This window comes from Andrographis paniculata, unplaced genomic scaffold (assembly GCF_009805555.1).
Source record: "Andrographis paniculata isolate CXL003 unplaced genomic scaffold, ASM980555v1 Contig43END, whole genome shotgun sequence".
NCBI classification, from domain to species: domain Eukaryota; kingdom Viridiplantae; phylum Streptophyta; class Magnoliopsida; order Lamiales; family Acanthaceae; genus Andrographis; species Andrographis paniculata.
In genome coordinates, this window is record NW_026137577.1 from 676739 (window position 1) to 737686 (window position 60948).

The window sequence follows — 60948 nt, forward strand, 5'->3', positions numbered from 1 at the left end:
GCCCTTAAAATATTATTTTTTATTTCACATACATATAAATTTATACTCCAGTAATTATAAATGATTTTAATATATTATTTATTAAATTATAACTTTATTTTTATAAATTTAAATTAATTAATTTTTATATATAATTAATTTTATTTGTAAACTATAATTATGATTTTATTACTATTTTATTTTTATAGTATTAAAATTAAATAAAATAGAATAAATTTATTAAAAATTATAAGTATAATAAATTAATCAATAATTAATATAATAAATATATATACCAAAATTTTATTATTTTATAGTTTACATCATTTTTAATATAAAAAAAATTCATATTTCTTAGTAAAAATATATACTATTATTTTTTTCAATCTAAAAATAATTAAAAAATATTTTATAACACATTCGCAATTTCAAATAACTAATAATAAAAATTTTAAAATTTTTAAAACTAAAAAAACACAATTAAAAAATTTTTAAAGTTAAAATATAAATGTTCTCAAGTTTCATTTTACACGTAAACAACTAATATCAAACATTTATTTTACCAAGCACTTTAATACAATCGGCTAATTGAATCAGCTAGTCAAATCAGCTAATTGAATCAACTAAACGCTAATAGCTAATTGCCAAACACACCCTATGTCTTTATCGTTCCTGGAGGTAAAATAATTTGAACGCCTATCAAAGCAACAGGCTTCTAGATCTGCTAGTCAGCCTTGGTGTTTAGTGATAACAAAAGTATAATATGACAATTGACAACAATTGCATCGTTATGCATATGTGTGGATCCACGAATATATTATTAGAGATATATGAGGATTGTTGGAATAGAAAAATACTTGCAGAAATATGTTGCACACAAATATGCAGGGGTTTGCGATGCTATTTATGTAAAGAAAGAACACAATCAAACTGAGGAAGTTTAAGGCGTAACAGCTGCAGAAGAAACAATGGGTGGCAATGGTGTCCGAATAGAAATTTTGGAGCAATATATGTGCTAATTTTTGGTGGGCATACATTTCTTGCCCCGCTCATCAGAAATTTTTTTTTTTAGTTTGAATTGACAAATTATAAGAAAAAAATAATAATTGTCCAAGTTTGAGTCTAAAAAAAAGTTTACCTTGTTTAGCATTTTTGGTTTTTTTTTGCTTTAAACAATATCGAACTAATAAAAACTTTTGTTTATTCATTCGTGTGTTGGTTTTGGATGAACTGTGCAAATTTTGTTCAATTTTTTGTCTAACGTTTATATATATTTTTGTAGCGTTTAGGATTTTTAGGACCCAAAATGATCTTGGATTGACAAGAAAATATTATTGATTGATTCGTTTGGTCGTTTTGGATGAATCGTGCAAATTTCGTCTAATTGCGAGTATAAAATGGGTTTAAGTTTCATTTGATCATTTCAGATAAAATGTGCAATTTTCGTTCAATTTAGATTCTAAAACTAAGTATACATTTTTTTTTGTGTTTAGGATTTTTAGGGGCCCTAAATGACCTCGGATGGACAAAATAATATTGTTGTTTGGTTCGTTTGGTTGTTTTGTATGAAACTTGCACATTTCCTCCAATTTTAAATCCAAAAATGGTTTTATGTTTTTTTTAGCGTTTATGGTTTTTAGGGCGTTAAAAGACTTCGAATAGATAAAATAATATCGCTGGTTGGTTTGTTTAGTCATTTTAGATTAATGGTGCGCGTTTTGTGTAATTTTGAGTTTGAGAATGAGTATACATTTTTTTAGCATTTAGGGTTTTTAGGGCCCTAAATGACTTCGATGGATAAAATAATATTATTAGTTAGTTCATTTGGTCGTTTCATATTAATTTTGCGAGTTTCGAGTAATTTTGAGTCTAAAAATGAGTGTAAACCCGAGCAATTATCACTCTTCTCTTTCAATTATCACAGTGACAAAATACATCCCACACAAGTCTCAACATCCAAGGGTTCACCAACAAGTAAGAAGTAATTATGCAACTTTTTTAGGTTCGACTAGATGAGAAAGAAGTGCACTATGGAAACTTCTTTATCCGGTTCAGGGTGAATCCCATTAGAGCTTAAAAATAGGCATATCAAGACGTGGAACAGAATAATAGTAGATTTGGCCTTCGAATTTGATGAAAACTCCATTTTCTTGATCACCAAAAAACCAAAAGTGATTAGCTCAAAATTTTTATTAATTGCAAAGATCAACATACCCATGTCAGTGTTGACTGCCATATTGATCGCAGTCGGGTAGATGTTGCAACCACTAAGTCAAAAAAGGCATTGATACTTCATTGTCGGCATAGAGGCAGTGACTCCAATCCTTCCAAATGATATGATGTTCCCAACAAAGATTGTTCTACCTATCTCACGAGTTGATTTCTGTTGGGGACTCCCGTTTGAGGATATATAATTGATGATTGTGTTTCCCTAACAGTTCGAGTTTTTAGGTGAGACGATCAGTCAGCATCCGACATGGTATCAAAGCCTAGCTAGGTCTCGAGTTCGAGTCCCACCGTCCCCATTTGTGGCATATATATATATATGCAAGTTTCGCATACTCCCACTTGAACCCGAGGGGGTGTGTTATGATAGATCTTATAAAATTTTACATACTTTAATACTAATACAATTACTATTTTACCCTTATGAACACTTTACTGACTTCGCAAATTCAACATCAAATCCTTGTTGTCATTGTCGGTTTACTATATTTTTATTAACTCTTCTAGATTTTATGTTTGTCTCTCTTCCATCCTAGCACGGGAACAAAGATTTATTCCTTAATGGGGTGTATATATGTAAGAGTATATGTTGATCTAATCATAGGCTTAGATCGAATGGTTGATGTTTTAGGTGAGTTCGGATCAATTTAGGTCTGAATTCGATGTTAATTTGATGTTAATTGAATATAAAAAACTAAAATAAAAATAATATTTTTAAAATAAAGTGAATTTCCATATCACGCTGCCGACGGTACACATTGTGAGACAACACAGTTCTGGCAAGGTCCACATCTGCAACATTGAGGCCACATAGGTGCACGTGTCTGTCACGTGTGTTTTTTCGGTGCTGAAGAACAAAAATAAGGCCTTGATTTGACATATTATCCTAGATTGTGAGTTTTCGTATCAGCAGTTGGAGGCGAAGCCATGCAACTTGCCACATTGGCTCTGGTGAGTTTCACGCAAGCACTCGCAAGACCACATGTTCGCTTACGTGAGGCGCATGTACCTTTTTCCGGCGCCGGATGATAACTTTAAGGCCTCGAAGGGACTTATTTTCCTTTATTGAGAAAATGAAAAAAATATATCCAAAAATGATAAATAAGACCTAGCAGTTTTTTCAATTTTCCCTAATAGTAATATAATATATTAATACAACTTTGTTGAAGCATATAATTTTTACTATCTTGAAGGAAAAATAAATTATATTAGTCTAAATTAATACAATTATAGTAAATGATATTTTCATTAATAATTAATAATTCAAAGATGTTTATTTTTATATGTTGTAAAATTCAAGTTGGAGATAGGATGGTAGCGTACTTCCATCTCTTCCTATCGGGGGTCGAGCTCCGCGGTGAACTCGTTGAGCCGCGTCCTATGGTTTAATCTATAGTTTTATATATACTTGATGTAATATTATGTATGTAATTCACATTTGAAAATGCTAGTGCAAATACTTGATTTGACCGCCACTATAGATATATCATCCGAATCGAATTGGATCACCAATTTTTTTCCTTTTTTTTTTTTTTTTTTTTTTTGCTTTTCTTAATTTCTAATTTCCAAAACATATATATATTATGTTTTTTTTTTTTTTTTGAATCAAAAAATTGAGAAAAAAATTTATTTTACTTCATTCTTTCAAAAATAAATAAATAAATAAATAAACTCTTGTATGTACAAAATTATACAAAAAAGCAGCATAATGTTATTATATTATAAAATTATTAAATATTTTTAAATTTTCTAAATTTAAATTATCTTTTAAATTTTTAACATTTTGGAGAAGGTCCAACACAATTCAAATTTCATAGACCCAGATCCCGCACAATTTCTTCCACCAGTTTGGGCCAAGACGGGCCACAAAAATTTTGGTCCTAGTTTCTTCAACCGTTTAAATTATACCCCTTATTGTAAGTTTGCTAAAAAAAATTTAGATTGGCATAGAAGATGTTCGATTGAAATTGTTTATAATTAGAACAATATTCGGATCTACGTTTTAAATTATTAAAATCAAATCTCAATTGTTTAATCTATGTATAGATATTGCATGTTAGATAGATTTTAAAATTTTTAAATAGTTTGATATTTATAAAATTACTATTTGACCCTTATCAACACATTATTGACTTCATAAATTCGACACTAAATCCTAGTTGTCGTTTTACCTTTCTCACTTACTTTTCTCGTTCTTTCCGCCCGTCTCTCTTACATCACGGATAATATATATATATATATATATATATATAAGAAATGCACACAAACACCCAAAAAGGTGAGAACGGAGTCTTCAAGAGGAAGAGAAGATATATCGACGCATTTTCATTTGAGTTTTCTGCAAAATATGTGAGTATCTTTTAGTAGCTTCTTTTTTTCTTAACAATAGATCTACAATATACATCCATACATCTGAATGTGATTTGAATACTAGTGCTATTGTTTTGTGTTGAAGACGAGATTTACGAATGATTTCTTATTCTTCTTGGTTTTATGATTTAGTTGTTCAACATACTTACATATTTTCACTTTCATATGTATTCACTATATTAAAAGTCACTTCGTTGCAAGAAATTAAGTACAAAATGTTAGAAATTGACATGAATTAAAACTCTAATCCAAGATCTACAATGTTAAATAATTGAGATGAGAAAATAATCTTACTTGATTTCATGATAATAATTGAGTCGGATCTTCGAGTTGATTGAAAAAGATTGTGTTCTTCAAGCTTTGGACACAATTTTCCTTAAAGAACAATAAGTTGTCTTTTGTAAGGGATGACTTGATAGTGTGAGGGTGAACTTGTGATTGTGAGGTTATAGGTTCAAACTCCTGATGCCTCCAGATCTTTAATTCCACGCTTGGATCGCCTAGTTTGACTTGTTTTGCTGGATCTAGTTTGCAGAATTTACCCAAAGCATACTCGATGAGTAGCGGTTGTTGTATAGAGAAATAAGCGTCTGGCATCTAAACTTGGATTGCAACATTAAAATATCCCATCAAATATTATTTAAATACAAATCTAAACTAATTACCAAAACAAAAAAAAAAAAAAACAAAAACAAGAACGACCTTTGTATTTTGGATGCGTTCTATATTTGCAGTTGTTTAATTCGGATTTGGATGTGTTCTTTTTTCTTTTTTTCAAGATGTAAATGAATATTGAATGTAAAAACTTATAAGTTAGGATTAATAAAAAAATGAAAACAAAAATACAAATAAACACAATCTATATAATCATGATCTTTTTTTTTTCCTTTCTCGTTTTTTCCCTCTCCATTTATAAATATAACTTTATATCTAAGCTTTATTATTTTTTGAAAAGTTACTTAGGAATTTCATTTGACTTATCTTTTGATTAAAACAAAAAAAAAAAAAAAAAAAACACTTTCTAAACATAGCCATTTACTTCTTATGTGTCTATCCCTTAACTTAAATCTTATTACAAAAGAAGAGTATTTGTATATTTAAATGTTCTAAATTCAACCAAATTACTTACCAATCTTAAATATTATTACACACATTGTCTCTCTTCATACACAAGCTCATATTTCAAAGTCACATTACTCTAAAAGAATATATCATATTATAATTAGTATATCCACTTTTTCAACCATTTGATTATTTATTTATGGACAACTATTGAATGTGTTCTATGAAAATATAATAAATGAGAATATCATAGGTGATTGTCTAGTAAAGTGTTAAGTTAGATATCACTGCTAATTGAAAGTGATTTCTATTTCTGCAAATCTGTCTTTGATTTTATTATTTGGATAAAAACCATGTTACATATGATTACATCCGTATTTTCGCGTAACTATTGGGTTTCGTAATTACTACTAATTCTTTTCTTTATATGTCATCATGTATATACCGAAAGCGCACACAACATGGCACATTCACTCGAGCGTAGAAAGATGGGTTTGTCTTGCTCTCAAAGGTAGTGTGATTCATACAATTACTCTTACTCTCTTTGCTAATATTGAAGATAAATTGTGTTATATGGGACATTTTAGCATGCATGTTGATTAGGAATAATAAGTGTAATATCATTCAGCCCTAATCATAACATTAAATATAATAGTTTGACAATGCATATTAACAATTATATATATAACACATATTGTAGCACGTGTTTATTATATTGTAGCACGTGTTTATTTTATAATTTTGTATGTGTTACTATAACTAGTTAGCACATTAACAATAGTTGTGTTATACTATGGTTGTTTTTTGCAGTGCTATGGTACTATTGCTTTATTATTATTATTATTAAGCACTAAAAGCTTAATTTTAATTTTAGAAAAAAAAATTTGTGATTGATATCATTTTGGTTTGAATGTGAATCGACACTATTAATGACTTCAGCAAATACACCTCTTAAATGTATGAAAATACCTAACATTAAAATATAATTTTTTTGAAAAAATCATTTCATAAATATAATAATAATAATAATAATTATTATTATTATTATTATTATTATTTTATATGTTATAACATAAAAGCTTAATAATTAGTAAAGGTAAATGATCTTAAGTTATTTGACTTTCCATTATAGGGTATAGTTTCATCTAAGTTGAAAATAATCACAAAGATTTGAAAAAATTATATTAAATGTATCTATTTAAAAAGTCCAATTATCTTGTCCTAAGCTATTAAAAAATTTCAACCATTGTCCCACTTTGAGACAGTAAAGTTAATTTTACCTTAAGTTAAAGAAGATGGATGAGTAGACTACAAGGTTTGTTCTTGTGATAACTTTTTTGTGATTTAATTTTTTATTTAAAATATATTTTAACATACTATTTTATGAAAAAGTGAAAGTTGAATAATAGAAAATTGGGGGAAATGTCAAGTGAACACACCCTAAAAACTAGAATGATTACAACGATATGGAGCATATATTAAAATGTTTAAGACATCACTTCAAACTTGGAAAATTTTCTCCTTGACAATAAAAAAAAGTTCTTGGAGAAGAAATAATTTTATGTAGATATTGTTCTTGGAGCAAGTACAACGTATGTTCCTAGTCCATTTGAGAACCCACCATTTAATGTGGCCCAAAAGAATAAAATTGAGAAATAGTTCATAGGGAAAATATTGCAAAAAAGATTGCAAAAAACTATAATGTATAATCCATTACCATGTTTCTCTTGTATTTATTTCGCTTGCAAAATATATTTTATATGTTTACAAAAATCGTAATTTCTATCCTTTGGTTGCGCGTGACTGCTCGTGGTGTGAACATCATGCGCAGCCAAAGGGCAAAAAAATAGCGACTTTTGCAAACATATATAATATATTTTATCAGCAGCTTAGTCGGGTATTTCATCAATTCAAAAGCGATAGGTTTTTCCTTGCCAACTTCCTCTCCTCCCTTGTTTTCAAAATAAATAATGCGAGTCCGGGTTCTGTTAAGGGCCTGTAGCGAGCATTAAAAGAAGAATCAAAAGTACGCCATTATTCTATATCAAAGAAAGCGCAATGAGATAAATATAGAATAAAAATGATAATGAGATATATGTGTGAAATATTTTTATAATTTTTCCTATTCCTATACAAGAACGGAGGAATGTTCCTCCTCTTTCTCTCTCCTCAATGTGTATTATATGTGTTTCATATACATATATATATATTTGATATTAATAAGTCTTTAATGTGATAAATTAATTTAATAATAATTTCATGAAATAATTAATATAAAAAATGTAATTTTATTTAAAATTTTTTATTATAAATTAATTGTTTTAATAAAAAATATATTTATACTATAAGAACTCATTATATTATATTTATAAATAATTTAATTAAATATTAAATTATTTAAATTTAAAATTATTTTATTAATGCAAAAAGTTATAGTATAAAGTTATAATTTATATAAAATAAAACAATAAATTTACTGATGGGAAGAGAGAAAAATTCGGAGAACGTGAAATTTGGTTCTACTATATGCGGTAAAAAATTAGATCGGTTCTACTATATGCGGTAAAAAATTAGATCGGTTCTTATTGGACTCTTAATCTGGTTCTAATTGGACTCTTAATCTAGTGTGGCAAAATGTGGAGGAAGGAAAAGATCCCGAAAAAGCAAAAAATTGGGTTCTGCAATGCACATAGTCGTAGCGTTTGGTTCTAAATTTTTACCTATGTGATTCTCATAATTTTTCATAAAAATATATTATTATTATTATTCTTTAAAAAAACATCATATTCAAATCACTACTGAAAAAGGATAATGACTTGAACACAATATATTATTATTAATTGGTTACTCGTGGTGTTCTGGTTTTAGTTTTAAATAATAAAATTTTAAATTAAAATAATTAATCTATATGATAAATTTAAATATAATGTAATAATAAAATAGATATTTAATTTAAATAAATTTAAATATAATGTAATAATTAAAAATAGATATTTAATTTAATATTTTTTTAGAAAAAAAATTAATACTAAAATTAAAACCAAAATCTCACAAAAAATAGTTGTTGATAATATTTTGACTGTACTATTTTAATAAAAATAATTGTTTTAATAATATTATTTGTTTAAAATAATAATTGTTTGACAATATTTTGAATGTGTTGTTTTAGTATGACAGATTAAATAATAAAAATACAAGTAAACAACATAATTTTTATATAATTTTCACATTATCCAGATAATAATAAATGCTTAAAATTTTAATTTTCGAACACTTCAACTATATATCAATTGATAATTCATTGCCTTAATATTATAAAATAATATTAATGATGTATTAATCCATTTCTCATATTATATGTGCTTTATAAAAATTTTGCCTTGTTTATAAGGTTGAAGACAAACTCTTCTTATCATCAATTAATATGAAATAAAAAATTAAAAAAAAAAAAAAAAAAACTATGAAGAGTACAAAAACCATATATGTTATATAAACAAGAAAAAGCTAGCCAATACCTTGACAATGTCTCTCCTCAACTCATATATATTTTTTTTGGAAAAAATTACAAAAAATATTATCTATGTATATTCAATTATCACTGTCAAAATATATCTTACATATTTGTAAAAGTAGCTATTTTTGTCATTTCGTCGTGCGTGGCCGTGTGTGAGAGAGCCGTTGTGTGAACTTTGCTCAACCAAATGACACAAATGGCGATTTTTGCAAAGGTGTAAGAACATATTTCGCCAGGATGATACAATATTATTTACAATTTTCTCTAAATACACATTTTTTATCCTAAAACCCTAATTTTATAGAATGGGTGGAGATATAAGAAGATAACCTATTTTAGCATACTTGAATAAAGTCCTCTCATCTATACATTTGAACAAGAATTGAAACCAGTCAAATTGAAGTTGAAATTGTGACTTGGAAGATTTAGTTTCAAACTATTACCAAATTGTTTCGGAAAGTCTAATCTAACTTGAAGTTAAATCTAAAGTCATAACAAAGTTTGTGCTATAGTTAGCCACATTTTTTACAAAAATTGTGCTTCTAAGTACCTACTTAATAATGAGGCATCTCAAAAAACCCTAAAATCTGTTGAGGTTAATATTTTAGTTTCCACGCAATGAAATGTACGAGTCTAGATTAATACAATGCGTCAAATCTCTTTATTTTCTGTCATTTCTTCTTGTCTTGTAAATGTTGTAAGAGTATGGTTATTTCATTGATATTTTAAAACTTGCATTCATACTTTCATATATCAAATTTAATTTGCAAGTTATTATTTTGTCCATTTAATAGATCGAACACAAACGAGCTCAACTTTCCTATAGACTGCGAAGCAATGTCGCCAGGTTTTGATAACTGGAGACGGGAGCAATACAATGGTAGTTCTTCCAATATAGGTTTTGCACACCCATATAGGTTCGTTACTTTTCTAAGATACATATTTATATACAACACTGTCCATACATAATAATTTTTTTATGCATATGTAATATTCTTTTCTTGCACTTGTAATTTGTCATGCTGTGAAAGAATTGTGCAATTTTATCATAAAAATTGTGTATTTGTTGAAATTGAAGGTGTACTCCCTACATACCCAACTATTCAAATCCACCAAGAATAGAAGAAAATGGACAAAGTGTTGGATTTCCAGTGGAGACAGAAACTAAGAAAGAACATCAAGAAAAAGTCACAAAGGTCGACAAAAATTGTAAAGAGATCCAACAAAGGTTCAAATTAGCTCTCATAGAACATTTGAAGAATCTTCTTAAGCCCTATTGGGATTGTGGACATATAAGTAGAGAGGCACATAAGATAATAATTAAGAAGTCGGTTAATAAAGTTATCGAAAGTTTCGAAAGATCGAAAATTCCTTCTGGAGGAGATATTGAAAGATACTTGATTTCTTCGCGGTCAAAGCTTTCTGATCTTATTAAGGTTTGTGCTAACTTTGTGATTTAGTTTTTGAAGTGAACTTATAGAATTGTTAAATCATATATTTAACTATTATACTTACTTTCTTGCAGGCTTATGCAAAGAAATATAATAGAAGTAAAATAGAGAAAGCTGAGAAGTTATAATCCTATTTAATTTCGTACTGATATTTATTATTATTTCTTAATTGAAATTTAGTTAATCTGGTGGATGTATATTATAAATGTTATCATTTTGATTTGGAGTGCAATAGATTGTTCTTTTGACCTCATATTGTTTACTCATGTTTCAATATTTACTTATCACCTTGGTTCGAGCAAGTGCAATACTAAATTTGACTTTCAAATTAAAGAAATTATATGTTATTTATATGTGTTAATGTATATAGTTATATAAATGATAATAATTTGATACCGTATATTTAATTTAATTTAAAATATTATATTTCAGAAATATATTTATTAAAAATATGATATCATATATATTCGTGTTGTATTAAAAAATTATATTAGTTCTATTTTTTTAATATTTTTAAAACATCAAAACACAAAAAATAACATTATATATTTTTTCTCAAATTATTAATTGTTCCTCCAAAATTATTTACATTTAACCATTTGTTTGTTTGTTTGTTTTTTTTTTTTTTTTTTTTTTTTTGTTTATGAATTGAATAAGAAAGAAAAGCCAAATTATGAAATACCTCTTCTCACAATATGAGTTACGCCCATAGTGTTCCACTATGTCTTTATAGTTTCCCAAGGTAAAATAACTTGAATATCTATCAAACCAGTACCACTATCGAGAGGACCGTTCTTTCCTTTTTTTCTTTGGCATAAACTAATTGGCCTCCGCCTTTAGGCTGTCGATAACAAAATTATAATATGGCAATTGACAACAATTGTATTGTCATGCATATGTGCATCCATGAATATATAATTAGAGATATATGTGGACTATTGGAATGAGAAAATGCTTTCACAAACATATTGTACACAAATATGCAGGGCTTTGTGATGCTATTTATGCAAAGAGAGAAAACAACCAAGTTGAGAAAGTTAGGCATAACAACGGTAGATGAAACGATGGGTGGCAATGGTACCCGAATGGATTTTTTGGATTATTATATGCGCTGATTTTTGGTAGGCATACTCATCAAAAGATGAAGGTTTTTTGTAATTTGAAGTGGCAATTTCTAGCCGGGTTGATTTTATCATGTCAAACTGTTTTGACCAACTTTGGAACCTGTCAAATAGGCTAGGTCCAATTTAAACTAAATAAGAAAATTTAGGCTCGAACAAAATTCAGTTTGATTTGCATTGGCCCGGCTTGCGCTTCGAATAATAATAATTATTATTAATAAAAATTTCTTAAGCATATAGTTTGTAATATTTCCTTAATAATAATAACTAAATTATATTTATCTAAATTAATGCAATTATACTAAATTATATTTTCATTAATACTTAATGACTTCTTTTTTTTTTTTTTACGTTTTTGTTATATTTTTAGTCACAAAATTGAGGGAAAAAAATTATTTACTTAATTCTTCGACAAGAAAATAAAAACATAAATAATTAACAATACTATTGTACATACAAAATTACACAAAAAGATCCATAAAATTTTATTATATTATAAAATTAATAAATATTTCAAAATAATTTAAATTTAAAATATTTTTTCAATTTTAACAATTCGGACAAGCCGAGAATAACTCAAATTTTAGAGATCCAGATCTGGCACCGTTTTTTTCAACCGGTTGGGGCAAAGACAGGCCAAAAATTATTTGGTCCTATCTTTTAGTCTATATTCAGTTTTTCCGTGTCGCATTTGGATTGAATTTTCAAATCATGTATATTTTTGTCGGCTTTACTTACAGTCCTATATTCGTATGCAAGAATACTCTAAAATGACCAATAATCAATGGATATAGCTCTGACAAAAAAAGATCAATGCTTTTACATGTTGACTCGTATGCTAACCAATGAAACTCAATATGTTTTCGACTACCCAAAACCACAATAAGGTTTGTTGTTATATATGTATAAGTTTGAAGAAAATATTTTAGTCCATATAATTTTTTCTTTAATTGTGCATGCTAACCTATACATATTATATATGTTCTAAGGAATAATAAATATCTTTTGATTTTATTTAAAATTTTTAAAATCAACTAAAGAAAGAACTGTGTGACACTTATATATAGTTTTGTGCGAGTGAATATGTTGTTCATTAATGATTGGCATATGAGTAATGCGTTGATATATACTACACATGTTTAAATTATACACTTTATTTTGTACGTTGCTATATATTTTTGGATTGGCATAACAAATAATGGTCGATTGAAGTGATTTTTTTAAAAATAGAATAATATCCAAATCAACATTATAAATAATTGAAATCAAATTCAATTTTTCAATCCAAGTATAGATATTTCATATTACGAGAGATCTTATAAAATTGTGAATAGATGAATAATACAATTATTATTTTTCCCTTATCAATGCTTTACTGACTTCGTAAATTCAAAACCAATCATTGTTGTCTTTTTACCATATTCATTTACTATTCTAGTTTTTTCCATCTACCTCTGTTACACCCTTGCACGGGAAAAAGAAATTTACTCATTTTTTCTGTTTATATATTTATATATAAATGTTGGCCCCAAATTTCGATTAACTCACATACAACAGCAACAAACTCAGCTCCATAATTAAACTGTAAGTTCTCGCAACACAAACTGGTTGTTGGTCTTAGATCAAAAAAGTACACACACTAGTGATAAAAAGAACATAAAATACAAAATAATTATTAATCCAGTTCGGTTGCATCAGCCTTAGCAGGGCCACCAGATTTTTTTGTGTTATGTCCAAATTGTTTGTCACTTGTTCGAATTGTATTCAGACTGCCACCTTGAAATCCCTGTTGTTTTGGTTGTCTGGCCTTTTATCTTGGATTATTCAAGCCATTTGTTTTTTTATGAGGGCAAGCTCTCATCTCATAAGTCTTCAAAACTTCAATCAACTAATTCAAAAAAATGTGTCCATATTATCAAATTCCTCCAATATTGTGATTTTTAGAGCAAATGTATTAGATACTGTTGGCATCAACTTATAAACCAGCTTCCTCTATCATATTTCAGACTCAACACATGTGTCTGGCTCACCACAACCTTAAATTGTTTTGTGTATTCAAGAGTTTTTTCATTCTTCCTTATGAGCAATCGATCAAACTCACTTTCAACCATTTGAAGTTTAGATTTCTCAACTTTCTTATCACCTTCGAGGTTTTAAATAATGCATCACATGCCTCTTTATCAGTAATGCAGGTAGATCCAATGAGAGATCCACTCCACTGATAATAGCATTAATTGCTTTTGAATTGACATTGCACCGAACCTTTTCCTCCAAAGTGTATTAGATCCTTTGCTTCTCCACAACCATGGTATGCGCCTTGTCATCTCATTTCTCTATTGGATAAACTATCATGGTCCTCTTAGAAGGAGTCCAGCCGTGGATGATCAAATCCCAAACTTCTTCGATGTTCAACATAATGAAATACATCATTTTCATCTTCCAATATTGAAAGTTGTCTTCATCTAGAAATGAAGGACTTTTCATGGATGTTCCTTCCTTTTGCTGCCATGATCAAGGATCACTCTTCAATGATATTCTTGAAGAGGTTGATCTTATAGCAATTGTTGGCCCAAAAATCAACATAGAAAAATCTCTTAACATAGACTTATTATTTATTGAACGATCAGACTATGAATGCACATACTCGTGACAGAGAATAACAAAAATACAACAAAATGACAACCTAGTTTGGTCATCAATGACCTACGTCTTGGAGTTTCCAACCCATGCGTGATTCATTATCGAAATTATTAAAGTACAAAGATATATGGATATAATCGAGCTACACTATCAAGAAATCAATCATACCATTTCGTCATTATTCCAAGCTCTCAATCTATTCTCCAACCTCTCTCACTCTCAATGTTCAATAATCACTCTCTCTGTTCTCCCACGAAGACTATCCGAATATTCCTCTAACCACAACCACTTACACTACGCTGCTTGGATTGCTTTAACAAACTTAGATTCTCTTATGTTGCACATTTCTCTTCTGTTAGACGTGCCAACACAAGGACCACTCTTAGCAGATAAAAATGATTTCTAGATCAGAAATCAAATAGGCCTTCCTAACAATCTTCTTGAAGTCTATCTAACTTCCAGATAGTTTACAAACATTAAACAAAATCCAATCGAAAAAATAACTAACAACAATCTCCCCCTCCCCTTTTTGGTTGATGTTTCCCAACCACGAATGAATACAGAGAGCATACTACTATCATCTATACCATGAACAGGCCAGAAGTGAATTCTTAACCCTTAAAGCAAACATAACCAAATAAAGTCAAACTTAACCATAGTTCAAGTTTCAATAAGCAACCAAAACACCAAATACCTAAGGACAAACACCGGTGGATCGGGAAGGGATCATCGGTTTAAAATTTACCCAGTTTAATCAGTTTAACCAACGATCCCCTCCATTATTCAAAGAATTCAAATGAAAAACTCATTAATTTATATAATTACTCTAAGAATTTATTTAAATTTAAAAAAATTATATAATATATATTATTCTATTTATCATCCAAATGGATGTTCATTTGACCGTAGTTTTAAAAGAAATAAATAAAATGGTAAAGAAAATATAAAAAAAATAGTACTTTTTACTACCAATAAAATGAGAATAAATTTATATGATAATAAAAAAAATAAATAAATAAATTTAGATTCAATAATTTCTTCAATTTTTTTCATTTTGATCCCAACTTTGTAACCTAAATATATTTTTTCTTCAATTTTCACTACAAATAATAATGTAATTAAACATTTTTAATGAAAATTGTAATTTATATATTTTATAGACCTGGGGTAGCGGGGCGGATTGGCCCGCAATCCACCATAATCCGCAAATAAGCGGTTGTTTGCGGGTCAACCCGCGGCGGGGCGGATCAAAATTTCATTAGTTCAACCCAACTCACCGGCGGATAGCGACCTAAGCGGGCTAGCCCACGGGCTTTTTAAAAATATTAAAAGAATGTTAATATTATAAATATTTTCGTAATTAATATTTAAAAATAGTTAAAAATAGTTTTATCGTAGAATTTAAATAATAAATATAAAATTTCTCACTTCTAAATATTATTAATTGGTGTATTTAAAAAAATTAATAATAAAAAATACTTCATTTTAAAAATAAATCATAATTAATTTTATGAATTTGTAAAATTAGAAAATAATAAAATGGAAGACGAACAAAACAAATGATTGAAAAATCACAACAAATAACAATGTCATGAATAACATAATTAGAAAAGAAAAATAAAGTGTAGAATGATAATATTAATTTTATTGTATTCATCTTAACTTATTTATAATGATATATTTGTAATTTATAAAAAATTAAAATATATTTTTATATTAATATTTGATTAGTTTCATTATAATTTTTTAATAAGACAGTAAAAAATGGTAAAAAAATATATTTAGTTAGACGAATGGATATTAATTATTATATTTACTTGACCCGCAGGCTAACCCGCTCCACTGCGGGCTAACCCATCCTCAAAACCCACGGCCCATGCGAATTGCCCGCATTTTAACGGGCTTAAAAAATCAGAACCAATCCTCTTTAAAAATAAAATGAGACGGATCAATCCGACGGGACTCACTTATTTTGACTAACTCTAATATTTTATACTGTAAGGACACTTTATCAAAGTGTCCACCACTGCAAGTAAACTTCCACCGCCGTCACACCAATTTTCCCTACATAAGGTAAACTTCCTCCTCATTCTTCCCCTTCCTCTGTCTTCTTTGCCGTCTTGCTCGCCTGCTCGCCCAAGGTAGCTTCCTCTTATATACTCCCCTCCGTTTCATTTCTCATCTCTATCTTTCCTTTTTCATCGGTTCATCTTGTTTTATTACTTTCTTTTTTAAAAAACAATTATACACTTTAATTTTATTTTTAAAAATTTAATTTATAATTTTTTTAATTTTAATTATACTAATAATTTATTTTAATTTTAATTTATACTTATTTTTATTATACTATAATTATTATATATTTTTTAAATATCCGTGCCGAACCGGCGGTTCACGATTTGGAATAAACGGTTTCGATGAGGTTCCGTTCAAGCCAGAACCGGTGGTCCGGCCGGTTCGTAACCGATTGAGCAAGTCTAAAATTATTTACAGATGATATTGTAGGAATTGGATTCCAATCCTTCCCCAATAATAATGGAATTATCTACCCCAATACAACAATCCTAATTCGCCTCCAATTCTATCAGCCATTCAATCAATGATATCGGTATAGTTCTATGCTAATGTGAGTATTCTTTAAAGGAAGTGCGAATACCATGAAGATCTTTAGGAAAAACTTGGTGCTTGATGGCCCTGGAAGTGTTAAGGTTTGTTCTAGCACCAATTCCTGATCAATGATTGATATCCCGCATACAATTTTGTTGTAAGTTTTATTTTTTCTAAGGCTTTCTAGGGTTCTGCTTTCGGTTTTTGCTGCAGATGGTCCCGGAAGAATCAGATGATTTGTGGCTTGCTTACAATTTGATTGCCGCGGGAGATACTGTTGTTGCTGCTACAGTCAGGTTAGATGATAATTATTTTTCTTGCATCCATTGTTAAGTTGGATGCCTTACGGTATGCTTGAAATATATTGCCCTCTTAGTTTGAGATTTATTTGTTACTAGTGTCGATTTTTTTTTTCCCATTAATGTTTTTAAATTTATTCTTAAAATTAACTCAGAACTTTTGTGATTACTCTAAATAGGTGTATCCAATCTTTTGTTTCTTATATCATGCTAGAGCCGAATCTTGTTTTTTTTTTTTTTCCAGGGATCAAACTCTGCCTATTATTGTAGAACGTTATAGCATCAGAATTAACTACCTTTAGAACAGAATCAACTAGTTTGTTGAGGGTTTTTTTTTTGTTTTTTTCTTACGAAGTTCTGGCTATGTTGTTTGCTTTATTGAATTTTTAAATACATCTCAATGTATCTGCAGGAAGGTTTTGAGAGAAGCAGCTTCAGGAGGAAGAGATGCCGAAAGAGTAAAGCTAAAATTAGAGATCAAAGTTGAGGTAACCATTAGATAGGAGCATGCATGATATTCTGCTCTTTCGTCGATGTTGTGTTGATAGATTTCATTGGCTGCAGCAGTAGTACAGAATGATCCTCATGCTGTTAGAGTTAAATGTATTTGAAAATGTTTTTTTTTACTATTTTAGTTAATGTTACATTTTCTACTTCACATTTGGTTGACCCACCCCCGGTTTCTAAATGGTCAGGAGATTGTTTCTGAGGCATTCTTTCAAGCTTTTTGCATTAAAATTTGAATTTATTGAACCAACCTCTAGGTAACTTACTGATTCTCTTCTTTACCTTGTATTTTGTAGCTGATGTTGCAACTAATTTGTCTGTTAGAAGCAAGCAAATCTATTTCTGCAGACTAATTGTCATCAATAGGTTGTCCTCTCTAATTCCAACCACTAGCAACACTCTACTGCATTGTCATCCAAAGCTTTCTTTGGAAGCTTAACAATGAGTCTCACCAATCAATGCACATACTTTTTAATCGAATTAATTAATAATATTCTATGTTTATTAAGTAAGAGATTGGGCTGATGGATTCCATGTTTGAGTTTTTATTTGTTTTTAGTTTTCTTTTGAAGCTCTGAATATCATGTCTAACAGTGAAGTGATAAAAGAGCTTTATGGTAGAACGCTATAAGTTCTCAATATGCTAGAGATAATGTTTGTACTGTTTGCGGTTCCAAATCAATTTAATGATTTTCTCTTAAGTAGACCTCAGTTTCAAATTTAAATGGGAGGGAGGGTAAAGATATATAACAGCTTCCTTCATTTGTCAGGCTATTGAGTATGACAAGGAAGGATCTGTTTTACGCATACGGGGTAAGAATATTCTAGAGAATGAATACGTGAAGGTAGGTCTTTTGAGCTTTTCTATTCAGAGTTACAGTCTATCCTTTGTTCCCCAATCAAAGCTTTGCTGTGGTTCCTGCAGATAGGGGCATTTCACACCCTGGAGATTGATCTCCATCGTCCTTTTGTATTGATGAAGGTAATCCTTTAATCTTAGCATTGTTCGCTGCTACTTTTATTCTATTTATGTCTGCCATTTTCAAGCTATCATCCATGCCTCTGTAATTATTATGGTTTGCTTCTGGTAATCTCTATCAAGCATTTTTTATTCGAGTATAGTAGACCCAACAAATCAAGCCTGTCACTAATATGCATTTTCTAGTCACATTGGGTCCTCCCCAACACTTGGTCCTTTTGTCCCAATTCTAAGTTCTTGGTTATTATTTTCATTTCCACCATCATTGGAATCGGGTTGGAAAGTTCTGGATGTATAGGAAATCTTAGGTGATGCGTTCATTTAACAACAGAGGGTCCTTCGGTTCATAATAATTTTACAGACTCCCATGTAACTGTACAATATTTCTGGGGTTGGGGTTTAAAGAGGTGGAATGTTGAACTCTAGGGACCTCTACATAGATATGGTCTGTTAGAATGTTGCTCTCAAAATGTATCATGGTTGTATCAATGCTTCATTGTCATTACATTTTGCACTTCACATATCTTATACATGTATCAAGTAAGACTGTAATGCAGGATTATATAATTGTTCTTGTCTGTCTTAGGATGTGTGGGATTCATTGGCATTGGATATGCTTCATCAAGCATCTGGTAAGGGTTCTGGACAAACATGAATCTTATACTCACTTTTTGCTCGTCATTTTTATGATTTGAATTTTAATTTGCAAACTTTTGTTACCATGTAATACATGCTGCTATTTTCTTATTTTTGGCAAATTTATGAGAATGATGTCTATTTTTGTACTTTATGATGGTTTGATCACTGTAAAGCATCTATGTGAAGATTGTATTCTTGCTAATGTGTGTCCATGAGGTCTATATACTATATGATACTGCCTTCTCTCAATACCATAAAAAAGTGAAGAGTATGTTCTTGTTAATGTGTGTCTACAAGATTTGGCATATCTATAGATTACACTGTAGTATGGTGCTATTAGCTTGCCCTTACGTGCTATTGAGAACTATGACTATTTGTAGTTAACTCAACTGCCTTTACCCAGCCAAAAAGTATAAAAACATAATAAACAAGCATGTTATCCATGTGGAAGCAGAGAAAAGGAAATATACAAAGCAATGAACTTGAAATAAACTAGCATGCTATCCATTTGGAAGCAGAGAAAATGAGATATACAAAGGCATGAACTTGAAACATCATGGTTTAGCAGTTTTAATCATCTTTTAACATCATGCTAGCATTATGTAAGTATTTCAAATGCATTAAAAATGAAATAGAATATTTGAACCTCCCACTAGATTATGAAAAAGTTCCAATTGTTAGTAAGGCATGATATTTATGGTTCCTTTAGGATCTAAGCAAGGTTTGATTCAACTAAATAATAAACATTTCATGTACATTAATAGATTTTTATTTTTTATTTTTTAAGTTGGCGGGTATAGCCTCTTCCGAGATCCTGTGAAACTGGAATGCCAAGCTGTTCAATCCATTAATTGCTCTATCGTTTTAATTGCTATAAGTATGATGGTTTATAGGAATGAAACCATGAATGAAGTTTTGCTAATTGTAACTTCTTTATAGATCCTAAAGTGAGTGCAGATCTGGCTGTTGTTCTGATGCAAGAAGGCATGGCTCATATTTTTCTTGTTGGTAAAAGGTGCTGTTTTGACATTGACTTAACCACCCCCTCCCATGTTTTCAATCTAGTCTTCATTTCATCTTCTTTGAGCACTCTAAGGATTTTCACTGTAGGAAATTCATTAGATTAATTTGTAGCTTGATACGCCCTTTGAACTTCCATTTTCTTGTTCTTTTTGTTTGCTCTCATATTCTGGAAATTTCTAGTATATTTTTCTGTAGGTCTGAAGCGTGTTGAGTGATGACTTGTGTTCTTTTTCATTTTACATTTTGCATGGTGCCACCATCGTAATTGAATTTGATTTAGTTAATCATGATATTTGATCCTTTCTGCTATGACTTAGATTAGTATTCCACTATTAAATGTTCCCTTTGTATTTTAAGTTTGAGAGTTCTTTTTTCCAAAACCAAAAAATAAAAAACTGAGATTTTCGGTAGATAAATGTCATAATTTAATATGTAGAGGACACAGACTATTGAAAACATAATGGTTTGTGTGTGTTTTGGAGTTAAAAACTTTTGAATGGAATGTATGTTTGAAATAAAAATAGTTGTTGAATGTGATGTTTTCAGTGGAAACCAGGTTTGAATATAATATTTTGAATGGAAAAAAGTTTTTTGATACGGTATTTTTTCAATGAAAAAACTAGGTGCCGAATGAGATGTACTTATCGTTTTTGTTTTTTTTTTTTTAAATGCAAAAACAAGATTGAAAGTGCAAACGAACACACAATAAGGTTTATTTTGATACATTTTTCCTCAAAAATTCATATTTTAAATGGTGTTATCTCTCAACAGTATGACAACTACTCGCTCTCGTATAGAAACTTCTATACCTCGTAAGCATGGACCTGCTGTTGCTGGTTATGATAAGGTAAAATTTACCTCCTTTATATGTCTTGTAGACTTATTGATGATGCTTTTTAGGATTGTCCAATTGATGTTCTTAATGACTTGCTTGCTTTTATAGGCCATGCATAAGTTTTTTGACAGTGTCTTGCAGGTGAACTCTGCTCAATCTGGTTTCTTTACTTGTTTATAATTATATCCATAACTCAAAAGTTTACATACTTTTGAGATTTGTTGCAGGCCTTCATTAAACACATTGATTTCAAGGTTGTTCGCTGTGCTGTGATTGCAAGTCCTGGATTTACTAAGGTCCCATACTTTATCCAGTTTTGATAATCTTACTTAGGGGCTTGCTCCTTATATATTATATTGGTAAATTAGGAATGTTCATATTAGCTTTTATAGCTTCTGTAAGATATCTGTCATACTGTTCAGGACCAATTTCATCAGCATTTACTGTTGGAAGCTGAAAGAAAACAATTGAGACCTATCATTGAGAATAAGTCCCGAATAATTCTTGTACATACTACTTCAGGATACAAGTAACATCTCCGTCTCTTTTCCACTACATCATTCTGTTCTATTTCTAAAACTTATGTAATAACTTTGGCGTGTTTAGTAAATGAAGTGCTGAACTTTGCTGTTTAATTTATTTGAATTACTTGCATTGTCTTCTTCTAGATCCTGTCAATGTAAATGTTGAAACAATTAAGTACGTACTCATCCCCCTCCCCCCCACACAAATTTTGTTTTCTGTTCTTATCTGTGCCTAATATTCGACTGTATATTTATGATGAACAAACTTAAATTAGGATCCTCTTCTGTTTAACTAGAGACTATTTTTATCTCTCACTATGTAGCTTGAGTTTCATTTATTTATTTATTTAAGTGGAGATTGCATTTCATGTTCCCTACTAGGCTTGTCTACGATACTATGTTTAATTTGAGAAATTGTAGAAGTTGCTGCATGGATTATTCTTCTTATTATTATTATTGTGTGAGTAATTTTATTTTACCTTGTAAAACTGTCATAGGCATAGTTTGAGAGAGGTTTTGGATGCTCCAAATGTTATGAATATGATAAAAGATACAAAAGCTGCACAGGAGGTAATAAATAGATGCAGTCTACATTTTCAACCATCAAATAATATCTTGAATCGAATTGTATTTATTATGGCACATTTACATTCTACTGTTCATGTGTATGTTGGTCTAAAATATACTTGTAATGCAGGTCCGAGTGCTCAAGGATTTCTTTGCCATGCTTTCCAATGTTGGGTTCTTCCCTTACTCAACATTTTGTTTAGAACCCCATGGCCTTTTGTTTTACAAATTCTAGTAGCTGTCTTGATCGAAACGATTTCATTTAAATAACTATTATTTGTTCAAGGATCCAACGCGAGCATGCTATGGACCAAAGCATGTTGAAGTTGCACATGAGCGGATGGCTGTTCAGACACTTCTCATAACCGATGAACTCTTCAGGTTAGTGGATCCATAGACTTCCATGCGTCTTAAAACCTCTGCACTAGAAATGCTAGACTATGTGCTTCTGATTTTTCTAAAAGCAATTCCATTTTTCTCTAAAGGTGACATCCATTTATCATAATTTATAGCAAGTTGGCAACTCTTTCTGGTATTGAGGTTCCCTGTAATTGCTTTGTAGAAACATGTTAATTAATCCATGATTCAAGATAGGGTTTTAAGATGATGTTGACAGGTCGGAAAAGCTATTGCCAAGATACTGTTATGAATTCTCACTTGGGCTGATTATAAAGTTGTTCTTGGAAAACACTCGACTCAAGCTTGAGTTATTATGTCAAGTTGCTTGATTTGCATAACAAAATTGGCTGGAGCTCAAACCATGATACCAAATCTTGATTACTTTAGGCAATAGTGTTCAAATTATACACATCCCCCCTCCCCCACCCCCCCCCCCCCCCCCCCCCCCCTCTTATAAAAATTGTGTTCAAAACTTGCATAGATTAAAAAAACAAAAAATCTTATTTTTATATTATTTGTGTTTTTCTTTTTTGGTAAGGATAGAATTGAAAATTTACAGAGTTAGTAATGTAATTTTTGGATTAAGTTTAAGAAATATGTGGAGTCCATCAATGGTATTTGTGTAAATAGTCAGTATAGATTTAAAGAAGGATCGTACTTTTTTACTAAATATGGTATGGACACATTTTTAGTAGATAGACTAAAATAATAAAGTGAGTACATATTTATAAGATAAGGGAGTATCTTGTATACATTGTATATGTTTAGAAAATATTAAAAATACATTTACTGAAAATGCTAGCTTGAACGAACTGAAATTCTCCCCTAAATTCTCACAAACCTTCATCCAAGTCATGTAGATTGCCATTTAAATTCGGGGTGTTGTCTGTGACTGGGCTTAAATAAGATCGAATCAGATTATAATTATCTCTGCAAACCATTGAGCATGAACAACTTGTTTTGTTTACTAGGAGCGCCGACATAGCAACTAGGCAAAAGTACGTCAATTTAGTCGATTCAGTAAAGGCTTCAGGTGGCACTGTCCACATCTTCTCATCCATGCACACTTCGGGAGAGCGTAAGAATTCAAATCTTTTCCTTATTTATGCTCATGGAAGATCTTTATATTATAACCTCAATTCAAGAAATCATTAAATGCTAAAATAGCTTCGCCAGCTGAGTCTTTTTTTTTGTCACTTTTGCGGATGAGTTGCAGAACTCACACAGCTAACTGGAATTGCTGCGATTCTTCGCTTTCCTTTACCCGATCTGGAAGACATAGAAATGTAATGCCATAGATTTTTGGTGAGATGGTTATTAATGAGTAATAGTTCGTAAGTCACTTCTGTTGTAATATTTTATGCTGTGAGGAGAAGTATTAAAGTTTGTTGAATGCTATTCATCATTCTGTATTTTGAATAAATTTGCATTATGTATGTATTTATGCATTTTGAATAATATCTAAATTCCTCTGGCCTAATATGTATGTATACATAATATTTCCTTTTGGGAGAGTGACGGTTACAAGTTATCAGGCCGTACATTTTTCAAATGTGCCTCAAAAAAAGAGAGAAAAGATATAGCCCAAGGATGTAAAAGTCGAAAGGTGGAAAATGGTAGGGAAAAAAAAGGCAATAAAATTTGTGTTCATCTGTGTGCCTTCATCAGTTTTGTAGATCACTTTTTGCGTTTGAGTTCTATTTTGAATGTCTAAATATTATTTTGATACTCCTTGTTTCGAACAAAAGTATCCATTTTTGGTTTTATAGTAAATTGAAAAGTAATAGTATTTTATTAATTAGTGAAAGTGTAAACTTATTTTGATATTTTTGCTCTTAGTATTTATGTGTGGAACGGGTATGTTTGTAACTTATGTAACAGTTAAGAGTTTTGGTATTAGTATACGGTAACTTTTATTATAATGCGAAAGTGATACATTTGAATGAGATAGTTGTGATGGAATGAGTATAATATTTTATTAAAAAAAATTAGTTTATTGTTTATTGGGAATTGTGGGAGTTATTATTAAATAGTATTGATTTTGATTTGAAATTAAATCCAAACATATTTTAACTCAATAAACTACAAGCTCCTTTACTTTTGTCAAAGCTCCTTTACTTTTGTTAAAAATCTTAGTCTTAGGAAGAGTTATAGTTCGTGTTAATAATACAATAATATATGTCAAGACATCTGGAGCACATATATATAATAAAACTAATAACACATATTCAATTATACGATTTCATTTCCTATATTTTCCCACCAAATGTCCGAATTTTGCTTAAAGTTTGTCCTATTATTTAGCAGCATAAGGCGTATATATTTGTTATGATTGCCAGTGTCTAACCAATTGATTAGTCAATTGGAATGCCTATAACTATCTTGCCTGTCAATTCACCTCGCTTACTTTCTCCTCTATCCCTCGTCCCTTCTTCCTTTGCATTGTTTTACTTGGCACCGACAACAATAGCTTGGGATAAATTCGTAATGGCGAGACTATAGTTTAAAATTATTTGTGGCTGGTCTTATCTATCATATAGAATTTGTTTAGTGTAACTTACATTACTTGCCTAATTTATAACTTGCAATATGCGATGTATACTTTGTCGGACCTAGTTTGTAGCCTATTAGGTCCGGCTGAAGATTTATTGGAGCATATTCGTCAAGTAGCATCAACGAGTTCACACGTTGTCAAATAAATAAATAAATAATAATGTACATATACGTATAAATGGTTACATACTTGTATATATCTACACTCTGGGCATACATATTTTGCACCCATCTAGGGAGAGAACGGGAAGAGAGAAGAAAAAAATAAGAGCAAATGATTGACAAGACTAATAGGAGTTGAACGGCTGACTCAACTAACTGTTAATCTGACCTAGTCCCGGTGGTCGAGCTCGAATCTTCACTTGCCCTTGTTGGGACTTAGTGAAGAGTTAACCTAGAAAGGCTTTGAAAGCAAGTCAAGCATGAAATTCCAGCGGATTGAAAGTGCAAGAAATTCTCAAATAAGGAAAAAAAATATACAAAATTTGAAATTTTGATAAAGTTAGGCGACGAAAATTAATAGACCCGGTTCACTTATCATGATGAATTATATTTGTTCACTACATTGTTGTCAATAGAAATATTAGAAAAGAATATAGCGGAAAGAGAGTAACTAAAAAAAAAAAGCATAGAAAAACTATACAAAATAATATACAAATCGATGCCCCCATGGTATTTTTTTAATTGAATCTCATTTGATTAAACAAAAGTTCATTAAAAACTTCTGCTTTCTTTAAAAAATTTTGAACAGTTTCTGTAGGTTAGCATATTTCTCAAGGAAATCTAGAATAACAGTCCTAATTCCTGAATATTCAAACAATAAAAAGAAAAAACGATTGAAAAAGTGATGAATTCCATTGAGTTTCCTAGACTGATCTGAGACTCGACTTTTCGGATCTGGTCCCCCACTACATTACGATATCTCACTCCTTATACAGGAGTTTCTTTGGCATAATATTTTATGTACCGTAAACCACACTTTAATCATCACGGAAAATTATAACCAAAATCTTTTTTATCTGGAGCTTTTATTTTTGTTGTATCAATTAATATTTCACCAACTATCTCGGGTTCGTATAGAAATTTATATAGAATCTTTTAAAAAGACTTGCCTTCCTAAGAAAGAAAAGACTTACTATCCTTGGGATCTGATCCTACACTGCTATTCAATTTGTTTGACGTAAAACAGATAGTGGATTTGTTTGTCTTTTATTGAATTCTTTTCATGGCTCGATAGATAATTCGATGAGCCAATGATTTTTTTCCGTGTTTCAGAATATGGTTAACCAACATGTTAACTAATCGATTACGATAAATTGGATCGGATTTTGCCTTTTTTTTTTTGTGTGCAGTACCTCATGACGAAAATGGATAAATGAAAGAGAAAGAAACTACTTAAATAGATTCTAGAAATCTCTCTCAAAGATTTACTAATTATTTGACTGGTGGCGGGTTTCTTTGTATGTCCTTTTAGAGCCCAAACCTCCATTTCTCCTACTCGTTGTCCCCCTTGTTTTGCTCTTCCCCTACTGGCATATCTTAACCAAATTTTTGCGTGGGCTCGACGCGCCCTTGTATGGTCTGGTTTTGGATCCGACAAAATAATTACTCTTCGTTCTCTTAATTGAATTTCAATTAAACTCGGCAAGTGGTATACTATTAACTTTTATACGTGATGTAACCCTTATGCCACATAATTGAATACGATATTGAGATTTTTTTCCGGAGGGCGATTGGTTTCTAATATCACTTTCGGTTCCATTATGTTGTTGCTAGTAAATACCACCGTTTTTGGTTTTGGATCTTCCAAATCATTCCCGCAGGAGATCTGGACCAATTTTTTCGGATCCTTCAAGAAAAAGATTCATTCTCTTCATAAAAAATAAGAGGTAGCAAAACTGATTGCAAAAGAGGGGAAATCGGCCACAATAAAATTACCTTCTGGGGAGGTCCGTTTGATATCCAAAAACTGCTCAGCAATAGTCGGACAAACGGGGAATGTTGGGCGAACCAGAAACGTATGGGTAGAGCCGGATCCAAACGCACAACAAATGAGAAAACGAACTAGAACAGTAATTTTACATAGTACTTTGATCGAAAAATCAATCAGATTGATTTCGTACCCTTCGTTCAATGGTCAAATTCTACCGGATCAAACCTATGGGACTTTATATATATATATAACTTCGTTCCAAGATAATTGATTCTTTTCATTAATGATACCGTATTTAAAAAATAATATTTAATTAGTTAATAATAGTGAATTATAATATTATTTTATTATTTTTATTTAATTAATAATATTAATAGTTTTAAAATAAATTTAATATATGATTAAAAAAATTAGACTATATATTTAAATATTTTAAAAATTATATTGCAATAAAAAATATATGCAATATGAATATCAGTTTGTAGAGAATAAAATTTTTTATAATACAAGTTGTGATGATTTTGGGCCTGTGACAATTCGAGGCCCGGAACACTCCAACCCGACCCCCCATCTGAAACCCGGACCCAGTACCCGCTACCCGACCTGTTTATGTTGAGATGTGAAGGCAGTTGTTGGATTGAGGGAGTTGATCTGGACCGTTGGATCTGATCTTCAGTCTTATATATATATTGGCTCTTCTGATGAACCGGGTTCAAGCTAATTCCTCTCATCGCGATCTGTCTCTTTCTAGAAACCCTAACCTCACGACGGCGCTCTTCGATCGATCTTCCTAGCTTGCTTTCGGTGATCTGACCAGCGAATCTTGAGATTCGACGGTGCGCTTTGACGTTCGACATGTTCTAAGGCTTTCCATCGGTTTGCTTTCTTGATTCGGGTCTGTTTTGGTTGTTCGCGGTGTATATTGATTTTCCGTGATGAAATTAAATCTAGAATGTTAGTGTTTCCATAGACTGTGGTTTGGTTAGCGTGATTGTGCATTTCCGTGGATGTTGTTTGTGGTTTGGGTCGAGGTTGAGTGTTTGCGTTGGTTCGGTTGATATATTTGGGTAAAACTGAGTCCGAGCTTCTTTGATTTCGATATAATAAAAAATTCTTTAGGTTCGTTTAATTGCTGAATGTCTGTGAGTGAATTACAAGTGTTCGATTCGTATATATTTTCACAACAAGTGGTATCAGAGCTGTAGGGCATGTTTCTATTCACTGGATTTTTTAAATCTTCGATATCTCGGGAACTCCTTGTTCTCGCTGTCCTGGTTCATGCCCTAGATTAGTGTTTGATTTAGTTAAGGAAGAAAACCTGGTTTTTTGTGGTTTTCCCCTTACACAGTAAAGTGTGAAACTCTTTGAAAAGAACCAGAATCGGTTTCGAAGGAGTTTGATATTGAAATTCAACCATAGAGGCTGAATTTGTCCAAGTCCTTAATTGATCTATCCAAACATCACTAATCTGTGTTTTGAGTGTGCAGTGAACAAGTTTTAACATAAGGAGTCCTTTGGATTACAAAAAAAAAAAAAAAAGCCAAAGAATTGTTACGGAGCTAGGAGTTGGGTAAAATTTCAATTTATTATTCAAACCAGTGTGTTGTGCTTACTTTGTGGGAGTTTTCTGTGAATTGATTGAAGCTGTGAGTGATTTACAGTTACTGTAAATCTGTTTTTGTTAAGTAACTGCCTGTAAGTTGGTTTCTAAAGAAACTAACTCACGGTCAGTTAAGCATTGTGAAGTGTTTACTTAAAATTGCATTTGTTGGTGATTAATTGTGTTAGCAAACTGCTACTTTGTTATTCCCAATTAAATCTGTCTGTGTTGGCTGTTGGGTATTCTAGAAATTTCTGGTGGATAAGTTGCAAATCTGTTGTGTGTAAACTGCATATCTAATTGGTGTCATTTTTGTGCTAGAAAGCAAAATCTTTTTCAAAAATATATCTGTCTGTGTGAAATTGAGTCATCTGTTTAGGTCATTTTTCTTGTGCAAAATGGTGAACCAAGCATACTTTAATTTTAAACTTTTTGATAGAAAAACTAATTTTACTATTTGGAAACAAAAAATGAGAAGTGTCCTTGTAACTCAAAGATTAATAAGAGCCGTTAAACTTGATCCAAAAGCTGAAATTCCTACTGCAAAGAGGAATGAGCTGGATGAACTTACGTCATCATGCATTATTTTGAACCTAGCTGATCATGTAATTAGAAAAATAGGGGTTTATGAATCGGCTAAGGATTTGTGGGATAAACTAAATAATATGTTTACTGAAACTTCTCTTTCAAATAGAATACACATTTTGAAAAAGTTCTTTAGCTTTAAATTAGACATTTCTAAGACAATAGATGAAAATTTAGATGTTTTTACCAAATTAATACAAGATATAAAACTCACAGAAGATAAAAACATAGATGATTACAGCTCTATTGTCTTGCTAAATGTCATTCATAGTTCATATTCAGATGTAAAATCAGCAATAAATTATGTTAGGGATGTTATCACTCTTGATGTGGTCATAAATGGTCTAAAAAGTAAAGAAGTGGATTTGCAACTTTATAAAGCTAATAAACAATAACATGGTGAAGTCATGCATATTAGGGGTAGATCTCCCTTTAGACAAAATAAGAATGGCTCTTCTTTCAATAACAATAAGCAATGGAGTAACTCCTATAATAGTCAACATAAGAAGAAGTCTAGAAGTAAGTCTAAAAATAGGTCACAAACCCCTTCTAAATATGTTAAACGTTGCTTTAATTGTAGGGATCCTTCACACTTCATTAGGAATTGCCCTAGAAAGAATAGAAACTCCAATAACAATAGTAACAATGTAAGCAATATTTCAGCAGCCCCAAATAATAATTCAAATGAACAAGCAAATTTTATTTTACAAGAGAATTGTTTGGGTGATGTCTTTGCAATTACTGCTGAATGTTATAAAATGACTGTCTTTAACAAATATGAATGGTTATTAGATTCAGCATGCACTTATCACATGACACCTTCTAAAGAATTCTTTTCAGACTATAAAACTCTTACAAATTGCAATGTTTTTATGACGGATAATAGAATTTGTAGAGTTGAGGGAATAGGGACTGTTTCTTTAAAATTCAGTTCCGGGTCTGTAGTAAAACTGTCAAATGTGCATCATATGCCTGATTTGTCAAGTAATTTTCTTTCTTGTGCGGGTTTATCTTCCCTAGGATTAGAGGGGAAGTAGGGAGGGAATTATATGAAAATTATAAAAGGCTCTTTCGTTGTTTTTAAAGATGAAATGAGAAATAACCTTTATATAGTGACTGATGTGCCTGTTTTAAAATCTGAGCATGTGGTAAATGATGTCCTTGATAAAAACTGAGTTGTGGCATAAAAGACAAGGTCACTTAAGTAATAGAGGATTAGAGATCTTGCAAAAATGGTGATGAAAAAGTTTCAGCTATGCCTTTTTGTGAAAATTGCATTTATGGAAAACATCATAGAGTTTCCTTTCCCAAGATTACCGCTGAAAATAAAATTCTTTCAAGAGATGTTTTGGAATATTTACACTTCGATGTGTAGGGCCCTTCTAGTAAACCCACACATGGTGGGAGTAAATATTTCTTGTCAATAATTGATGATTTTTCAAAAAAAGTTTGGGTATTTTTGTTAAAACAAAAATCTGATGTTTTTGAAACCTTTAAAAATTGAAAGATTTTGATTGAAAATCAAACGGGCAAAAAGATAAAATGTTTAAGGACGGATAATGTCATTGCCTGTATTTACTGTCTGCACCCCCCAACTCCTGCATTTATTCCAGCCCTGCATCTATTTATGCACTATCCCAGCTCCTATATTAAATTCCTGCACTACTTTTTAGCCAATTTTTGGCTATTTTTGTGTAATTTTTATTCTAGAACCTTCTAGAAAATAAGTAGTTATTAGTAGTTATATAAGTAGCTATTTTTAGAGTTAGTTATTTATGGTTATTTTTAGAGGTAGTTAGTAGTTATTTTTAGAAATAGTTATTTATTAGCGGTTGTAACCGCCAAGCTTCTAGAAGCTTTTCCCCTATAAATATCCCCTCTAATTGTACCATATATATATATATACACCATAGACATATATATATACATCATATATACACAATAATATACATTCCATTTTCTCCATTTCTTTTCTTCCGTATTTTTATCTAGTTTAATAATACGAGATTTTTCGGTTTTGTGTCGCGAGCAAACTGATTTTCTCCCCATTTTTCTTTTAATTCCTGCATATTATTTTAGCAAGTAAAATCCTATCATATTTCTCCACCTCACCTTTACCTAAAAATTTCATGTTCGATTTGAATTGTTCAAGTTGGATTTCGACAAGGTTGCGGAAGGGCGATAGAAGAATCGACTATTTTAGCCCTGTTATGCGTCAAAAGCGGTTTCCGAGTAGTTCAACGTAGCTAAGTACGCGGGAGCCTTGTCGACCTGCTTAGTTGCTGTTCTGAATTTGATTCCGATTAAAGAGAGGTAATAAAAGGGGTAGAGCCACTAGCGGAACGGTTGGAAAAATAATTCATGGGGCATAGGCGGTGGTCTATTGGGTCACAGAGATTCCTAGTGACAGTAGGGTTTCTTGCTTATAATGTTCTTCACTGGGTGTCGCTGAAGCCTCGTTGTAAATCCCCCAAGGTCAAGTACCAACCGAGTCGAGAATCGGCTTAAGCGAGCAAATGCGATCACGTTCATTCCTCCGAGCCGCCCCGCAGTTATACATATATCTTTCGCTATCACGCCATCGTCATCCCGCTCATTTCATCCAAAGAAATCTAGTCATTAAGGAACGCAAAAGTCAGACACAAACGCCTCGCTTCATCCTTTTCGAGATACGTATATTTTATCGCTTTTTAGTTAGATTTAATTTCCGCAATTTATCTTTTCAATTTTTTCGATTGCATTAACTCATTGCACTTTTTCTAATTAGATATAGGATATTCGCATATTCCCTGAGTTCGACCCGGACACTCACCGGTTAAACAGATTTTTTTATTTTTGATGAAGTTTTTGGAGTTACTACACGAACATGCACGACACTATTTTCATTTTATACATATATCATTTTTTGAAACTTAAAAGATATTTTAAAAATATCTCCAAAAATCTTCGATCAAGAGTGGATTTATCAAACTTAAAAGTGTTTGCCTGTTCAGCCTTTTTGCGTGTTTTCAATGACAAGTTAGAGCCTAGAGCTGAGAAATGTGTATCTTTAGGTTATCCCGATTGAGTTAAGGGATATCGGCTATGGGTAAATTCTAAACCAAGTTTTAAAACTTTTGTAAGTAGGGATGTTATATTTAATGAACATGACATGCCTTGTTTAACAACAAAACAGTCTTTAAATAAGGAAGTTGCTATTACCAGTGCTGCTAGTAACACTCAAAATGAGGTGGAGCATCATCACTATGAACTAAATAGTAATGAACCTGGAGTAAGTGAGCAGGTTGTTTCTGAATTTTCAGATCAGTCCATGGGGACTGATCCTGAAATACAGAATCTGGATGGTAATTCAGATTCTGAAAATGGTGAAATTGATTCTGAAAATGCTGAAATTGATAATCAAAATCTGCAAAGTTATCAACTTGCTAGGGACAGAAGTAGAAGGAATATTAGACAGCCCCCTAGGTTTAATGATTTTGATATTGCTCAATTTTCTTATAATGTATTTGAGTCATTAGATGGAAATGAACCAAAGTCATATAATGAGGCAATGAAATCAAAACATAGAGAGGAATGGGTTAAGGCAATGAATGAAGAGATTAAGTCTTTAAGGGACAATAACACGTGGGACTTAGTTCCTAGGTTGCCTAACGGGTTTATAGTTGATTGTAAATGGCTTTACAAGGTAAAACAAGATGAAAATGGAGTTAGGTTTAAGGCAATATTAGTTGCAAAAGGTTATACTCAAAAGGAGGGGATAGATTACAATGAGATTTTTGCTTCTATTATTAAATATACCACTATACGTGTCATGCTTGCTTTGGTTGCTTATTTTAATTGGGAGTTGAAACAATTAAATGTAAAAACAACATTTTTACATGGTGATATGTTTGAAAAGATATATGTAAAACAACCGAATGGTTATCTTGATAAAAATAAAATAAATCATGTTTGTCTTTTAAAGAAATCACTTTATGGGTTAAAACAATCTCCTAGACAATGGAATCTTAAATTTGATGAATGCATGAAATCTTTGGAATTCACTAGAAGTAAATTTGGCCATTGTTTGTATTTTAAAATAGCATCTAAGCATCCTGTCTTCTTGCTGTTATATGTTGATGATATGTTGTTAATGGGTCCTAGTTTGAAAACAATCAATCATGTGAAAGATTGTTTAAACAAGAAATTTGATATGAAATATTTAGGGAATGAAAAATTAATTCTTGGCATGAACATAGTGAGGAATAGGAAAGAAAACTTGTTGTTTTTAAACCAGTTCACTTATATTAAAAAAATTCTGAAAAAGTTTTCTATGTGTGATGCAAAACTCTCATCTGTCCCTCTCGCATCTAACTTTATTTTGTCAAAAGAGCAATGCCCTAAATCTGAAAACGATGTGATTTATATGAAGAATGTTCCTTACTATAATGTCATAGGCTCTATCATGTATTTGATGGTGTGTACTAGACTTGATTTAGCGTATGCTATTAGTTGTTTGAGTCGATACATGGCTAACCCGGGTGTAGAACATTGGAATGCTCTTAAGTATATTTTTAGGTATTTGGTGGGTACTTTAGACATAGGCTTGGTGTTTGGTAGACATGTGCATGATATTAACTTCATTGGCTATGTTGATTCAAATTATGGGAACGATAGGAACACTAGGAAGTCTACTACATCTTAATTGTTTACTTTATGTGGTTCTTGCATTAGTTGGAAGTCGCAATTACAACATATTATGGCTCTTTCTATGACGGAGTCGGAATATGTTGCAATTACCGAAGCTTTAAAAGAAGCACTGTGGCTAAAAGGACCTTTAAATGAACTAAAATACTTTAACAATGAAGTAACAGTGTTTTCGGATAGTCAATCAGGGATTCAACTTTGTAAAAATCCAGTTTTTCATGATCGCACCAAACACATAGATGTTAGATTTCATTTTATTCGAGATGTTGTGTCTAAAGGTCTTTTAAAACTTGAAAAAAATTTATTCCGAATACAACCCTGTGGACATGGGAACAAAGGTTTTGTTGGTAACAAAATTCAATTTGTGTAAGAAAACAGTGTATATTGATACTTTTGATTAGAGTTTTCTGTGTTTTTTTGAAACTGTAAAATTATTGTAGCCTAACTTAAAATTCTGGTTTTTAAAGTTGCTAAATACACTATTTTTTTCTTTTTCCTTTTGTGTAATTCTATTACTCATGTAATACATTTTTTTGGTGATTAAAATTTGTGAATACTAATCACGTTAATAAGTCCGCAGGTTAAAAGACTAAAATCATTGAATGCTCGGACTGTGATGACACCCGTGTTTGGTACAGTCTCCAGCCCAAAAAGGTGGAGATTTGTGATGATTTTCGGCCTGTGACAATTGGAGGCCCGGAACACTCAAACCTGACCCGCCCATCCGAAACCCGGATCCAGTACCCGCTACCCGACCCGTTTATGTTGAGATGTGAAGGCAGCTGTTGGATTGAGGGAGTTGATCTGGACCGTTGGATATGATCTTCAGCTTTATATATATATTGGCTCTTCTCATGAACCGGGTTCAAGCTAATTCCTCTCATCGCGATCTATCTCTCTCTAGAAACCCTAACCTCACGACGGCGCTCTTCGATCGATCTTCCTGGCTTGCTTTCGGTGATCTGACCAGCAAATCTTGAGCTTTGACGGTGCGCTTTGACATTCGACGTGTTCTAAGACTTTCCATCGGTTTGCTTTCTTGATTCGGGTATGTTTTGGTTGTTTGCGGTGTATATTGATTGTCAGTGATGAAATTAGACCTAGAATATTAGCGTTTCCATAGACTGTGGTTTGGTTAGCGTGATTGTGCGTTTCCGTGGATGTTGTTTGTGGTTTGGGTGGAGGTTGAGTGTTTACTTTGGTTCGGTTGATATATTTGGGTAAAACTGAGTCCGAGCTTCTTTAATTTCGATATAATAAAAGATTCTTTAGGTTCGTTTAATTTCTGAATGTCTATGAGTGAATTACAAGTGTTCGATTCATATATATTTTCACAACACAAGTAAATACAAAAAAAAAAAATGCTTTTATTTATTTATAATTAATATAAAATAATTTTATAAAAGATATGGAATTTTAAATGTACATAAAAATATTGTTTTTAGAAGAGATATAAATAAATGGATTTTAAGTAGGTCCTATATGATTTAAGATATTATATGTTATGTAGTTAACTAAGTCGATTTATATTTGTTAAGTATGTTTTGATTTAGTAAATTTTATCCAAAATAGAAAAACGTCAATGATTATGGAACAAATAAAAATAAAAATTGTGTAAATTGTTATAAAAAAATATATATTATATATAATATCTCATTATTTTTTGGGTCATCCAGAATTTATCATAAAATCATGAAGGGGTTTTAATCCAACATAGCCTTATTAAATAATCCCATGGTTTCATACATGAGAAAAGTAATAAGAAAGAATAAATTACTCTCTCCAATTAGTAAATAAATATATATTTATATTTATATTTTGACTTATTTAATTACAAACTAATTATTTTTACTTAACTTTAACTTTAGACTCCACTTTTTTTAATAAATATTTCTATTTTATCATCATATCATTAGTTTTATACAAATAATAATAATAATAATAATAATAATAATAAAGATAAAATTGTCTTTATATACTACTTTTAACTACCTACTACAACTACGATACTATTATTTCTCAAACTCTTCGCCAAAAATAAATGTATAGTTTTAAAATAGAGAAAGAGAATGTTATTTTTGCACCAATTATATAATTATATTATAAATTTTAGTGTGAGTAATACAACCATATTGGTAAATATTATTGGATATTGTTAATGACATGCATGTATGTCCAAAATTTATGATTTATGATATATAGTCCTTCCGTCTTTGGTCAAATGACCTCTTTAGTTAAAGACATTATATTTTAAATAGTATAAATTAGTAAGTTATTAAAAATAAATTATAATATTATTTTATTATATTTTATATGATTAGTGTTGTTGGTATTTAAATCTTTTTAATATTATTCAATAAAATACATACAATATTGTTGAACCCCAACTCCAAATGACTCAAAGCCGAAGGCAACAACTTTCATCAGGCTGCGGTGGTTCCACAGAGCAAGAGGGTGTAGCTTTCATAGACCTTTAGATAGCAAGCTCCATCGACCCTGGGTTGGTAACTTCGAAACATCAATGGAAGACCCCGGCACCTACATGTTCTATATAGAAGGTTCTATGGGTCAAACCAAAAGAAAGAACAAGGCGGATTCCATGTAACTTGAGGTTGTTGGGGACATACCCCCGTAGACCGGCAAGGAGTATGATGGAAGCAAGTCAGGGTAAGTTGCAGGTCTGATCCAGAGGCAATGGAAGAAGTTCAGAGCGAATGGAACCCGGTCCAGAAACAACGGAAAATGTTCAAAGCGAATGGAACCTGGTCCAGAGACAATGGAAGCGGTTAGGAGCCATGTAAGGAAGTTACCAGGCGGTTGAGAGTGGTGGAAAAATAATTGGAACTGCCCTTTTAGGGGAAGAGGCGGTTATTTTAGCTTAGGATTAAAACTAGGAAAAAACACATCGCACAAACGCACAAGAAGATGACCTCATACATTTCTTTATTTCTTTTTCATGTTTCAGTTCCTCTTTATGCATTTTAATTCAAATTACATGCTTTTATGTTTCTAGCATATTTTTATCCGCTTTCCAGTAGATTTATCCGAGTTTTAGTAGATGTTAGTTTAAATCCATCGAAATCGGTCGTTTAGGCTCGAAGGCTCGTTTAAGATCGAGGCCGTGCAGACTCCATCGCAGGAGCCGTCTCCAATCCAATGACGAACAGGCTCTTTGGAGTACTTCCAGAACCCATACCGACGAATCGATGAACGGTCTTGGAACCTCCCGAATTTTAGGTTCCAACAATTGGTACGCCTGGTAAGACCAAGTCAGGTTCGTGTATGCAACTTCGTAGTGGTAAGGTGATCACCAAGGAAAACTAGAATCATAACTCAGGTCTAAACAAAGATGCAGGAAACACTGGAATTGGAACACCGGTTCACCCCAGTGGAAGCCCACCCCAGAGCTAAGAAAAGAAGAAGAATCGTCATCGACTGAAACGATGGTGGATATGGTATGCAGAGAAGTGAATCAATGTATTCAGGCTAGAATCGGGGATATTGCATACGAAATCTCTGGGCAATTGGCCAACGTAATCCGGCCAACTGTGAAGAATGAAGCATTTCAAATTCGCGAAAAAGAACGTCGAGCAACGGCTAGTGGAGTTTAGAATTTTGGAATTTCAAGAACTACATATGGAGGTCCGAGAGGAATAGCTCCATCTGGTCGAGGGAATCCATCCCTCACAGGGAATCTCGGCTCAAGCTTAGGTCGTGGAAACGCTGGATCGCCCAGGGGGCCGACGGGTGGAACAGGATTGTAGTTCGGCAATATAACGATTCTCCCATGCCCGAAAGGAGGGCAGACCAGAGGAAGCTTTGGCCCTCAGATGGTGAGAGGACCGGATGTCGCTGGAAGCAGTGTTTACGGAACCCATCCAGGGACAAAATTGTCAGGGTAGTTCACAGGTCAACTACATAGAACGCACCTCCACAACCATGGGTTCAGCAAGCTCCATATGCCGCTGTCCCTCATGGATGAATGGCTGGCCAAGCTTGGGGACCAGGAGGGCAGCCGCTGATTCCTAATCAGCAGGATGCCCGGCCATTGATAGACATCGACATTTTAGTGGAAAGTATAAGAAGGGCTTTTCCACAAATGAAATTTGAAGAGCGACCGGTGTATCAAAGACCTTATCCAACTTGGGTAAGTGAGATGATGTTGTTGCCTGTTCGAAATAAAGCGCCAGATTTTACATTGTTCTCAGCGAAGATGGGAGGTCCACGATAGAGAATATTGAGAAATTTACAGCTCAATGCGGAGACTTGGAAGAAAATGACTGGTATCGTTTGCAATTATTTTCTTTATCTCTAACGGATACTGCATTTTCGTGGTATAAGTCATTGGCTCCAGATGGTGCAGTCTTGGTCAGACTTGGAGAGACTTTTCCATGACCGGTTTTATGCGCCGCCTGTGGAAACTACGATACCCCATCTGGTAGTTGTAAAGCAGGGGTATGATAAGCCTATGGCGCAATTTTTTGAAAGATTTCGACAAGCTAAGACGTGGTGCATGGTACAAATCCTGGAACAACAGGCAACCACGATGGCAATAGATAATATGCGATCAAACCTTTGGGATCAGTTAGGGGTCCAAGATTTCCAGGATTTTTCACATTTAAGTTCATTGGCAATGAGAGTAGAGAAGCTCATCCGAGAGAGATGTGATGCTGGAGTTGGAAGGTGGAAGAAAGATGGAAAAGCCGGAGTAACATGTTGTGCAGATGATAAAATTCCAGCCAATGAGGAATGTTTTGAGGAACAAGATGTGTTAGCCGATGAGTTGTTGAAAGGAAAAACCTATTCTTGTTTGGCATTAAGGCCTATAAAGGGCAAGGAGATTGGAGGTGCGCAATATACCTTCGATGTGTCTAAAGTCAAACAGATATTTGATCATCTGTTGAAGGACAAACAAATCAAACTCCGGGACGGGCAATGAGTGCCGTCACCAGAGGAACTGAAAGGGAAAGTGTACTGTAAGTGGCATGAGAGCTATCCATATGCTACCGCCAATTGTACGTACCTACGAAGTACAATCCAGAAGGCCTTAGATGAGGACATATTAAAATTAGCAGAGCAGAGTATACAAGTGGACGCAAATCCGTTTCCGGCTCCGTCCATTAACACTATGTCCATAGAAAGTCCCAAGAGACAACACAAAAAGGGAAGCAACCGGTTCGGCAGCCGGTTCATGAACAACTTAAACCTAGTATATACCACAACGGGGTTCAATCTTTGATAGGTTGGTTGTAGGAAAGATGCCTAATGGAAATGGTGGAGGTAAGAAACCTAGAGTCATAAAGCGGAGCCCTTATCTGAAAGTGACGATTCCAAATGCTAGGAAAGTTCAGGGACGCAATAATGTGATGACTAAGGCCGCAGCTCCAGGCTCAAGTATCAAGCTGGATGCCACTGTGGCTAGGGTGAAAGTCACTAGTGGAAAGCGAGTTTGGACTATTACATCTGCTGATCAGATTACCATTACTCCAAAAACGATGCGGAAGCCTCCATCAGCAGTAGATTCGGAGAAGTGGACAGTCAATATGCCGGAGGCAAATGCCAAGAGGGCAATGGGAGATCTTACGCGCTCCTAGAAAAGAATGGCACAAAGGAAACGATAACAAGCTTGGCTGAATGCCGAAATCAGCCTAGTTGGAATAGTGTAAGGATAAAGGAAGGGAACTTATCAGAGGGTAAGAAAATTGAATCAGGAATGGAGGTTCAACAAACGATGAATCGGGACGAGAAAGCCCCGAAAGTTGAGGAACAGAAGGAAAGACCTTGGAAAAATCAAGAGTTGCAACCTCGCTTGATTTTTTCTACACCGAGCGCCGGACCCGCTCTAAATTGGCAACGCTGATGGGTGCCGAAAGCTACACAGCCGAAGGAGCTTGATACTAAGGCTGGCCAATTATCGGTTGTCGGGTTGTTTCCGTCTGAGTTCAAAGCTCCGGAAGGAGAGCAAAGTTACGAGGGAGTGATCGTAGTGAAGAGCCAGCTGCATAATGGAATGAAGTAGCGACAACGGTCACATTTGATCGAATTGGGTCCGGGCATAATAAACATGTGAAGCCCCTGTACATTCGAGCTTTAATGAAAGACGATTTGTGGGTAGAGTACTGATAGACGGCGACGCATTTGCTAACGTGATGCCGTTTCGGACATTCAGAAAATTAGGAAAGACAAGGGATGATTTAATACCAACCTCAGTACGAGCCCACAGATTTTATAGGAAATTCGTACAAGCCGATAGGAATTGCTACTGTTGAGGTGCAAGTTGGCACAAAGAAGTTGCCTCAGCGTTTGTGATTATAGACAGCCGTCCGTCGTATACAGCATTGTTGGAGCGGGATTGGATTCACGCCTGCGAGTGTCCCGTCGCATTTACATCAGAAGTTGCTATTTTAGGATGGCGATGAGGTTCAAGAAGATCAAATCGTATATTTTTCTATTTTCTTTTCATGTTTTAGTTTCGTTTTATGCATTTTAATTCAAGTTACATGCTTTTATGCTTCTTGCCATTTATTTTACGTGTTTTCCTTAAATTATCTTAGTTTAGTTCGATCAATCATGTAAGATCTCAGTTACCCGAAGACGGATTGACTCTTTGGAGTACTTCCGAAACTCATACCGACAGAATCGACGAACCATTTTGGAACCTTCAAATTTCAGGTTCCAACAATTACAAATATTATTTTGTTGATAATAAAATTTAATATAATACAAATAAATAAAAAATATAATATTTATTTATTTAAAATTAACTTAAAACAAAAATAAAAAATTTAAATATACATAAAAAAATATTTATTTATTAAAAAAAATATAAAAATAAGCAAAATTTTGAATGATCATATGTATAAAAAATTAAAAATTTAATTAAATTAATTTATATTTATTAAATATATTTAAAAATAAAAATACGACTGGCCTATTTCCATCCCTGATAATATTATACTCATTAAAACCTGGTCTGCTCCAAATGACATTTATTCTATAGACGTATGGAGTAAATGCATACACACATTCCACAGCGTTCGTATTATGTTACAACAGTAATTTTACTTCAACCATAGCTCCATTTTTCACTATTATTCTTCAAATATTCAATTTTTCTTATTATTTTAAACAACTTTTTATTTTTATAATTTAAAAAAAATTAAAAATTAAAAATTTAATTTATAATTTTAAAAAATAAAAAAAATAAATAAATAAATAAATAACATTTTGCTACAATGGTGTTGCACTGCAGCAAACTCCAAAATTGGTGCTTGAATTAGCGCTGGATTGGAGCAGCATTGGCGGCACACTAGTCAATTAATTATCTAAGCCAACAAAAACACTCAACTAACAATCACAAACAGACACATAAGAGATAAAAAAAGACTTGATTTGAAAGATCAATTATTCCAGTGACAAATAATTGAGAGCTTTACCAAATTGAAACCCATCATTTGTGTACAGGAAATTATATCAATAAAGAGTTCCAAAATTAATAATAATAATAATAATAATAATAATAATTTCAAATCTCTAAATGACATGACAGCAATAGATAACTTCTATATAGTTGCTCCAACCAGTGTTCCCCTAGTTCTGATGCAGCAATACAACCATAAAACAGGATGAGAATAAGGTAGAACCATAACATCTGTACAAATCTCTATTTGCAGTATAAATCATAACTCTAATTCGATCCGATCCACAATCCAATCCAATCCAATCCAATCCAGTCATGAGTACACAAGGATGGATTCATGGATGGCGGACTAGAGAAGCTCCCTCCTCTTTTCGATTCAGAACTATGGACAGGCAAAAGGATACATAAACCATTTAAATCCCTCCCTCCCTCTGACATGACATACGATGCATCAAATTAGGGCCCAGCTCTATTTATTGCTACAGATTTTGATTACTGCTGCTCTGCTGTTTTCACAAAACTACGCTGTTGAAGGTTGCACTTAAAGGACATGGTTGGCTGCTTGGTTTCTCTCGAATATGTACTAATTGTAGATTCTAACAGGCTTCTCAAATGTGTGCCGATTCTGCAACATTTAGTGTAGCTTGTGAGCATGATAACTTCTACCATAAAAATTGAGAAAAAAAATAAATACATAAATATATATATATATATATAATCGTGAAAACTAAGAATGGAAGGCTCAATATCATGAAAATGTAATCACTTTTAAGCATTCTTAGATTCTTAGAACATTCACAGATAATAGCATGTCTTAGTTACAGATTCTAATAGATCTCAAAGTGATAAAAAGAATCGAAGCACCACAATATGTGACTCGAAACAGAGAACACCAGGCTAATAAATCTACCACTACCCCCTCAAAGGTTGGTAAATTTATATATTACCCTTGTACAACATATATTTATGTACCTAACATAACGGTAAAATCAAAATTCTTGGAATTATGAGATGCTTGAGATTTGTTAATTTCTACTCCTTAATATCTTTATTATTAATAATACGAACACCCACCAATTATGCTCAACCAAATATCAGTAAATAAGTCGTTGATATTTTATAATTATAGAAAAAGAAAGAAATGCAATGAGATCCTGGGTTCAAGCATTGTTTTTTTGTTTTCTCTCCTAGGTTGAAATCTGATTCATGTGCAGATAGTTGATTAGGGCTCATGCAAAGTTACAGATTCACAACCTAATACAAATTAGCCTAAGATAAGAGCTAGTTGAAAAGAAAATTAGATGGCATTAATCTAGCTCATGCAGTGAAGGGAAATCATCACCTATTTCAATTGGTGGATTCAAATATTAAACAAGACAAAAAAGGATCACATCAGCATACCTGGTTCGCAGCATATGACCTTTTTGGTGCATTGTCAGCATGCTCAAGTCCAAGATACTGTTCCCAGGCACCATAAACATCTCTTCTCTGGAACATAGGGTAAAAACAAATGAGCCCTAAAAGAATAACTAAACCATAAAATGCATGTAGAAAAGAAGAGACAAGTTGTTAAGACCTGAAAACGAGCGGATACAATGTCTGAATCTTGAAGGTATTCAGGTCTACCCAAAGACACAAATGCAAACTTCCACTGGAAATGATAGATAGGTTAGAATACGAAAGAAATTGAAGTGAACGAATGACTAGCCTAATATATTTTTGCTACATGTACAATGATACTTCAAATCCCCACCTTTGAGTACTCCTCATCAGGAATGCGTAATTTCTTTTGAATGCGCTTTTTAACATCAGCCAATATCTCTCCCTCGTGAATGACCAAGAAAAAGGGATCCCCAAAATTTGTCACCTGTTGTAAGGAGACATACAGTGAATCACTAAAATGGCCCTCAAGAAAATAAAAAGCACATAGCCAAGCAAACTCAGAGGTGAAGAAACATATGTCTTACAACCTGACTTTGAGTACTGTCTTTCAGGAAATGGTAAACGTGAATTAACCGATCTTGGGGACCCAAATTTTTCTCCTCTTCAGGAATCTGGAGTAAAGACGAATACACCAAAGATTTAACAGAAGAATATAAATCAAATATTAATTTCACAAATTTCATTCAATTTAATACATATCCAATAATAATTTGAGGAAGCATATGTCTGGGAATCATATAAAACCATAATTATCAAGAAAACCAGACAAGGGGTAGGCAGGATGTAGGTAGAGATTAAACCTTGTTGGGCTTTAAAGGAAATTAAAAGCAATGATTGGTTATTCATTTGTAAGTGACTGCACAAACAGTATGTACTTTATCACAGCTCTAGACTCTCTTAGGAAGAGAAATAACTGTGCAGAATTCATTGCTGCAGTGTGTACCTAGCTTAAACCTTAATGTGCAATCCTAATTGTAGCATTCTTGGCGGTCTCTTCTACCCTTACTGGTAGCCTTACAAGAGCCAAACAGATAAACTTTTCAGTTTTTCCCTCTATCTGCAAACCACAAATCTTCTCAGATAAAATATGGCTTATGCTGAGTTCATAATCACATTAAAGGGAACTCAGATCCAAGGGCACCATTACGCGGTTGCTGTTCTCTACACAAAAAGGTTGCATGGGCTGTCCTCTTTCGAAAACAGTAATCAATTATGGAGCTTTCAATGAAAAATCTGATGATTCATATTCAGGGAGAGTTTAGGGGATGGATAGGGAGTAATGGTTAGTGATTTTCATATGCAATGCCTAAGCCAACCATTATTACAAATATAACGCTCCCATCCAGTAAAAAATCACTACAAAATCCAACTTAGACCTACATCTCGTGAACCTGAATCAACCCAATAGAAATATTCTCTGGATACTGCAAAGTTTGGTCAAAGTATACTGGGCAATATATGATTCAACATATATGTGGACATTCTCAAAACTACATTCCAAAAACAATAAATAAAAAAATTCAACCTTCTTTAGAACTAGACATGGAATCTAGTGATAATGTCCTTGATTTTAGACAGCAATAAGATAGAAACCATAGAATGCTGTCTCTCTCTATATATCACATATTAGTATGTCATGACTAAGGGTTATCGAAGATAGAATTTATTTGAATCAATGAAAATAGAATACCACAGAAGAAAATCAATTCGCTCTGTAACCAAAACTAAAATAATAATTGTCTAACCTAACATGACCTAGATGCACCCTAGCTGACTTATGGGCCAAGCCCAAGACTCATAATCAACAAATAAAATAATAAAAGACATAATAAGAAATAAAATAATAATTATCCTAAATGAGTAAGATGCTTCTCCCTTTTCTAAAATAGACCTTGACTTTACCCAACTCTATGACAACTCCATCCCTCTTGAAAACCACCTTGTCCTCAAGGTGAAAGACAGGAAATTGGAGCGCAATTCCTCTTCATCAACCTAAATCGAATCCTTGTACATTAGTCCGCGTTAATGTATCAAAACCTGAGGAATGAGCTTGTCGCCTCTACTACCATCTGCTCGAGCTCCGTGGATCTGACCTCACCTTCTGTCCACCCTTCGACCTCGTCCATCTCTTCGAGCTCGGCCACCCAATTCGTGTCTGGGTTCACCACACAAGTTTGAAGGGACTTGCTTGCACACTTATGCAATGGTGTATAAGACTCCTTACAATGGTAACAAAGTAGCTTAAACTGATACTCGCGATACTCTTCACGACTCAATTTTCGGAAGGGAACTTGCACGGAGGACTGGTCCGAAGCCACCGGGCGTATGCCAGTGGAACTGTTGTCCTTGCCTAGTCTACTACTCTCGATGCCATTTCCAAGATTAGAGGGACCTACCGGAGGTTCAATCTGCGCTCCACCGTTAAGGCACGAACTCGCAAATTGACCAGATGGTTGTCCAAGTTGTTGATATGTCGTGGTAGAACCAGCATTGAATTCCCACTCAATGCTACGGCTGATCTGAATAGTCCAAACCTTTGGGGTCTAGTGTCCTCAGACGATTGATTTTCTGTTGCAATCCCCCCATGAAGTATCCGAGGTAATGCTCATCCGTTTAAGCCTGGCACCTGTGTCGCCAGTTGGATGAACTCGTTGATATACTGATCAACTCCCTTTTTTTGCTGAAGTGTGACAAGGCGCTCGTAGGGGCTCCTTACGTAACGATCATCAAAACAAAGGACTAGGGCTCGGGAAACTCCGCCCAAGTGGCGGTTGGGTGGCGAAAGTGTTGCCATCGAGACCAGTGCAGCGCTGTACCCTCCATGGCGATGTGCGCTAATGCTACCTTGAGTTTTGTTCGCACCTGGTGGAGTTCAAACTGTTGCTCAGCGCAAACAACCCAACCAATAGGCTCCGTCCCGTCAAACGATGGTAGTCTGACTTCTGACATGACTGGGGTGGCAAAGCTACCGTGGCGGGGGGGTCAACCCCCCTAACAGTTGAGAATCCGGCGCAAGTGGACGTTGCGCCATGGGCGGCGACGTTGAGGGCGCCGGGAACTGAGTCGGTGGCTAACCCACTGACGCAGTGGCATCAACGGCGGCGTCACGCCGCCGAGTGCTGCCTTGATCGTAGCGAGCAACTCCTGCCGCAGCGAAACCATCTGATTCGTGTTTTGTTCTTCCAAAATCTCGAGCTTGGCGGATTTGGTTTACCTTCTCCGGTATTTCTCCAACGGTTGTTTTCAATAGCTCGAATCGTTGTTGATTGGAGATAAGCATGATTCCGTCAGCAGAGGATCCGGCAGGTCGAACCAATTGTTATGACTTAGGATTATCAAAGAAAGAATTTATTCGAATCAATGAAAATAGAGTACCACAGAAAAAAAAACCAATTCGCTCTCTAATCAAAACCAAAATAATAATTGTTTAACCTAACATGACCTAGATATAGGGCTGACTTATGGGCCAAGGTCAAGACATAATCAACAATTAAACATTAAATAAAATAATAAGAGAAATAATAAGAAATAAAATAATAATTATCTTAAATGAGTACGGTGCTTCTCCCTCTCCTAATATAGACCTTGACTTTACCCAACTCCATAACATGGAATCTAGTGATAATGTCCTTGATTCTAGACAGCAATAAGATAGAAACCATAGAATGCTGTCTCTCTCTCTATATCACATATATTACATGCACATAGTTTCATCCACAACATAATAGTAAAAGTAACAGATTCTGCTATGTTCAAGAGATTTTAATTGGAGACAAGATAGTCTGGCAGTTATACAGATACAACAACAAGAGTAAGATGACTCAGCCATTCTTCTCTAGAGAAAAGGTCTAACACAAATACACAACGCAATGAGAAGAAAACATAAATGAATTAGATTAAAAATAAACATTAAAAACTATTCACTTACCTCCTCTGCACGCAATGTCCAATATTGATCATTTATGTTCTCAATCTTGTCTTGCAGAGGAAAAATCTGTAGATAATGATAAAAAATTACAGTTTAGCATGAAACTACCGAATTGAATTGTTAAATTTGCACCACCCCAGCAGAATCATGCATACACAATTTTCATCAAAAGAAGGAAATTTATCAAAAGCCTGAAATTAAGGAAATGCATTGTATGTCGGAACATATAGACTTGCGACTATATTATTCATAACGCAATAATAGGTATGTGCAAAATTATGTTTAAAAACAACACTTAAGATACTCATTCCAAGTGTCAATAAATTTTCAAAAAGTGGACACCCCACCATGGTTAGTACCATGGTTAGTACTTAGTATTCCCTCCGCTTTTGAAGCACGGGATGTGAAGTGACCTCAATATCTTTTCTCTACTCGAGCCCAAGGAGAAGGTTTATACTGTTGGATCACTTATCTTATTTTTGCAGTTAACGTCACCATCCATGACATGGAGGCATGAAAAGATGATGATACATTTTGTATAAAGAGCTAATGCTAGTTGAAGCTCTAGTTATTGTTGGACAGTAAAGTAGGTACTAGGTACTACTTCAATCAGGCAGTTGACCATTGACACATCTACAGTTTAAGAGCACCTTCATGTCAATGGAATGGTATAAAGGCTAGGCATTTGATACAACAATCTTAAGGGCTCAGAGACCTTGATCAGTATAGTGAAAAGCGGTAGCAAAATTAATCCCCCACTTGTATATTTTTTTTCTATACAGCATGTAGTTAAAGAGCATGAGTTTTTAAAGACACTCATCAGATAGAGCATCTTTTCTTGTTAAAGAGTTTTTTCAAGAATCCGATTGATGAAGTTTTGAATGTAAACAGAGTGAATGAAGATTTCATTAGAGGTCTACTGTCCATGCACAGCAAAAAGAACAATAGATAAATGTGTTTTGATAGAATATTCTGAGCTGTCACAAAGAAAAAAAAAAAAAAAAAAATGTAGTAACTTGCTAAGATAATGATGATCAATTTTGGGAATGGAATTATAAATAATGCATACACATTAGCAAACAATGATTTACATTATCAATATAAAAGTTTGAAATGTGTCCCATCACTTATAAGGACATAACTTTCAATGAGGACTCAACAAAAATATCATTAAAATTGTATTACCACCACATACTGAAAGCTGAATAATCATATATTAAATAGATCACAGATAATCGGTGGACAGCCATTACCTTATATATCTTATTATAGAAGACCTCAAGCAACCTCAATTCTGCATCTGGATGAGACAACTCAACCTGTGATAAATACATATATATACAGATATAATAGTTCATTGATAATGGATTTAGTTATCTCCCAAATTGAGAATACAAAATAAAGTAACTTCTTGACTTATCTATCCTCGTACAGCTACCAAGTATTCCTTTCGGGAACACATTATTTTTATTTTTTTTTTTCTCTTTTGCATACATTGACTGTAACTCCACAAACTCTGACATTAAGCAAAAAATTTCAAGGCTCACCTTGGTCTTAAGATCATTAATAACATCACCCACATTACTCTGCTTTGGTAACCTAATAGTATGAATAACAACCTGAAAATGTTGAAATATCATTAATGAGATGGGGAAAGTGTCAAAACCACACAAGTTGAGCAGTAGTTACACAGACAATTAAGGTCCCAGGATAAGACTTACTTCATCCTTGGTGGCATGATGGAAAGCAACTTTTAGAGTTTTAAGGCCTTGCAGTTCAGGTAAAGGAATGTCCAACACTTCATAGTACAGTATATCGGAAATCTATAAGATGAGTCCAAGGTATTGTCATTGACAAGTAAACACCTGTAAACATTATCTGGAAAATCTCAAACTCAATCGCTACATATAAAATAAGTCACCTGGTTATAGTGAACAAGCATATCTGTAAGACGTTCTGCACCACGGTACTTAATAGGTTGTGGCTTTGGTTGCTGTGAGTAGCAGTTATGGGATGTAAGCCTTATTCTAGATGGGTCATCCACAGAAAGATATCGGGCAACACTTCCAACAACTTCATCATAGTTGTTTTGCTTTGACCTGAAAAGTTTGTTGTGCTGTATTACCAAGAAAATCACAAGGAAATAGATAGAAGGCACATCAACCACAACAGCAATATAATTAAATTTAAATTCATGACTGAAACTCATACAATTCCAGAGAAAATTCATCCTCCTTGGGTTTCTCCAATGATCGAAATCGAACCACCTATAAATCAACAAACAAACTACTTAAATGGTGATATCAGAAAATTTATAAAATGGAAACTCGAAAGAAAAATGACATCAATGGAATATTCACTCATTTTCAAGTTTCTATGTGTTTCACTAAAATCAACAGCAAAGACAATAAAAATAAGAATAGCAGCCCATAGCAATAATATTTGAAAATAATCATTAAAGTGAATTCATCTTTAAATTGAGAAAAGAATGAAGCAGAATTAATCCTATTCAATTTCAAACTACCAATCAGTTTTTGCAAACCATATGACTTGAGTAATTAAAGGTGTACCTGACGATTATGTACATAATCTAAAAATGAAGGGACGGTGGGATAACGACAGGCTTCACTTCTCCCATAAGGAGATTTTTGGAAACAGATGATATCTCCATCTTCCAACTGCAATAAAATAAAAATAATCAAACGGAAATAATTGTGATTAGAGCTGCATAACTAATTAGCCATATGACATTAAAGGTCAGAAAGATTATGTAGTTTGGGTTTAACATAAGAAACCTGACTGTTGCGAAAGCTAAGCTTCTTGTCAATGTGCTCGCACATAACATTTGGCTCGAACTTAATTTCCTGCAAAAGAATTAGAAATTGTATGGCTAGCACAAATTCATTATTATAAATGATCACACAAATGAGGCAAAGCTGGAAAAGAAGGGGGTGGACCTCAAAGAGTTCAATTTCTTCATCTGGTTCAAAACCTGCCATTTCATTCAACCTTCTCAGTATCTCCATTGGTTTGCCATTGCCTTTAACAAATAACTTCCCAACATACCTATAAGAAAATTAAAACCTTGTCAGTAGATGCAGATCCACTAAACAAAATGCAGTACAACAAATACTGAGTAATAAATCTATGGGAAAATAACGGAAACGTAACTCGCACATGAAAAATTCATTTATATCCTAGTGCTTAGTGCTTACTACTATATATGTGCTTAGTGCTCACTATATATGTATATGCAAGCGAGCAAGAGAGAGAGAATCGCATGCATTATATTTTCGAGCATAATAAGCTTGCATCTAATAAGCCATACCGCAGTTCCTCTTTGATTGGATCATAAAGTTTGAAAAACAAAAGAATATCCTCCTTTGACTTCTCTGGAAGAGAAATTGGCTGCTTGTCCTGTACAAGATAGGAGCAAGAAGTGAAGAGAACACATTATGGAACAAATAAAATCATTTGACAACAGCAAAGATGAAATTGAGCTAAGAGATGGCAAGGTACCAAGCCAAATGCTACTTCCAGAAACAATTTGAGCTCCGCGTTATTTGCTTTATTGGAAATTTCTCTTAACTGACCAACCTGAATTATAAAAGATAAAATAAATTTGCAAAAATAACAAACCTGCTGCACGTGAAAAGGACAATAAAGACAGAAACTACTAATTTCAATGCAACACAGAACTTGCCAAACAAATCGTAAGTCTAAACACAATTAAATGGGTAATCATCTCCCAAATAATTGATAATACACAGATTTAATAAGTAAAGACGGAGCTTAGACTAAGATATGGCACCAACAGAACAAAGTAAACACAACAACATGATGCCCATTTTTGACAAAAGCCAGCATCCAAAATACAAAAAATAATCAGAGAATACCCTAGATCATCTATTTCTTTCACATACAAGGCTTGTACAAGTACTCACAATGACAACAAAAACATTGGAATATGCATTCCTTATGTTAAAATAATGAACAGTCGATTGATCCTGGTAATTCCTTTAGCAAATCAAGTAATGATACTTACATATTTATAGACATCATATGCTATTTCAAGGGTAAAGATAATCAGTAAATAGTAGCTGTAGAATGGCTGAATTGGAGGTCTCAAATTTCTACTATTATTAACCTAAACATAACTAATGATTGAATTTCCTTCTAAAAAAACTAATCATTCGAATACATTTGCTCAGTCCAGAGCCCAAATAATGCCCACTGCATTGACGTAATCTATGCGATTTAAAACTTCAAATAGGGGATTGGGCTGTCATCATGAATTTGATGCTTTACAATAAACGACATACTCCTCTTAACCAACCAAACTTCAATGAGGAAATTCACAAACATGCCTCGATATTGAGGACCTATTTCAAATTATATCACTTAGCTCTGTATTTAGAAGAAAAACTAATCCGAGGTGGATTACGCAATATATTCAAAGACCTAGCCACTGTAGGGGTGATGATACACATGCTGGATATTAAAGGATAAAGCTAGCAGTCCCTTATAGACATGTTTGTAAGAATTAAAAGTCCAAACTGTTTTATTTATTATTATTTTTATTTTTAATTCTTGCAAAAGGTAAGAACATAAACCTAGAGAATATTATCACAAAATTAAGGCATTGTAAATTCCAATTGAGTGTGTTAACTTTTTAAAACTCATTGAACATCTCACAAAGATTAGAAAGGCAATAATGTAAATCAAACATAAGTGCATACAGAATGATCTTCATCTGCGCGTATAAGTGGTCGATTTGGACGATATGTATGATTTTGACGCTTAGCCCACAGCCAGAAACGTTGAAATTGCACTGGTATGCCAAACTCCTTGGCAACTTCTTCCTGAAAAATCACAGATGAATTAGATGAAAGCCTAATTGCTTTATGATTGCAGTTTATCTATCATTGCAACAACCAAATTCCTATCTGAAATAAAGGGCTCAGTCTTCATTGAACCATCAATCAAATTTTCCCAAGAATGAATTTTCACAAGAAACAGATAAAGACAATTTGGAAAGTGAACAGGAATAAGATCAAAGCTTAATATTATTAACAACTGCAGTTTAGTTATCCTGCTACCCAAACTCCTATGTGAAATACAAGGGCTTCAGTCTTTGTTGAAGTACCAAGTTTACAAAATCAATCTTGGAAAGACTAAACCTCCATAGCAACACAAACAACAAAATCCAAAGAACATTGTAATACTGTTAGACCTATTGAGTAACAATGGAACTTTAGATTGTTACCCGCTTCTACAGGTTATTGCAGTCACAAGATGCAATATCAATGAAGAAAATCCACCATACATCACATCAATGAGGAGAAATATAGATTAGAGAGTCAATCAAGCCATATGCACACCGTCAGTCAAGTAATAAGCTTGCCAAAAAAAACTGGTTGGAGAGGGAACACAAGTTGTTTATGATGAGATAGTCGAAAATGATTTGGAGGGGCTCTCTGAAATTTGCCATCATTTGCCAGATCGTATGATCACTGGGTCCAGTTACAGTAATTAGTATGTCTCCACAAGGCCAACAAAATAGCTGATGTTTTAAACTTGAAGATCCAAGTTGAGTAAAAAATGGAAGAAACACATATACACATGCAACTCTATGTTTTGAAAGAAAATTTCCTAACTTTCGTTACAATGCATAATAGCACATGATCATATAATCAATCATATTCCACATAAAGCAGTAACATTCTAATTGGCAGTAGCACCTTAACAAACTTATGAAAACCCAGTTATGAACGAAGATTTATTATTAGCATGCATTATTACCTATGACCAGCAACAATTGTAAGTGTTAAGGTACCTTAAAAGAACTAAACGGCAACTGTTTCTGAATTCGAAAATGTCGAACTTTTTCATGATCCACAAGATCAAAGTATATATTCTTTCCAATCTGATCAAAGAGATCTTCCTCACGGGCAACCTATAAATAAAATCATATAATCAACATTCCAACTACAATGTTTTGAAGACGGCAGGAAGCAACTAAGAATTATATTTCAAACACCACCTTAATAATGGTATAGAGGTGTGCCTCAGCTTTTTCCTTCCTTTTTTGCTCTTTTTCTTCCTGCTCTTTTTTCAACCTTACCTGAAAATTCAAGAGAATAAATAACAAACAAAATCAAAGATCAACGTCATGAGTCTTACCCTTAGATGTTCAGCGATATCCTTCTCATCCACATTGCAAATAACTTTCTCCTTGTCACATTCCCGTATGTAGACAAGCATGTATGCATTTGAATATTTTGTAAATTTGAATGGTGAATTATTGAATCCAGGGTTTGTCTGTGGTAGCTGTGTCACCAAACAGGACAATTGAAAGAAAAAATGAATGTGATAATATGAGTAAAAAGTAACATCAAAATAATATATCAGAGAAAAATAAAAAACCTACCTCTTCTTCACCACCATATTGTTCTTCCAATGCCCTCTTCATGTCTTCCTTAGTTACCCTTTCATCATCAAATTTGAACCTAGGGCAAAACACAGCATTATGCATAACCACAAAAACATACAAAATCCATAAGTACAACATTCCATGCTTTATCAAATTAGACAAAATTGAAAGTTGCTCACACGAGCAGGTAAGTGGAATCCCAAGTAGGCTTTCATCACAAACATTCGAAGTTTAATGTAAATTCAATAAACAGAAGCAATATATTTCAGGAAGTGAGTATGAAACATAGGGCACTAGAACACATACGAATGTAGATAAGAACAAGGAACATAACCAAACAAGGTGCTTACCAATGATCAGAGAGAGTTGGCCGGATATAAGCATAATAATGACCTCCATGTACACCACCGCTGTGAACCAGAACACTACATACATAGACAACAAATTTCATTATTTCAGATGTAGAGCTCATCTCAGCTAAAGCTTGCAAGAAATCAACGAATGAGCATGAATAAATCCACAAAAGAGGGATCTAAAATCCTATGGGTGGAATAATAAAAGGTAGAAAGAGCAGACACATGGACCATGAAAAGCTATAGTCTGTACATAGAAGACATACCAACTTAGCACAAGATGCAAGCAGATGATGGGATATACAACTTAATAACCAGGTGAAAATTAGCAATATTTCTTGAGTATGGAAGCCTGATTGCTGAGGTATTCCAAATCAATAAATGCTTCTCATAAAATAACATGACCATTGCAAGCACCTAATTGAAAAACATGCAGAGCTGAAATACCTATGAAGAGTGTATAAGTTGCGGACACTCCGATCTGCCTGTGGAGATAGATACTTGCCACTCTCTCTATCAAGATCAAGTTGCAAGGGAAACTCGTATCTATCATTTATCTGCAGTGTCAAACACAAAAAGTAATTATGACCATTAAACAGCAGGTACTGAAGAATAAAAGTTCTATGCAAGCAAATTTGTAAGCAGAGCAGGAAGGTACTAACACACAAAGAGAAAAATCCTAAAATGCATCAGCAAATGAGATTAATCCATAGACCAGAACAAAAGCCAACAGAATATCATACTTTTTAGTGCTTCTTGCACCTATGTGCCACATTGATATAAGAATTCTTAAGTGAAATCATGAATAATGGAGTGAAATCTGATTCCAGTAACATGAAATGTGTTTATTTGAGATGTGACAATTTTGAGATTCCAGTAACATGAAATGTGTTTATTTGAGATGTGACAATTTTGAGTAGTTTAGTTACAAAACTTTGCAAATATCTTATTACATCACAGACTGACAGACATATTACAGTTAAAAAAATAATAATAAAAAATAAAATAAAAATTCCAGGTTTTGTGAAATCCATTGTTGATTTGCACAAAAGACAACACATTTAGGAACCATATCATTACAGATTCCAGCATGCAACATAATCATATATCATCTAACAAATGCAACAGAAAACACTACCCAAGTCACATGGAGAGGACCCTTTTATTACTAAGTCAAATTCCCAATCAATAAATGTTTTATTTGTGGAAAGCAAACTATTATTTATTTATTACAGGAAAGGACCAATTACTCACAAATTACATAGTTAAATGGAAAAAAGGTACAGAACTATAAGCTAATAGGGTTGATGATGAATCAAAGTACCCCACCCATTCAATAAGTTTATACTACAAATATTGGGGCCTCATCACATTCCATTTTATTAAGAAGACTGATGAAAGTAGAATAATGCTACTATATGGTCCAGAAACATGCAGCTAAGTCTAAAAGGAGGCTCCTTCAGACCACATACCTTGACCATTGTATCACGAACGAAATCATATTCAAATCTTTTTAACTGAAGCTGAAGGACAGGTGGAAAGTCAATGAAAAGAACACCCTTCTTGGCATCCTGAAAAGTATGTAATTGACATTAGGCATGAAAATGGAACAAATATACTAATAAAATGAGGCGGCATGTGAAACGGACTAAAAATCATTTTATTGACTAGTACTTGTTTCATATAGAATGACTAGCAGCACAAGGACATTCTTGTTGGAAATTACAAGGAAAAAAAAAAGAACCCTTCAAAACATCAACAGAAATTTTCTAACCAATATTCTTTCGAGATTCAAACTTTTAGACATTCTTGCTGTTCTCATTTTATCTTTCACTTCGTCAACAGAAAATTTAACTACGTGTGTAAGAATGTTTTGTGAACCAGTTTCAAATACATAACTACAGTATTGGATAGGCATGCTCATAAATGGAAGGCAGATTAAAGATTAGAAGATAGTAGGAAGTCAACCTGCAATCCATATTGTTCCGCATGATATTTATTGTCGCCCTCAAGACGTTCCACTTCAACATATTTGTCAAAAGAGGCATAGATATCTTTACAGCCTTTGACATCAAGCTGCAGATCTGACACAAACATAAATTCAGCATACAAAATTAGAAAACCATTTATCATGATTTCAAGTACACAAATGGGGCCTTAAGAGACATACCATAGAATGATTCCTTTCTTGTAGATTTGTAGTCCACATTAATACATTCTATATAATTCATGTGATGACCCTCAAACAGCTGCTGTATCGTACCTTCCACCACTGTCCCCTGAAAAATAACACAATAAACAGTCATGTAATCTTCATGGGGCTCACGGTTAATATTTGTTTTAACTTATATTTCAGTTAATCACATGCTTTTAAATACATTACTTTCATCTTGTCTTCAAGTTTTTCACAGAGAACCCTGTTCAGCTCCTGGACATCATGCTGCAGAAAAGAATCATATGTGTCCCACCCAAAAGACTTTGTCAATTCCTTTGTTGATACACTAGTATCACTGTATTGCAGCTTATAGAATAAACTCTGCAACGCCAAAGGGATGCTTCCAGATGGATTATCATTTTCTGTGGTTGGCATGTGGTATACACTCTGAGAAGAAGTTCCAAATTAGTTATTCCTTGTTAAAAAAGTGAAATCAAATGGCAAGACTACAATCAGACACAAACCTTCCTGAAATAAGGAATATGGTATAGGGTCTGTAGAAGAGAATTCATATAACAAGTCGCACCCTGATTCTTAAGCCCCACATACCCTGTCTCCTTTTTGGAGTCATGAGACCAGTAATCAACAACTTTACGAACAGCAACATCAGCCTCAACAATTACCACATCATTCACAAGGTAACCTCGACCAGGGTCATATAATTCACAAAGAGGCATGAATGAAGTGAATCCCCAATCACTTTCCCTAGAATTGAACTGGTGTTGTGTGTCTGCAGGGTTAGTGTTATCAAAACCATCATCCAGGCAGCAAAGCTAGCATATGATTTAAGAGAACCTAATCAGAAACCTAAAAGAACAGCAACAAAGCAGGAAAGACAAACTAGAAAATAAAACTGATAATGACACTTATCAGATGTATGCAGATTAGGATAGGACAAGATAAGATAGGTTGGTCTATTTCTTTGGGAAAAATAACCAGATGCATAAAATATGACCATGAAATACATCCTAGAAGTGGAGTACACGGAGAACTTGTACTATTTTGCAAATTTTTATGCACAATTATACTACACATGAGCAACTACAAAAGACTACAAATCAAACTTGAGCATCATAAATTTCAATATATGCTAACTATTCACTCGAGTTTCCCCATTTCTACGCAAATGCACTACATACTGTAAGCCTATAATAAAATGCAAGAGCAGTTTTTCACAGTTCAGGATATCCCAATTCACTTGAAAAGCAGAGAGAACTGGTCATAAGAAACAACTGTCCTAAAAAGATCATATCCAAGCTCGAAATAACATTCAATGAAATTTTTGTTTAGTACTCCCAGCGGAAATACTCACCATGATAGCATGAAACCACATCAAACATCAAAACAAATAGCATTCAAAGTATGATTTGATTGAACATCCCCTGCATTGTATCTTCAAAGTGTTTGCTTCATAGAAGAAACTTCTAGAATAATTCCTTCTACATTATAGTTTTTTATCTAAATCATTTGCAGGCAATGACCTTCCAAGTGGAAGGTAGAAGAGTTGATTTTCTTACTCAATCATAGGCTATTGAGAAGTTTGGAACTCACAAAAAGCGAAAGTGTACTACAGGACTTGGTAGCACATTAGATTAAGAACTGTGACAGATGAACATTTTCAGCTTAAAAGCCTTAGACCTTCTAAAGTGATAAAATTTTGTGAAACTAATTCATTTTCACCACAGTTACAACAATTTGCGCCAGATGAGGCTTGAAATATAATTTAAGAAGTGATAGCACAATGTTAAGGACAAGAAATATACATATATATATATATATATTTCTTGCTTTATTAGAGCTTCTTACTTATCAAAAACAAGAGGTAAACAACATCAATGAAGTGACCTCAAATTCAATAAGTTCATCACTGCCACAGAAACTTCTTAGTGCCTATCATTCAATCACATCTTTAGACAGATTCTCAAGGTGGAAGAGCTAACACATTCTTACCTTTCCTTATAGTGAATTTGTTGTGAATTTGATTGATCACTGACAAACTAAACTGTGCATATCTACTCCAGCCATATGGCAAAGTTGCAGAGTCTGCAACATCCAAGTACAATGACAAGTGGTCTACGTTGTTTCCTTTTGGAAATATAAGCACTCGCCTGACCAACATAAAAGTATTGTATAAGTTCCAATATAATACCATCAACAACAACAAAAACGATGTAAAAACATAATATAACATACCATTTGTATCCTCCAACAACAAATTCCTCGGAGTACAGTTTCTTTGTGCTTAGTTTAGAAAAATTTTCAATATTCCAAGTAAACCGTGCAGACGGTGATTCGTCGATTGTTTGGCCATCCGCTGCATTTGTTGCTTCCACGGGACTCACTGATATATACAGAAAATTACGGAACTTCATATGAAACCGAACCCAGAGATAACATCCACTCAAAATCCCAAAGCCCAACAACAAGAGCACCCAATAGGATCCCACAGGATCAGAAACTTCAGCATATCCAATCTAAAACACAGGCATTCACACAAAAGCAACAACAAAAGAACAGACCCGCTATTCTAAAAGCAATCGCACTCTTCTTGTACAAGGAGATGACCATACCTTCCATTGGCTGAGGACCTTCTGGCGGGCAATCTTCATGAGTGACAAGCATCTCTTCAGGAACCGCCGGCTAGAGGAAGAAACGAAACTAAATGTCAGAACCAATGGATCTAATAAAACCACCCAACCGCACAGTTTCCCAATTCAAATCCGTAAAATCAATCAATCCACTTCACTATTCCTACAAAAATTTTCAAACCCTAAATTCAAAAGAACTCAAATTTCAACTCCTAGGAAAGAATAAGCACATGACGGCGGCAGAAACAGCTAATCAAGCTACTGAATCAAACGCAAAACAAAATTGCCCATACATACACCCCCACACCCCCACAAAAAGAAAGAAGCAACCCATTTCAACAAGTCAATCACACAAAAGCCGCAGCCCTCACACGCAAACACACACACACACACATACACATTCGCGCACAAGAAATGGACAAACCAAACAGCCCGAATTACGTACATCGATTGGGGGAGGGGTGAGAAGAGTCATTGAGATGAATTTGGCACCGACGGATCGGTGGTAGGGATCGAATTCAGAGATAATCTGAGAGCGAGAGAATTGAGAGAGACGAGGGGAAGAAGAGAAGGGAAGAGAAGAGAGGGGAAGGGAAGAGGGATTCTATGTATCTAATAAAGAAAAAAAGAACGCACTGACCGATCCGGACATGAAAAAACTTGAGGGTGTGAAAACACATATTACTACAATTTACAGCGTGGAGGGGTATTCTTGTCATTTCGTTCTATACGGCAAGTGAGACCGGTTGAGCCCGGACCCGCTTTCGGCCCACATTAGATGGGTAGATTTGGGTCCAAAAATTATAGAAAATGCTGGGGAATTTTTACTTCAATTTTACTATTTTATTATTTTCGGTTCCTAAAATAAAAAATAATGATATTATAATAATATATAAAAATATTATTAATAAATTGATCAAAATAAAAAATAGTGATAAATTATCATTTTATCCGTCATATTTAATTATATGTTTTAATTTTTTGATACGAATTTTAATAAAAGTTAATAATAATTGCTTTTTTTGTCCAAAAATGATATTTTCTTTTTTTTGTTGTGAAATAACTCATATTTTTGATAAATTTAACAATTTTGAACATATTTAACAAATATAAGTTAAATTATTAAATTTGAAACATGCTACACATTTCTATATCATTCATCAAAAAATTAGTTTACGTTAACTATAAATAAATAAATTTATATATTATATTTATATTATATAAAATTTAATTTTTTACAAATAATAGTATTTAAAATATTTAAATACCTACTCCAATTTAAAAAGAAAAATGAACATTAACCTGCCGCGCGCAGTCAATCAAATATTTCACCTAGTCCGTCATCACAATTTAATGTAATACAGGTGAAGAGATCGTCTCCACAGGGATGGTGTGATTCACTCTTTCGTATTCTAATGCAGTAAATAAAGGGGGATTTTTATTTTATTATCTAATGAAAATAAAATAACAAAGCAATTAAATTAAAGGGGAACTGACTATCAAGGGGATGTCTGACTCAAGGGATGATGCAGCTATGGCGCTTGTATTTTATCATTAATTCAATTAAAATATCAATAAATTGGTTACAGTTATCAACAAGTTCTGACAACCATTTTTTCCTTACAATGCAGGTAATTAAGGTACGACCGTTAACTACCTCTAATTAAGCAAATAAACTTAGGTGCGCCCATAAGAATATTGTCCAACCGCATTCCAATCTAGAAAAACCCAATTCAAAACAATTATTACCTAGGAGGAGCAATTAGATTTGATTGTCTAACCCCGGGAAGGAACTATTCAACCCGGTTGTCACCTATTCAAGTGCGAATATAATTACGGATATCCTACCTGAATTGACTTTAGATTATCAGACTAATTTAAATATCGGTACCAAAATATTCAATCAATCTAACAATCACAAACGCTATTATCAGAATTAGACAAATATTGATAATCAAAAAGAACTTTTATAAAGAAAATCAAGAATCTACAAAACAAAAGAACCAAAACATTATCACCCCCTCAAACCAAAAAAATATCTACTTCATAATCAAATAACAAAGAACAAAAGAGAAAGATAAATCATAGTGGGAGGGAAAAATGTTCTTTGTCGATTTGCTCCTGCGCGATCTATGAGTCTGTCAGTCTCCTGCTCCTGTGCGTTTCTGCCCTAGCCGTACTCCCTTGCCAAATAGGCGTATCTTTGTCCTTCCTATTTGATTTTTGCTCTAATTATTTTGTAGATGGGCTTTTGGGCCTTTAATTAATTTTATTTCCTTTTTCTGCCAATTATGCCAAATTTAATATTTGCCCTCTGCACATAGCAAATAAACAATTCGCATATAAATTAGGTAAAATCCAATCAAAATCACCCAAATATCGCATATAATATGAATATAAAACGCATGCGATTTCTAACTATCAATTCTCCCCACACCTAGATCATGCTTGCCCTCAAGCATAAAGTCG

General features: G+C 33.2%; 2 protein-coding genes across 4 annotated transcripts; one reads left to right on the forward strand and one right to left on the reverse strand.

Annotated features, from left to right (window-relative positions):
• Positions 1-16374: 16374 nt before the first annotated feature.
• LOC127251283 (protein PELOTA 1) lies at positions 16375-24178 on the forward strand. Of its 2 annotated transcripts, none has more exons than XM_051274926.1 (17): positions 16375-16436; positions 17007-17071; positions 17184-17266; positions 17682-17757; positions 18547-18621; positions 18702-18758; positions 19342-19387; positions 20334-20409; positions 21189-21264; positions 21361-21393; positions 21480-21548; positions 21675-21781; positions 22274-22346; positions 22474-22512; positions 22630-22724; positions 23714-23820; positions 23959-24178. In XM_051274926.1, exons 2-17 carry the CDS (start codon positions 17021-17023, stop codon positions 24030-24032), a joined length of 1137 nt encoding a protein of 378 aa, XP_051130883.1. In that variant the 5' UTR covers positions 16375-16436; positions 17007-17020; the 3' UTR covers positions 24033-24178. The 2 variants fall into 2 exon arrangements, with proteins under 2 accessions (XP_051130883.1, XP_051130882.1); XM_051274925.1 differs by having other exon boundaries at positions 16422-16504.
• A 17464-nt stretch (positions 24179-41642) lies between these two features.
• LOC127251213 (ubiquitin C-terminal hydrolase 12-like) lies at positions 41643-59117 on the reverse strand. Of its 2 annotated transcripts, XM_051274820.1 has the most exons (32): positions 58925-59116; positions 58462-58531; positions 58085-58232; positions 57842-57999; positions 56356-56621; positions 56060-56278; positions 55847-55955; positions 55645-55760; positions 55149-55247; positions 54124-54233; positions 53674-53748; positions 53321-53399; positions 53074-53220; positions 52934-53014; positions 52727-52846; positions 51630-51752; positions 50410-50487; positions 50219-50307; positions 49848-49956; positions 49686-49754; positions 49461-49568; positions 49102-49157; positions 48812-48989; positions 48612-48713; positions 48438-48509; positions 48144-48209; positions 46891-46956; positions 43490-43573; positions 43273-43386; positions 43096-43170; positions 42921-43007; positions 41643-42144 (listed from the first exon to the last, which is right to left on the reverse strand). In XM_051274820.1, exons 1-32 carry the CDS (start codon positions 58952-58954, stop codon positions 42103-42105), a joined length of 3345 nt encoding a protein of 1114 aa, XP_051130777.1. In that variant the 5' UTR covers positions 58955-59116; the 3' UTR covers positions 41643-42102. The 2 variants fall into 2 exon arrangements, with proteins under 2 accessions (XP_051130777.1, XP_051130776.1); XM_051274819.1 differs by having other exon boundaries at positions 49686-49956; positions 58925-59117.
• Positions 59118-60948: the final 1831 nt, after the last annotated feature.

What these genes read in the sequence shown, in the direction of transcription:
- LOC127251283 (XM_051274926.1), top strand. Translation starts at nt 17,021, where the DNA reads ATGAAGATCTTTAGGAAAAACTTGGTGCTTGATGGCCCTGGAAGTGTT. An exon ending in AATTAGAGATCAAAGTTGAG is followed by an intron (nt 17,758 to 18,546) that starts GTAACCATTAGA and finishes TTCATTTGTCAG; the next exon opens with GCTATTGAGTATGACAAGGA. An exon ending in TCTTTGCCATGCTTTCCAAT is followed by an intron (nt 22,513 to 22,629) that starts GTTGGGTTCTTC and finishes TATTTGTTCAAG; the next exon opens with GATCCAACGCGAGCATGCTA.
- LOC127251213 (XM_051274819.1), bottom strand. Translation starts at nt 58,954, where the DNA reads ATGACTCTTCTCACCCCTCCCCCAATCGAT. An exon ending in TGGAAGTAGCATTTGGCTTG is followed by an intron (nt 50,308 to 50,409) that starts GTACCTTGCCAT and finishes TATCTTGTACAG; the next exon opens with GACAAGCAGCCAATTTCTCT. An exon ending in CTGATGAGGAGTACTCAAAG is followed by an intron (nt 43,171 to 43,272) that starts GTGGGGATTTGA and finishes TATCATTTCCAG; the next exon opens with TGGAAGTTTGCATTTGTGTC.